The 67,817-nt window shown below is 39.8% G+C and overlaps 3 protein-coding genes across 10 annotated transcripts; all 3 read right to left on the reverse strand.

Annotated features, from left to right (window-relative positions):
• Nucleotides 1-214: 214 nt before the first annotated feature.
• LOC139466943 (ankyrin repeat and death domain-containing protein 1A-like) lies at nt 215-2,434 on the reverse strand. The gene has a single exon (XM_071248666.1). It carries the CDS (start codon nt 2,211-2,213, stop codon nt 1,245-1,247), a length of 969 nt encoding a protein of 322 aa, XP_071104767.1. The 5' UTR covers nt 2,214-2,434; the 3' UTR covers nt 215-1,244.
• A 3,082-nt stretch (nt 2,435-5,516) lies between these two features.
• Nucleotides 5,517-34,149, reverse strand: LOC139446955 (tripartite motif-containing protein 2-like). 5 transcript variants are annotated; one of them, XM_071228528.1, is made up of 3 exons: nt 34,063-34,149; nt 9,577-9,674; nt 5,517-7,793 (listed from the first exon to the last, which is right to left on the reverse strand). In XM_071228528.1, exons 2-3 carry the CDS (start codon nt 9,644-9,646, stop codon nt 6,706-6,708), a joined length of 1,158 nt encoding a protein of 385 aa, XP_071084629.1. In that variant the 5' UTR covers nt 9,647-9,674; nt 34,063-34,149; the 3' UTR covers nt 5,517-6,705. The 5 variants fall into 5 exon arrangements, with proteins under 5 accessions (XP_071084629.1, XP_071087365.1, XP_071086689.1 ...); XM_071231264.1 differs by lacking the exon at nt 34,063-34,149 and adding an exon at nt 30,000-30,084; XM_071230588.1 differs by lacking the exon at nt 34,063-34,149 and adding an exon at nt 19,807-20,193.
• Nucleotides 34,150-46,158: 12,009 nt separating this feature from the next.
• Nucleotides 46,159-64,302, reverse strand: LOC139450334 (tripartite motif-containing protein 2-like). Of its 4 annotated transcripts, none has more exons than XM_071232394.1 (3): nt 64,045-64,302; nt 49,820-49,980; nt 46,159-48,654 (listed from the first exon to the last, which is right to left on the reverse strand). In XM_071232394.1, the coding sequence occupies exons 1-3, from the start codon at nt 64,170-64,172 to the stop codon at nt 47,603-47,605; spliced, it is 1,341 nt and encodes a 446-aa protein (XP_071088495.1). In that variant the 5' UTR covers nt 64,173-64,302; the 3' UTR covers nt 46,159-47,602. The 4 variants fall into 4 exon arrangements, with proteins under 4 accessions (XP_071088495.1, XP_071089539.1, XP_071089054.1 ...); XM_071233438.1 differs by lacking the exon at nt 64,045-64,302 and adding an exon at nt 59,292-59,725; XM_071232953.1 differs by lacking the exon at nt 64,045-64,302 and adding an exon at nt 53,570-53,722.
• Nucleotides 64,303-67,817: the final 3,515 nt, after the last annotated feature.

Below are 67,817 nucleotides of genomic sequence, written 5' to 3' on the forward strand. Positions count from 1 at the left end.
ACAGTATGCTGAAACCCCTACACAATCACACGGGATTATATATATATAATCTTTGAGTCAATTATCACTACTTTAAGGTCTCAACCTTCTGAATCATTTGATGAAGGACATGACACCATTCATTATTGCTCTTTGGGGTAAAACGAATTTCCATTTTTACAGCAAATGAATTTCCTTCGTTGTAACGACACCCCTTTCTGGACCCCATACATAGTCATACGTCACGTCGTTTATTGTCAACTCAAAATGCAGCAACTTCATCGGCACTTTAATGTACAAACAAGACTTACAATTGCATATACTGTATTGTTTGGGACATATCACAGATGTGTCGGACGGAGGAGGGTGTTTGGGAACAGTCATCTATATTGAGACGAGGCTATATATCACCAAACATTACGATGGGTTCAGGTAACGGTCATGTACAAATATACAACGGTCATATCTTTGATGAAAAACTACGTGGACAAGTTTGTGTAGTGTCATGGAAAAAGTAAACAAATATCAGGGATGGTCTCAAACACGATATAACGGGGAGGGTAGTATTTGTTTGAATGAAGTCACCGCCTACACACCAACACACCCACTATACATGCATGATAGGCATAGCATTCATCACATTCACATACGTACCGTGACGATCCGGGTTACAATAGCTTTTCAGCAACCCATGCTTGTCATAAGAGGCGACTATACTCGTCGTAAGAGGCGACTATACTTGTCATAAGAGGCGACTATACTCGTCGTAAGAGGCGACTATACTTGTCATAAGAGGCGACTATACTCGTCGTAAGAGGCGACTATACTCGCCGTAAGAGGCGACTAACGGGATCGGGTGGTCAGGTTCTCTGACGTTGTTGATGCATGTCATCGTATCCCAAATGCGTGGATTGATGCTCACGATATCAATCACTGGGTTGTTTGGTCCAGACTCGATTATTTACAGCTGGGATATTGCTTATATGCGGCGTTAAACAACAAACAAACAAACATTAACACACACATACACAAGGTCACTCGTTACACTCCAATTGTTCACAATTGTCCCGTTCATACTGATATCCTATGAGTTGTAGGACCATTACTAGCACCAGTAAATAACAACCACAGTTTAGACACAACGAAACTATAAGTCTGGATACACTAGAAACCCTGAGACATTAACAGACAGTCCCTTCCAATCACATCTTTCAGCACTTCCAGCAATAGTATTGTCAATGGGTAACCGGGTGTCATAACGGACATTAAATATACTTCAGCCTAATCACATCTTTCAGTCTTTCTGGCAGCGGTAGACAACCCACTGTGTTTAAGAGACGTGTACCCAGTATGTGTCTCATCCGGAAGCAGCAGAGCTCCTGGAGAGTTCTCGCATTGGACGCGATGTGTCTCATATACCTGATGGCCATGTTTCCTGGAGTCAACATAACATCCTCATCTGTTGTCATAGTCTCAGCTCCCGTGTTGCAGCCAGCGTTGAGAAGAAGACAGATAACATCCCACAGTTTCAAGTCGGTTGCGAGTTGTAAAAGTGTTTGACCATCACAGTTGGTGACACTCAAGGGCAGATTTATGGCAACAAGAGCATGATGAGTAATGGCGTATGACCTGCTACGTATAGCCACGTGGAGAATGCCATTGCCGAACCGGTCTCTAACATGGGTATCCGCTCCTCTGGTAATGAGGTATTCCATTACATCCAACATACAGTGCGAGGTAGCCTCAAGGATTGGGCTGTTCCCAAAGTTGTTCACAGCGTTAATATGAGCTCCTTTGTCCAACAGCAACATACAGATATCCACACATCCCAACCTGGCTGCTAGATGTAGCGGAGTGTTGCCGCTGTTGTCACGGACGTCCACGTTAGGGTTTAACGTCAGCAGGTACTCGCAAACGCCAGCGTTCTTGCTGTGTACTGCAGTGTGGATGAGAGAAGCTCTGTTGAAACTATTCACAGCATATGCTGAAGCACCGGCTTCAATGAGAAATCTTGTGATATTCAGATGTCCCTTGACGACAGCCATGTAAAGCGGTGTCCTGTTGTAAGCATCCCCTTGTCGTACATCCACTCCATCATCCTCGACTAGCGACTTCACGACGGTGAGGTGGCCTCCAGTACATGCCACGTGTAGCGGTGAAAGCGCAAGCCCACGTGTAAAGTCACCAGGACAATTCACACGTGGTGAACAGCCCATAGATGTTAGAGAATTCATCTCTTCAGACGACCCGTACTCAGCTGCTAGACACACAAGAAAGTCACATTTAGTTCCACCCTGGTCAGTGGTCAGTGGTCAGTCCGCAGTTCATCTAGCCGCTTCCCCTGTCCCGTCAGTAAGCAGAATTCGTGGAATGGACACTTTCTATCAATGAAGTCAGTTCGTTGCATTTGCAGTTCTGCCCCTGCAATTGAACGGTAATAATTTCAGCATGACTATTTACCCCCAACGTTCGTGATATGTCGCTACACGCTGTCATATTTCCTTTGTAATATCACTTCTCGACTTGGTACACATGGGACATGCATTTGTGGCCATCACAACAAGCCACAATAAGCCCTGTAGCGGAACAATATTAGGTACAGTTGCACAGACATGTTTCATATTGTTTGCTCGATCAGGGCTACGTGTATCTCCTTATCAGCCCCAAACGCCAATCAATGCCATCCAAGTGCCATAAGCCTGTACGACTATACAATAGCTTGAATAGTATTGCAATTCACTTTTATGCGTGTATGAATGGCGAATGTGTACATGGGAGATAACTCCATCGACCTAACAACTGCACACAGAAGATTCCAATAACAATTACAGGCCTGAATTCAGCGAATTCAGAAAAGTCATTCTAAGTCAAGCACGACTGCGGTTATTGTTCTTTTGAAATAAGGTGACATATATCCTTCTTGCATGTGGATAATGAAAGCAGTACTTGTTGGAGAGTCTTAACGCCCAATATAACAAGGACTCTGTTAAAGCTTGCTTGTGTTTTCTGCATCATCAATTTCTTCATGAGCTTAGCATAAAAACTTGCTATTGTTACACAGTGCGTATGCGCACATGGCTGGGGATAACTACGCCCTTGATTATGCTGTTAATGAACTTGGGATTAAGTATCATTGATTTGGGTTTATTAATGCCTATGCAGCGTAAGGGAAATAATGAGGTTTTGGACATGAGTGTCAATGTGTCATTTCAGCATGACTCTGGAACAGTATGTGTGTGTGTGCTCCCGACTGACTCCCGCTGAGAATTATTATAGGTCCCGAGCAACCTATGCTTGTCGTTCGAGGCGGCATAATTGATCGAGTGGTCAGGCTCGGTAACATGGATAATTGCATGTCAGTGTATCCCGACGGTTTGGTTCGTTGCTCATAATATCAATCACTGGTTTGTAAGGATCAGACTCGGTTATATACAGGCCGACGTCATATTGCTGGAATGTAGTTCGACTTTATACAACAAGCAAACAAATAAACAAACAACACATCCGCGAGTGTGATGGGGCGATTCCGTGCCACACTAAGGTTTATAGTTTTTGTCATAACAATGTACTCGCAGACCTCGAATATGTTTCTGAACTTTAAACTGAGTCTTGTTGAAATTATAGTTTTTGTAGTTCATATTATGTAATAAGCTTCAAATATAAGATCATGTGTGGAAATTTGCACAAATAAACAATATGACAGCTCGAATACGTTTAGAATATTGTAAATGTGGGTATAAAACAAGTGAAGCAAGACCTATGTGAAAGTAATCAGTAGGTGTGATCTGATATACACTCAGACACACCCTGCAGCAATACACCCGGGGCGAAAGGGAATCGGGTCTCTAAGCCCAAACAATATTCCATTATCAGAGCGTATTATATTCTGAATCCGGTTTGTCAGCACGGTGTTGTATGTTGGAGAACTGATTGACCTATGTTTGGTGAGAGAGGGAGTGAGTGAATGTGAGAGTTTTATCACGGCGGGGGACACCAGAAATGGGCTTCACACAATGTTTGTTTCACAGCGTGAACCAGCAGTATAAGATGTAAGTTATGTTTACCACGTGTGAACCAACGAGAACAATACCGACAATCCAATGACAATAGCCATCACCAATCAGAGATCCGAACCCATGATTATATAATTGAGGCACGCCTTAGGGATGGACCTCTTCACCGTGAATTAAGGCGCCTTAGAAGTCCAGGCCAAGTATCAGTCTCTGTACAACCACGGGCTGCCCTACCATCACCACTTGATTACTTGTAATGTCAGGAGCGGAGTGAGACAAGACAAGATTAGTATTGCTGCATAAATACATCGGGGATCCGGTGGAGACAAAACATGCTAAGTGGGGATATTTGCTGGATGTGTGGCAATCTGCAAGGTTTTCCTCAGAGCTATGATTCTGTTGAAGTCTTGGTTCGTTGGGGGTGATATAGAAAGCTGTTTTATTGCATGATATGATAGCATAAACCAGGTTTAATTGCCTAGTTATTAGTGCTTGCTTATATGTTCCCGTGTAAGGAGAGATCAAGCAGTGTTGTAGCATTAGTTATTAAGAAATCAAGGGCAAGTTCTTGTTCAATGTATATGGGATACCCGTGCAGAATATGTTCAAAGAATCACACATTATTAAAATGTGTGACCAGGCCGATTGTTTATCGACGTACTCATCTCATATCATGGCTCATGTGTTCATGTTTCCTTAAATTGAAACAGGAAGTGATCTCAATACAAGGGAGACAACTCTTTTTGCCCTGACGGAGGTGTTATGTTGACACTCTGCTGAATTAACTGCACCCCTTTTGCTGACTGAACCGATTATCGACGATTTTCACTTATGGATGTTGAGTTACTGTTACGTGTAGTTTTCATCAACAAGGTTGTATGGAAGAAGACGACCCCTGAATCAGTTTGAAAGTGATAGTGAGGTGTGTTTAACGCCGCTACGAAAAGTATATGAGTTATATCTGCTTGGTGTGCAGACCTGAAACGTTTACTATGTATGCATGTAGAGATGATAAACCAACAATCATCAAAGCAAATCGGGTATTGGAACCTCTGTCATACGTCTCTGATACCCCTCAGGGACGCAGCTCTGCTCGATGAATTGCTGGACTTAAACGAGTTAGGGACAAAGCTTCCCAGGTTAGAGAGATGAGTCACCATTAGGTGTGCATAGCATGCGTGGGAGCATGTAATCCATTGTCATTAAACACAACAAAACCAGATCATCTGTTCATCCCTTTAATACAGTTAACAAAAGAGAGCGATCAGGAATATCACTGACATCATGTTGTATTACAATATCTTACAATTTTAAATTTTCACAAATTGGAAATAATGTGTCTTCATCTACCCAGTTTCATAGTGGCTACATGTATTGAGCATATGTGCAACTTACCGTGCATGGATGCTGTAATGTTACGTAGTGTAACAAATAGAAAGATATTAGTTCATCCCACTAACAAATCTGGCGTTGGAAAGATCATTGATCTCATGTAATGAAACCACCACTGTTTAAACCACCAAAATTTACCAGCCAACAAATGTTACCGCACTTAAGTATGTAGAATAATTTTACGATCAATCCCATACATAAATATATATAGAAACAATTTGAACCTTTATTTGACTTGGTTAATTCATTATTGGTATATTTAACCGTTGGAGGCGCATAACGTATTTTATTCTACACTTGTCTACAATGTCTTTTCTGATCCCTCTGAGATGTCCAATACCAAGCTTATCCTAATGAATAGTACACAAAACACTGTTGCAGTAACGAGGACTAGATTAACCACAAAAGCCCATGTTCAACATACAGACAATGGTACTCAGAAACCCTGAATCAGCTGTATCGCCAGAAAGAGTTCATGCTCATGTACTGGTAATTGTTTTGGCATAATACCCTCTACAATCAATCATTCTCACTTTCTTAACGCACCTTGTCAAATAATTCATTATTCAGTGTTTCTAAAACAAATCAGAAAAAAATATTATTCAAACACTGGATAAATATGCAATAAATGTCAACATAATCTGACATGTGATTTAAATTGAGTGAAAACAAAATGCGAGAATATATTTCTTTCTTAAATTACTCATTCCAGCTTTGCCTGTACACAGTAACCTAATCAAAACAGGGAGTCATATATCTGTAGGAATACCTTCAGTTCCATCTACCAAAAGCAAACAATATTGTGTCACAAAATAGATATATTCATGTTAAGGTTTGAGTTATATTAAACTTAAAAGTATTTGTTACAACAGTTTTAATTCTCAATACACTGTATTGTAATATATTCGTGTTTTGCACAAACATATAAAACGTAGCGATGAATGGTAATCACAGATATTCATAGCTTCGTTCAAGGTACTCAAGTAGATAAGTGTATAGAAATATGGAAAAAAAGTCTCAAATAGTCATATTGTTTCCCATTCAGACATCTACAACGAGATCATTGGGTAAACACAGACACAAATGATAAAGAAGTCACATGAAATGCCAGTCTTACTCACACGTCTCCCCAATCACTCCTCGGACGTGTGTTGCAGTTGCCAACATGGCAGCTGATATAAAAGAATCAGCGTGACCTCTCATGGACGAGACTAAAGGCCAAGCTGCAGTCTCGCTCGAGTCTATTCTGCAACCGTTATTGCGTGCCTGGCTGAAGGTCCAACAACTGAAAGACAAGACGCGAAATGCCGGGTGCATGCACCTACTTGTAGGTGCTCCGGGACGTTGGGTAGCCATAGCCAGATGTGGAATGAAACGTAGACTCCACCTTAGCACAAATATCACCGAAGTTGTTAATTCTGGACGAGAGAATAGATTCATCTCTGGCGTTGAAGGAAAAGGTCGTCATAATTCCGTCGTCAACCTCCCTGATCTTGATCGGGGGTTGTGCCCTGTACTCTCGGTACTGTTGGTGTATGCTGAACATTTCCTCAATACTACTCTCTTCCTTGGCTTGTTTCAGAGTAGATGAATGGTCCAGAAGAGCTTTCCGCCTTGACGAAAGCTTTTCAGCTTTCTCATCCAACTTCTTCTTTTCCTTATTTACTTCATTCTCTGCGATGCTTTCCATCTCTCGCTCGCGCTCTGCTAGCTGCTGCTTCAAACGACCGAATGTGTCATGGATGTTCTTGAGTAGATCTGTTCTCACGCCTTCCAACTTCTTTGTAGCAGTGTCAAGCGTCTCCTGCTTCTTCCCCAACACACCGGCCTCAGTATCCATCTCTTTGATAGCTGTATCTAGAACTGGAGTGTATTTCTCAAGGGCTTCATTTAAGTCCATAACAAGATGACCATCTTGTTCTTTGTGATCTAACACGGTGCAATCACGACACACAGGCTGGATACAGGGTTCACAGAAGAAGTTCAAAGCTTGTAGCTTGTGTTTGGAACAGAAGCTAACAGTGTATCTCTCGGTATGTTGAACAAAATCTAACAACTGGACCACTCTGTGATCTGTAGGCAATGTCCGGACGTTCTCCTCAGTGGTAATAAAGTTACCTCTGCAGGTCGGGCAGTGAAGACTGACTGCTGTGGGCATGCCCCTCAACGAGGGCGTGAGACTTTGACGATACTCCACCTCAGTTTGGAATAGTGATTTGATACACGGTAGACAGAAAGAGTGGTGACAAGGGAGAAGTTTAGGGGGCTTTAAAGGGTTCGTGAAGGAATCACGACAGACAGCACAGACTAGAAAGGTCTTCTCAAAGCTCTCCTCATCCAAAACCAAAGACCGTTTGTTCAAGGTGCGCTGTGAATCATACTGGACACCCTTATTACGGAGCGTGACACCTGAAAGGGTAAAGTCAGTTGTTAAAAATAATCATAAAGTTACATATCACTTAAAAATGTGAATTAAAAAATGTGAACTTCACTCAAATATTATTCATGTATTTGTATAAAGTTGAATCAATTCGTAGCATTTAGTGCTCTTTATTTGTTCCTTTTAAACACAATTTCAAAGAAATAATTATCAATGTATTTACATTACCGTATGTGTCTAAGTAATCGCATGATAAACCGATTAGGCCATATGTGTTACATAAGCTGTTATATTACATGAGTGAGTTCGGTTTTACGCCGATTTTAGCAATATTCCAGCAATATCACGGCGGGGGACACCAGAAATGGGCTTCACACATTGTACCCATGTCGGGAATAGAACCCGGGTCTTTGGCGTGACGAGCGAACGCTTTAACCACTTGGCTACCCGATCGCCCCTATATTACATGTCTGCTGATTGTTATGGACAGCGTTTTGAGTGCCTACCATCTGTCGTCTTTATTGATCAATGCCCCAAGTCTCCAACACCACCACAACGACATTAGGCTTCACAGTTGTGACTTTTCCTAGCACTTAACCATGCTACTGAACAAATCATCTTTAAGAATGATATCATGTATACAATGGGACTATATATGAATTCAAGAAATAAATCCCTTTCATAAAGCAGGTGTTGGATAATTTGACTGAAAATTGTCTGCCTACAGCGCATAAATGTATAGACCCAGAAAAGAAATTCACCAAATTAGCATGCTCTTCACTGAATTTCGTGAGTCAGGTGATATTTCTTTCATGATGGCTCAGTCCACAGAGACCTTCATGGAACTTCTAGGACAGTAATTACAGGCACACATGCACACTTCATTGTTATCCATGCATAGTATGCTCTCACTCCAGTCAGTCCACATGACACTGTGGCCCTGCTTGTCACAGAGGTCTGAATCAGTGGGGCTGTAATAGCAGCGAGAATGACTAATAGATACGCGTCCTGCTTGTAGAGAGATGTATACAAATAGAAAGCAACTATTCGCCATGCTCTTAAAGCGCATGCTGCTCTAAAAGCTTCACAATGCAACTGATTCAATGGCGTGTATCCACTGTTGACATGTATCTATTTGCTATTCGTAGCGTATTCACATGGTGCTTAGAATGGAAATGGTATGCGCGTCTAACTGAAAAATAGGCGTGTATTAACACATATTGTAATGTTTACCTTGTTTTCAGATAATCAAATAGTATGAAGAAACCACATTTGGTAGGCTAGCTAAAATAACATGTAGAAAAGATAATGCCAGTCTGTGGCAATTTCAAGACATAAACCATAATCATTCTCTTTAATGTGTTGCTGGCCATGCTGCCTTGATAAAGGTTTAACTTTGATGCTCCACAAAACTTATATACGTATATGTATTACATAGGCAGCACTGGGCATCCACCATGGGGGTCAAACTGAGGGCAACATCTGTTCACGGCCAATGACCAATTCTGATTTCCGACATTAGATATAATAGACCTATTCATATCCGTATTGATCTGTTATTGATGTTGTTAATAGTGAGTGACATTGTGTCAAGTTATTATCCCATATAAATATATCAAAACACCTGACAAAAACTTAGTCTTTTCACAAATAACACTCTGCGTCTCACAGTCATACTGTGATATGGGAAGTATTTATGTCTATTTGGACATCCTGGAAACATAATCCGGGTCAAAGTCAATTTTTGACTATAAAATCGTCACGATGAATTATTTCCGGGGGTCCGGCTTGGTGAAGAGTCAGTATACTCACCTTCAGTCAAAGCCTTACACAGCTCCTTGTCTGGTATATCCTCCTCATCAACAAAGCAGGCTTTGGCCATTCTCAGCTCTGCAGGTTATCTCCCTTTCCTAGAAAGAGGCAGAGAAAATTGTCACTAGCATGCGAGAACTGATATGTCTACATACAGTCAAGCCTTGTTATTCTAGACGTCCTATCAAGAGGGCGTCAAGAGTCAGCACGACTCATTTCACAAAGGATGTTCCACCTTTGTCGGTTACAAAATTGTCCAGGTTAACGAAGGTTTACTGTAATATCTACCAGTATGCTGCTAAGAAGACTACGATGACATACAACAGGATGCACACTATTGATGAAGTCTGAGAGGGGTCATGCCACATGCACAGTAGTTTCAGGTGTAGAGCCCGACAGATCAGTATTTCACAAACATGGAAGCAGATATGTGACCTTGTGATTCTGCATCAAGGGTCATAGGTCTGATTCATATCTACATGTGCACTTGATGCACAGTCAGAGAATGTTGGTCACAAACACACATAGGGTCTTCCCGGACTCAACATTCTGAGTCCTACACGCAAAAAAACTTGAGAATTGACAGCGTTTCCTAATGGATGATATCGAAAAAGGTATGGCTGTTAGAACCATTTAAACCAATTTAGTTTATCCATGGTAGCCAGATAGCATAACTGTAAAGCTTCACATGTACTGAAACATACCATCTCCATTTTCTAAGGGTATCAACCTGTTTAAGAAATCCCTTTGGTCATATCCCAGAGGTTGGTCAATACGTCCTCAGACAGTTCATGGGTCGTTCCTGCTGGCTATCACCAACAACCAGGGTGACATGTAGAATACCGAGAACCTACTCAGCGCGTAATTGCTCAATAACTACTCTTTCTATTATCAAAACATTGCCTGACGTCACCTTGTTATTTATAGGGTACTACTATTAGTCAGCGATAGAAATTGGGACTAGTTTGTTTGTTGTTTAACGCCGCATTCAGCAATATTTCAGCTATGTGACGGCGGTAATTAGTGCTATTCATATAATCCTTGCTGAACTGGCCAAAAGTAAAATGGTATCAGAAGGATAAGAAGAAATGGGCCATTTTCATTATAAGGACTCATGGACATGGACAATGTTAGTTTCTATGGCTGTTAGTCACATGTTCCATCAGTGTCACAGAGGTCTGTAGAAACTCGAACCCTGGTCAGGTTAACCAGAGGATGATAGCATGAGCAACCACGTCGTCGCGGTATGATGACACATGATTAGATTGTGACGTCATTGGTCGGCCCGTACGACAAGCACAGAACACATTGCCTGGCCCGGAACGTCCACGTGGAACGGGCGTTTAGAACCAAACTTGAAAACGTAATGCATGAACTAAAGGCTTCATTTGAGGCTACCAGCATGTAAATATAAACTGTATAACAAAATGGATCGATCAGGTCTCGGTTGCAATTGAAGTGTTTACGATCATAGATGCAGTGAAATGTAGTGATATACAATGACACTTGAGCGAAATCAAAAACTGGTAAACTGAGCTATGTACTCCAGGACTGGCTGGACATAACAGCGGGCATTACCCACTCCCCACCCATATTAACACATACGTGTACACTTCATGAATAATTAAAATATAAAGATATGAACATCATTGATCAGTCTCCATCCCCAGCCCCAGTTCCAACCCAAGACCCAACCAAAGATCCAGCCCCAACTTAAGACCCAGCCCCAACACAAGATCCAACCCCAGCCCAACCTATGCCCCAGACCCAACCCCAACCCAGCCCAAGCCCAGCCCAAGCCCCAACCGAACCCTAGCCCTAGCCCTAGCCCCAACCCCAACCCAAGCCCCAGCCCCAACTCCTTGAGATATCAACTATATATGAAGTAAATCATGTCTGTTTTATTCAAGATAGTTGTCAATAAAGTGTATATGCTTCATGGCCGTACGAATAAATGTTACCTGCTACACAAAACGAAACTGATAAGAAATCAGGTCTCGGTTGCATGTGAAGTATTTACGACCATAGTTATAGTGAAATGTAGAGATTTACAATGATCCTTGAACGATATCAAGACCGAACTCGTACTGTAACCTGGGGACTGGCTGGGTAAATAGAGGGCACCGCCCACACCCTCACGCTTGGTGCACATGCTTCATGCTACTACACTGTACATACGTTTTGATTATTCTTTGTCAAAGAATCTACTCACTTCAAGTAGCCTACATGTATGTCTGCCTTTAATTTCACTGAAACACGAGCCTCTCTCTTGACTGCTTCTACACTGGATCATCCCACGTCAATTGTGCTGTTTCTTTTCGTTTTTGAGCATGACGGTTCATATCCTTGTGTTCGAAATGTTGTAAAACTTAAACCACCAATATCAACATACAGTGAACTACCGTAACGTTTATAACGAATACGCTTATAACGAACTGGGGGATATAACGAACTGTTTTTTGGCCCCAGCCATTTGCTGTATATATGTTTATAACGAATTACGGTTATAACGGACTAAAGTTAGTGGTCCCTTTAAGTTCGTTATAACAGTAGTTTACTGTACATACCTCGGGTCTAAACACAGTTTTGAATACCTTTTTTACATGGCTGAACATGCCACCCTATAGAAGCCAAGGTCCAGGCCCTGCCCTTGCCTAATATATACCAGTACTCCACATTGTTACCTAATATATACTCCACATTGAATGCAGCTTATGACATAGCATAGTAGACTTGCTGGGTGGTATTATTGGTAATAAATGAAGGATTTCTTTGGAGACACGGGAAAGCATGTCCCATGAATACAGGAGGTCTACTCCAGCCACGTTTTTATTTGACGCATGGCATGAGTGTGCCTTTGACATAACACTACAAGCAGGAGGAATACCTGCCCTGCATTAAACAGGTCCGCTACGCTAAGCTGTGAAAGGTTTAAGTGAACGACCGTCAATACTGAGTATTAACACATTAACACGCACACACAGGTGAAATACATGGTGTGGGTGCAAGAATTACATTGATATAATATTATCACATAACACATGTGTTGATATAGATATATTGATTTGGGACACTTAAATAGCGTGGTCTACAATGAATAGAGCGCCATTTCATGTATGTTCCATTTTGTCAATACACTGAAACGAAAACACGGCCTATTCATTCCCACCGACCGCAAACACACATATTCCACGTCTAAATCCAACAGATGATTCAGGGAGAACGGAGTTCAAAAGGTAACTGACACTAATGCACATGGACATTAAAGAAATATCCCCCACAAGAAATGGGATGCGCCTAAATCGTATAATACACGCTTCTTATTATGTATTTATCTACATGGAATCCTATGCTATTAGTAATGAGCCAAAATCAATATGTGTACACATGTACATGTATCAATTAGCATTACGAAAACATAGTACAATCAAATCTATTTAACACATACGTGTATACATTTGTTACATGCATAGGCTAAACATGATGTGAACTTTGATACGCGACATTAACTACTGTAAATATGGTCATAAGAAACTATATTCCCGGCATGGGGACAATGTGTGAAGCCTATTTCTGGTGTCCCCCGCCGTGATATTGCTGGAATATTGCTAAAAGCGACGTAAAACCAAACTCACTCTCTCACTCATAAGAAAATACATACCGAATGTTACATTACACAGAGTTCAGACGTGATTGAAATATCAACCATCGAATACTTTATTCTGGTTGAAGAGTTACCATTAAAACATTCTTATTCAAACCATAGTGTTCACAGTTCATTTTTTCTTTTCATATGCCGTCCAGTTGCGTCCCTTGGGCACGCCAGAAACATATGATTGTGGGTTCGAATCCCGATTCTCCCCGATTATGTTTGTCAGCACCATACCCGTGCTCGTGGGTTTCACCAAAGTGGTAAACGTCTGAAACCTGCATCACTTCGAGCTTTCCTCCCACATTAAGCTGGCATGTTGTGAAATAACTGGAATACTGTTAAAAGCAGCGTTAAACCCAACTCACTCAATCGTATCACATCCACACATAGACAACGAAAACCATAACTGTACCTTGCCGTCATATGACATATGAACAATAGCGTCAATGTCTATCACTTCACAGAAGGACGGGGAGGACATCCTATAGTTGTCCTTGCACCAGTTCTCAAGTGTTCTTCGTACCATGTAGGTTTTCATATAAGGATGAGATGTAAGTATGCACGCAATCAACGGGGCGTACAAAGAGTAATACCATGCTATTGAATTTATGGGGTGTCGAAAAGGACAGACATACAAATTTGAACCGCTCTATTTAGCTGGTTGCATTTATTATCCATACAAGGTACCGTATTTGATGTGGTAAACTGTTGTTCAACATTGCTGATTTACTTCTCTGCACCATTTAATTAAGGTTATTGCGGTAATAATTCAAGAAACGTTTAATCGATCCTACGTCATATTCAATCTCAATAAATATGATCGTGCATTCGTCTTCTATTTGTCATACCGAAATATACCCTTTTCGTGAACATAAGTTGTCATCACTGACATTCATATTATTTTCACCGTTTTTTTTGCGTTTCGTGCCCAATGGAATATTTTTCGGTGGGAAATTGGTAGTATCTGGCGTTGATGTTTTATATATATTGTGTGAGCGTTTTTCTGAAACGTCAAATCGACTTCGGAAAATAGCCAATAAATATAATGCTAAGATGTATTCCCACGATCGGTGCAGTCTGAAACATTGATCAATGTTGATAAGATCTGGTCGATAACTTTCAAAAGCCTGTGCCGTTGGTGAAAAATACATGTGAACGTTTGAACTACAGATGATATATACAGATTATATATACACTGGTATAAATACCCTTTCAACTTTTAATTCTGTCATGGACCTCGATGAATCACTTTAAAGTTCAGCTCCGTAAAATGTCAAACTCAAATTATACTCCAGAAAGTATGTTAAGTACATAAGTGAGAAGAATGTTGCGAGCCAGTAGAATCATGATGGTCATGTACATAAAACTATTTCTTGCTTTAAACTACTTTACATTTCCTTTCGGTAAATGCATGAAAATTAATGATCTGACAGTAACGAATCTGAAATATATGAGCCAAATTAAGCAGAATGAACTAACCTTATTAGATGCTGCTAGATAATGTGAATACATAGCCCGAACCTGCATACCTCCTTTATACCACTTACATCCCACCCACATTACACGACAGTGAGCCATGTTGACACACGCCCAGGTCTGGGGACCACCAGAAAAAGTAGCGCTTGTACGTTGGGCTAGTTGCTTGTGTCCTAGTTGGTATGTTTGCTTGGTCCCTGCCGCTAGTTGACATAGGATCACTTTCACGTTTATTTTCCGCGCACTCAGCAAACGGTAGTATACTTGCAGGAATGGGTTTAGCAATACTTCATGATAGACTTTTGTCGTATGTGTGGTTAGAATTAAACACTACTCGAACAAATTTCCCCAGGGGTATCCAGGGAAGAATACTTTACCAGCATATGAATGGTTGCTGTAAAAGGCAATTAAGGTGTAGACACAGGGTGATCCCAGGCGCTGTTGAGTGTGAGAGGGGGTGTGGTGGCCAGGTGGCTACAGTTCAGTCTTTTCGAAGACCCGAGTTCGATTCCTCATGGGATAAAAAGTGGATTCCTGATATGATACAATTTGCAAGTCTGTTCTTAATGGTCCCGGCTATGATATTGCTGATATATTGCCAAACATGCCCTAAAACATACTGTTAGGTGTGAATTGTATTTGGATAGATAGCTGTTGGAAAGACCATAGCATGCCTTTCAAAAAGTATAAATACGTCGGAAAAGTCAAATATATATATTATATATAGGCAGAATGGTCAACCAACCGCAAATGAATTGCAAAAGGATTCCAAGTTGGCTAAGCGGAATATTGTACACATACGGCATGTATGAACATAGGCTATTGCCACTTGATTGGCTACACACAGTGGATTCTACATAGCCTGCTTCATTCAATCTTGGGGGTGGCGACCTGGTTAAAGTTAGTTGGCTGTTTAACGCCGCACTCAGCAATATTCCAGCTATATGACGGTGGTCTGTAAATAATCGAGTCTGGACCAGACAATTCAGTGATTGATATCAAGAGCATCGATCCACGCAATTGGAATCGATGACATGCATCAACCAAGTAGCCTTTTACGGCAAGCATGGGTTGCTGAAGACCTATTCTACCCCGGATCTTCACGAGTCACCTGGTTAATGTGTTCGCTCGTCTCACCGAAGACAACGTTTCCATTCCCAACTTGGGTAATTCTATGAAGCCCATTCCTAGTGTCCTCTGTAATATTGTTGGTGGAGGAGAGTGAGTGAGTGAGTCTTTATGCCGCTTTGGGAAATATTCCAGCAATATCAAGTCGGGGAACACCAGAACCTAACGACATCTATCTTTGATCAGAATTTAACATGAACACTTCAGAACATGAAACAAAAAATCTGTAGGAGATGGTCATTGTATCACAACTGTAAGAATATCTATCCAGTATAAACTACAGACCTTTAATCAGGGAAGGGTTTATGTTTATGCACGGTCTCCGCGTTCAAAGCTTGAATAAATCCAAACAAAATGCCCGTACGGTCCCGAATGGAAATTTAACGCCTGACTGGCTTCCCCAGGTCAGGACTGGGTCGATACCGAACATCACGCGGTTTGTGAAGCACAACCATTGAGACTTGGCAGTCAATACCATATGCTGGACAAATGCCACACTTATTCCTTTAAAAACATTGCATAACTGAATACACTATAGCTGTATATTTATGTTTTCAAATACGTATATGCGTCTTATTGCTGGCAAAATTATGTTTTTAAATTGTGTTTCTGCGTCCTTGTTTATCTTGATTTGTATAAATGTCAAACATACAAAATAATGATTTTCGATAGTTGGTTGATGATCAACTATGGCTGCCCGCGCGACCTTACTGTTCAAAATAGCTAGGTTAATACCTATTCGAGTCGATCTACCCTATGTGAGCACAAAGCACATTAAAAAGGTCAAGGTCACATAACATCTGTTTCAGTCGACAACTGTGACGTTTTCATTTTACAAATGTATCCAATAATTAATAATATCAGTCTCTATTTATATCAATAATATATATCTACATATAATCAGAAAAATAGATGGTTTTTAAATTGGCAAAATAACAGTGAATAATATTTCCTTAGTTAACAAAGTGAAACTTATATATAGCTCAGCTTCGGTCTCGCTACAGCGAAGCAGACGACATTTTTTCCCCTTTCACCTTCCCGCCAAATAACGTGACGACAGATCGCATGATCATACCTACTGTCGGGGATGTTTCCTACTTCTATTAATATAACGCTCAAAACTGGTCGCTCTACTCTCTATTTGAACAACAGACTTAAAAACGCACCCTCACATGCCGCAGTTGCCAGTCACGTGTTAAAGCGTCTCGCTTTAAATTGTTTGGCCAGTCGGCCGAACCCCACCCCATATCACTCTCCCCTCACGGCGTTTTTTTTTTGTCACGAAATATTTTCAGTACACAGTCCGTTATTGGGAGCAAAATGCTATCAATGATAAAATCAGTCAAAGAGCAGACGACATTCGCCATGGCGATAGACAAATGTGCAAGCTTGACTTTCTCTCTTGAGCGTGTTGTTGACATAGGGCTGATTACAACAAAGTAGTACCATGGTGCAGAGGATATTGATTTCAAACGTTCTACTTCACAAAATCATCCTGTAGTAATCAAGCTTACCGTCCGTGTCCTCATGGTTGCTCGCAAAGAGCAGCTTGCCGCCAAAACACAGAGACACTGTCCTCTTGTGACCTCAACAGAATATGCAGAAAACGTCACAATTTTCCGTGCACCTGCTAACTCGCTGCTTCCTGTATACTGGAGTATCTACCTCAGTGTTGTCACACAAAGAATCACACCATTCACACCTACACCGGTCGAGGATCGGGATACTCAATGACTACATGCAGGTCTCATAGTCATCAACTGACATTCACTAGGCGTGTGAGTGTTAGTAAAACCGTGTCAAAAGAGACCGACCTACCCTATCCATCATGTCCCGCTTTCCACTTTTGTCTGGACACAGCTTGTCCATTGATGGTCCAGGTTAAGTGTTATACAACTCAAAACTGAGGCAGGCAGAGACTAATTATGCCCCCTAACTATCCAAACCAACAAGCGCCAGTTGCCAAAAGCTTCACGAACTTAAATCATTATATTTTTACATCGTCCTTACTGTGAGGCAGTGTCCCGCTATAGTGCGTACCGTGTATCTGCGGTTGTATAATTTGGGGACATGGTTACACCATTACAAGGGCTGAGTGAAAGCGACCGTTTAGATAAATATATAAGCAGCCTATACAAATTTGATCAATATGTCATTTTCAAAACTCAATATATTAAGTAAAAGAAGAACATCTTTATGACATACAGGCTTTTCGTAACTCGTATATCAATATACTATTTATTTATTTCATTTACCCGATAACAATGTCATATAAGGTGTGACGTATATAATAAACTCAGATTATTATGAGTATCATAATACTAATATTTGATTACTTCAATTAAAGAAGGACAAGCGCCTCCTGTCTAGCCTTACTCTTGATTTTACAATTAACGTTATGTGTAACACTAAGACAATGCTGTATAATTAGGGTAATAGCTAACTAATAAATCGGTATCTATCCCTAAATCATGAGTAAGCAGACACACCAACAGTAATTTCAATGACCCGAATAAAACTTGCATGGACTGCCAATTGGCACGAGCCTCGTCTCCCTTAATACATTTAACGTTGTACAATTTTGGAAGATACCCACCTACACAGAATCTACCACACAGATTTCTGGTTTAACTTCGTGCTATCGATATGTTTTAGTAAAAGCCATAGTATGGTCCGAGCAGATAATGAGAAAGTCTAGTCGTGTAGTGTAGACAAACCCTGGGTCAATTGCTCCAGGTCATCAAAAACCTGGCGGGCAGTATTGAATAGGGTGTCATGGCAACGGCTAAATGGCGGCATTGCGGTTCAGTGGAGGTGGATAAGCCTTGCAAACGGTGTGGTCTTGGGCCGATACCCATGATAGATTTTGCCGCATAAGCTGACACTGAAACTGGCCTTTCCAACCAGACCACAAACGAGCACCATTAATGATAGAACACAGTATTAATACGTCTTATACATAATGTTTGATACACTTGAATCCATGGATGATAATTGTGAAACAGTAAAAAGATTTTTTACAAAGCATATCATTAACAAAGCAAAATTGTTCTATGACATTTACAAAACCTACCAATGAAGTAACAAGACCTTTCTTCGATATTTTTATGTTACAGATTAAACAAAGCACCTTGTCTAAACACATACATTCATTTCAAAATGCAAATATACACTCAGTCCTCAGACATTTCACAAGTAAACATTTGAAGTTTATAAAACGGTATATGTACGTTAATTTAAAAGCGATTTTAGAATTTGTCGAGTAATATCACGACGGGGAACACCATTAATGGACATCACAAGTACATTCGGTTAACAAAATCTGGGTCTGAGCCACAAGAAGCACTGGGCTACTCATCTCCTCTGGAATAAGGAACCAGGGATTCCTTTACTGAATAGACATTTTATAACATACGTAATAAGTACCGTGTATGTGCAGGCGTCTGCAAAACATATTGATCAATGATCATATCAAATATACACCAGTTCTTCTTCAATTTAACGGGAAGATTCAGTAGCCAGCTCACTGAGAACGGTAAGGATGTAAAAATGTTTTCATCCATAAACACTTCGATGGAAAATGTTGGCATATTGGCTTCCAGTATTACCGGGGTTGTGCACAGTAACCTGCAGCTGCACCTGATGAAACGAATAATCAATATGTCTGATATGTGCGACAGACATCACAGACATATGATATTCTGTTCTGGTTGCTGATGCTGCGGATTCGAAATTCCCCTACGGATTGTAATCAGTGTAAATATACACCAGCGACACAGACATCAGACGTTTAATTCTTCATAATTTTGCAAATAATTCTATTATCGAAATGTTAATTCCATTCATAAAGTAGGCGTGCGTTATCCCCTGCCAACATCCTTTACTCCATCATTTCTGCAGTATGGACAATACCTTCAATAGATCATATTATTTTTAACAATATGATCTCAAGACTTGTACAGCATGTCACTTACCCTTTGAAAACCATCGTGATGCCACATTGTTGGCTCTGTACATCATGGTAATGATATCCCACTAGAAACAACTCAGCCCATCTCTCCAATGGAAGCCAGCGTGTTTTTCTTACTTAATCAGTTCCTGACGTCAACCGCGGTTCTTTCAAAGTGACCTCGATCCCGAGTAAACTTCATCAACGGGTATTCATGCAGAGGAATGGGATTCTTTGTGTAGCATGAACGAGAGGGCAGCTTCACACATAGAAAGGGGAACAAACTCCCGGAGAAATAATGCATGAGGGTACGGTTCACTGTGACTGATAATAAGGTTACCTGGGAGCGTGGCTGGTGGCAGAATTTCTGTGGCGATTGCACTGGGACTCGATGTAGGAGCTGTAACTGAAGTTGACTGGCGTGTAACCTATTATTATATCAGACGGCATTACGCATGTATTGATAACTGCACTGCAACATGTTCGATGTCGACGTTGTCATGGAGTGAATTGGGTTTTTTTTCCGAAGTTCAGTTGTATCATACTGAACTCTGAAAACAGCATGTGTTGAATGCATTTGAAATTAAGTCAATCTCACAGCTTGAATCCATGACTGTATTTATGAGTTGCATTCAGGGATACATATTAAAGTGCATTGTCAGAGGCAGAATTGATCGTTTGTACGAGTTTTACTCTTAATATGCATTGATCGTTTCTTTTAAAGCTACACTTTTATTGGGTGCAGTGGTATTAACAAAATACAGCTGATTGTGTGGCAATGCTTTCTTGCAATGTGACACACTAAATTAATACTTTCAGCACCTCAGTCCATTTTTAACAAAGAGTAGGCGCATTGCTTTTTCATAAACATTGTGGTTTACGCTAATGTGACTATAGATTATAGGTGCATCGTGATCGTCAAATATCTTCTTTTGTATTGCATCTAAATGTGGCATTGTTTCCCCCAGTAGAAAGGTATTAAATGTGCTCATAAAAAGCATAACGTCTGCTGCCAACCTGGCAAGCAGGCACAGATTGACAACGTCACAGATTGACAATTCACAGATTGATATTAGAACACACATGCATCCATAATATACAAAGTGGCTTCTACAGGGAATATCATATTTAGGTCGCTATAGCTTGCAGTTTGAAAAGTAACCAATGACACGTTTGGACATTCGTTTTTCATTTTTATTAGTAGCTATACCCTACAAATACGTCTTGAAAATTTAAAATATTACATATATGTTTGTTTAATGTTATAAATAGCATCTGGCGTTTCACAGTACGTAAACACTCTTAAGCAACGCCAAGATAAATGTGTCCTTGTTTTCTCTTGAAACTACCCATGCGTCATATCGTTATTATACTCCCATTACCCTAAGGCTGTAACACTGGTGTATTTGATGTATGAGAAGATATGAAGTCACCTCACTCAGCCTAACGTCCTCCACCAACGTTTGACTCACGGCCAACACTATATTTGCTGCAACTAATTTGTCGCAATTATCGTCATAAATATACTTGCCCTTACATCAGTAGCACGTGCCAAAGACACAGCACTAAGAACTGTTTCTAGGTTCCATGTCTGATACGTCGAACCAGAAGGAATTGGTCGGAGTGATGCAATGAGTGTTGACTCAAACAAGCATTATCCTCAAAGAGAATCACTATATTATAAGATAAGTAAACAGTACGTTCTAATATGATGATTAGGATTATCAAATTGTATACTTGTTGGGTTTTATTGTATCACAGTGGGCCTTATGTACACTACATGAGACAATTTAGTTCGAGGTACAAAACAATAGTCTTGCATACAAAGTGGCCTACTCGTTTTGAAATACAGAAACAGTCATTGATTACCTCATCACATGTTATGAATTAGTTATTGGACTACCCTTTCAGTTGCTTCTTATCCTTCTCTGCGTCAGTTACTTTTACCATTCTGTGTCAGTTGCTTCTCATCCTTCTCTGTGTTAGTTGCTTCAAATCCTTCTCTGTGTCCGTTGCTTCTTACCCTTTTCTGTGTCAGTTGCTTCTAATCCTTCTCGGCCAGTTGCTTCCCATCCTTCTCTGTGTCAGTTGCTTCTTACCCTTTCCTGTGTCAGTTGCCTCTTACCCTTTCCTGTGTCAGTTGCTTCTTACCCTTCTCTGTGTCCGTTGCTTCTTACCCTTATCTGTGTCCGTTGCTCCTTACCCTTCTCTGTGTCCGTTGCTTCTTACCCTTTCCTGTGTCAGTTGCTTCTAATCCTTCTCTGCCAGTTGCTTCCTATCCTTCTCTGTGTCAGTTGCTTCTTATCCTTCTCTGTGTCAGTTGCTTCTTATCCTTCTCTGTGTCAGTTGCTCCTTATCCTTGTCTGTATCAGTTGCTTCTTATCCTTCTCTGTGTCAGTTGCTTCTTATCCTTCTCTGTGCCAGTTGCTTCTTATCCTTCTATGTGTCAGTTGCTTCTTATCCTTCTCTGTGTCAGTTGTTTCTTAACCTTCTCTGTGTCAGTTGTTTCTTAACCTTCTGTATCAGTTGCTTCTTATCCTTCTATGTGTCAGTTGCTTCTAATCCTTCTATGTGTCAGCTGCTTCTTAACCTTCTGTGTCAGTTGCTTCTAATCCCTCTGTCAGTTACTTCCCATCCTTCTCTGTGTCAGTTGCTTCTAATCCCTCTGTCAGTTACTTCCCATCCTTCTCTGTGTCAGTTGCTTCTTATCCTTCTCTGTGTCAGTTGTTTCTTATCCTTCTCTGTGTCAGTTGTTTCTTAACCTTCTCGGTGTCAGTTGTTTCTTAACCTTCTGTATCAGTTGCTTCTTATCCTTCTCTGTGTCAGTTGTTTCTTAACCTTCTCGGTGTCAGTTGTTTTTTATCCTTCTGTGTCAGTTGCTGCTTAACCTTCTGTGTCAGTTGCTGTGACACAGTACTTGAGAGGAATATATAATTACCAACTGACCAAGAGGTATCTACTCTACATATCTTGGACATGTATCAACATTAAATCAATGTTCTCATGTGTCTATATTTGCAACATATACATTGAATTTCGGGTCCTTTAAAATAAAAGAAGCTTAAAATTAAAAGATTTCCAGGTAGGTGTATATGTCATCCTCGGTGAATATCAACTCACGCCATTGAATAGCCTCACCATGCATGTGTGAATACGCCACGTATAGATACCAGCAGCATGAACAAACACCAGCAAACTTTGCCAGATACAAACTCCATTGCCACAGATACCAAGCACTACATCTGTTACATCTGGAACTGGGTGATGGAAACTCCCAGTGTGTATTGATTGTATTAGATGATTACTGAGGAAAACACTCAAAGTGATGAACTTGCACTGACTCACATAATGTCATACATTAATGATGAAGAGCGGGTGTATGTATCAATATGCTGCTTGTCTGGGGAGTGCTATGCAGTCAATACACTGTACACACATACTGACGTTAGAGGCTGGTGATATTTCTGTCTTTGATAGTGCGCTAGTCTATATATTTCCCACTGTAAACACTATGTGTCATTGTTGTACTTGTGTTTTCAGAAACATATTTTTATTTACATACATAAAAGTGACAAAGGCCTTTTCATAACCATACGAATCTTTGCTGAAAGCAGGTTCAATTGTACGATTCTGACGACACAATAAACACGTTATTATGAATCACTATCAAATAGTGATTATACCTGGTGGATGGTAAAAGGTCAGCGTATTACTGGCCACTGATGCGTACAGTTTGGAATATTATATTATCATTATATCAATATTATTATGTTTGTTGTACATGTAACATTACAATGCACAAATTCTGTGAAATGTCTAAACAGCTTTGCCCCCTCACATTCTGACAGATGTACTTACAAACATGGTGCATTCAATGCCTAAGTAAGCTTTCTTCGTGCATGGGTGTATGCTGTTCAGAAGCTTCTAGGAAGGTGAGAGTGTATTATGCATTTCACCTTGGGGCTTCAAGGTAACCGTTTAGGATTATATATGTTGTGATCTGCCTCAGGCTGTGTATAAATGAGCTTTCACACAGACACTGCCATGTTTCAAAAATTCAAACCTGCGTTTCTCATTTATCAAAATGAACGTGCGTGTAGTTTTCCACGAGGTACACGAGTAAAAACACATCAAAATTATTAATGGATCAAACATCTACTGGTATACATGCTTGTGTTAATACTTAACGGTACGTGGCTCAAGACAATATTAGTATCGATAAAATAGAGTTGTCTCCCATTGATCTATGTTGAACCACAGCCTAAGATGCAATTACGAAAGAAAGCGATTATGTCAGCATTTGACTGTTCCCCGCTTGAAGTGACGCATTAATACTTGGAGACACGTGTCATGAACCACCTGTATGAGTTTATGTATGGTATATTTAGGCCAAATATTTCTTTTCACATTTGATGCACTATGTATAAGGGCCTCAGTGGCCCAGTCGTTAAAGGAATACGTGCGCGGAGTTGCGTCCCTCGGGCGTGCCGGATACATGTAGCTGTGACGTTGGTTTCAAATCCTGGATTGTATCTAATTATGGTAATTATGTTTCTAGGTTTCTTAGCACCATACCCGTGATCCTGGGTTTTACTGAAGTGGTAAACGTCTAAGACCTGCATCAGTTCAGGCGATCCTCATAGGCGATATCAAGCTAACACGCTAATAACGTTCAAAGCGGCGTTAAACCAAACACACTCACTCACTCACTCGCTTCACGATTTAGTTTATGTGTTTGTTTGTTGTTTAAAGCCGCACTCAGCAATATTCCAGGCTACATGACGGCGGTCTGTAAATAATCGAGTCTGGACCAGACAATCCAATGATTGACATCATCAGCAACAAACCACTCACCAGGCCTGACCACCTGATCCCGTTAGTCGCCTCTTACGACAAGCATAGCCGCCTTTTACGGCAAGCATGTGCTGCTGAAGACCTATTCTACCACAGGTCTTCACGGGTCACACGATTTAGTAGATCAATATTGTGAAATAATTGCAATGCTACAACAGCAATAGGGATGTATTTAAAATGACACAAGGCTGTAATAAATTGCCAGTAAATATTCAGCAACATTTACAACAGCTTTAATATGGGAATGTTGTTTTGTTTGTTTTTTGCGCCAGTTTATGAAACCAACATGCCCCACCGCCTTTATTAAAGTTGAAGGTCCTAGCAATAAAAATTCCACTAACCGATATTTTGCCCTATATAAAAACTCTCTACGTGTGACCCAGTAAGTAATTTCGCTGTACGGCAAACAAACGCCATATAATTGATCTTGGTCTCAGGTAACAGCATCTCCACCTGTGAACTGTTGGCAGAATTCCAATTAACCTGTCCACATGAGTTAGACCACCGGTGTTGGAGTCAGTCAGGTGATATATATATATATATACCTACATGAGTACGTCAGGCTTAACACTGGACGCGACAGATACTGACACACGTAAACCTGGCTGGTCGTCTGCACGTCATGGTCTGCTGTGTATCGGTGTGGTGATTGATGGACGATTTACACCTACATACATGCGCCTTGCGGATGTAGTTCCAAGACCCACATTTCAACGTTTCATCTTGATATTTATCTATATAATGTGTAATAATGAATTTTCAAAATCATTTTGTTCAGACAATGATGAATTCAAAGATGCAAAGAAACAGTTTAGGAGTGAGTGAGTGAGCGAACGGGTTAATTCTGCAGTTAGGAGTTCACTTCTATTTGGAATATATATAAAGGGATATTCATCCTGATAAGCTGCGTATTTGCGTAAAATACGCAAATATATCACCATTACCCAATTCAGCTTACCTTGCTTTGTGACAAATACGCATGCTATTATTTTTAAAATGATATTACATGTATAACAACACTCGTAATGTATCCTTTCTTACTAGCGTACCTGTATTGCTTTTAAGACATTTATTTACTTATCGAATATTAAAGAAGGCACTTCATGAATTCAGCTGCAGTGAATTATGATAAAAAGCCGCTACGTCTCGCTTATCGTCAATCAGACATTTGTATCGCTGTTATGAGTCATGCCACATGTTACATGATTGCGGCAGAACACGACCAAACACGAAATAGAAGTCATCTGAAACCTCATTTCCAGCAGAATTGATTTTTGAAAAATGGTATAACACTACCCAATATACTTGGATAAAGGGAGTACAAATAGTTTGAATGGGTCAAAAACATAATCTTGAGCCCTTGGTTAACGACTCTTCAATGTAGTTCAACCTTTTCAAGACCCTAGACAGTTGGAATTAGCTTCACCCATTGTACCCATGTGAGGAAAGGAACCTGGTTGATCTGTGTGTTGAACGAACGCTTCAGCCACTACGCTACCTTACCAACCACACGAAGAAGAGTAATCTATTAAGGTGAATTACAAATAGCCTATGGGTCCTACACCTGTACACGATTTGGTTTTTAATAATTTAATAGGTGTGTGATGTAAATAAAAGCGTTATCATATATTTGGAGACAAGAAGAAGGACAATTATAGGATTATACTATAGATGTTGGCATATAGATGTTCCATGAGGCAGTGACTGACTGTTCAGGTGGGCACGGGTGGCCAAGTCGTCTAAGGCGCCACTCTATGCCGAGTGGCGTCCCTTAGACATGCCACAAACCTATCATCGTGGTTCAAATCCCGGTTTGTCCTGATTATGTGTTAGGTTTGTCAGTACCATGCCCGCTGAACTGGTCAAATAAGCCCTTTCCTAGGGACATTATGATCTCCATCAAAGCGACAGTCGTAAGTCTATGTTAACGTATGGGAGTTACGATCGCTTTGTGGAACGGACCCCGCATATCAAACATTACAGTTACACAGTAATGTGAGAATTAACTATATACATACATCGTAACGTTCTGGAGGAGGACGAGTGCTTTCTTTATTTTCCAAACTTTCCCACAACCACTGGCGTCAGTGTCGTATTGGGTGTTAGGTAACCCTAAGTGTTAGTTTAGTCACAGGGCAAACATGTCCTCTGTAGGACAAAAACTGTCGCGTCACAACATCGCTTCCAGCGGTGGTGTAATATGAGTTACGACTGTGGCTTACTGTAAACTAAACAATGCCGTTCAAGCATTTAACTTTATTGTATTAAATAACACGTTTTTCTATGACAAAAGGATTTGAAAACTATATTGCACAATAGAATATGGTCCTTGTTTCAAACGCGAAGGTCTGCAAGCTGTCCAACTGCCTTGTTATTGTCTACTTGTTCCCCCTCAATGAGGTATCACATACGTTGGACAAAACTCATGTGTGAGGTTTCAAATATTAATTTAAACTAAGATTAACTCAAAATATCGCAAGCCACTTATGTATGTATAAGTATTTGACCTAACGATAACAAGTGAGAAATAGATAAACACATTTCCCACTGAAGCGATGAGGTTGTCCTCGTGATTTGAAACCTCTGATTAACCAATCAGATTCGTTCATGCCCCCAAGTCATTATAGAATCAGCGACTAATGACGAATTTTAACATTACTTCAGACTGACGTTGTTAGCTTAATGAGAGAGGACAGACAAACGTGGCAATGTGAACCACGCTGACGAACCCATGATCAACGTATGGTGTTTTCACATCAAAGATCATTGTAACCGTTGGCATGAATGTGGATTCGAACCAAAGACATTAGGATTCTGGCAACGGCGGCGGGCAATTCCCGTTGATCCAAAATATTAACAAGACTGAAGTGATTCCATGGTGTTCATTTAAATTGAACTGAATTGCATAGTAACGATGTCGCAGAATCGTAATCCCGTCTTCTGCCTGTAGGGGGGTGCAAATTGCAATTCCCAGGAAATGCTGAGGATGCGAGTTACCGGGAAACTAGCAAGTAATTAGCTGATGAAAAAGTAATGTATCTTCTTTATACTGAATGTTCTCGGGGTAATGCTTAGTACAGCTTCCTCGCGACATGTTTCCCAACATTGGTATTGTACGGTAGCATTTAATCCAATTGTGTAATTGAAAAACGCGACGTAGAGCACTGCCAAGCAGGTAAAGGCGCCTCAGATTATTGTACCTTTCGTGCCTTCGATGTACGTAACACAAGGTTTATATACACGTTATCATCATCACCTGGAGGACATTTAGTTTCCGAATGGCAATCACCATGTGACACAGGTGACTCACGTGACACACAATGTCTCTTTTTAAAGGGCATGTGTTGCATTGAACATACCATGACCTGATCACATAGTTACCATCAGTGGTGTGCAGTCATATATATCAGTGATATGGACATTTATCACCGACTTTGAGTATCAAATGACAGCGGAGCGTGGTGTACAAGATATATATGTTACAAAAACCAAGGCTGAACCTCAGATCAGACATCACAAAAACATAACACATCATAAATGTTCTTCGCGTCAAATTTACAAGAGACACAATATTTTGTTATGGTCTCAAAGCAATGTACTGCCAGAGAATGGGTTTTTCTTTGCTGAAAACAATAGCAAGCAATCACAAACTTCATAGATAAAACATTTGGGTGACCGGTGATATTCACAAGGACAGGCCACATAACACACATCATTCTGCACAGATGTTTGTGATAGAACTGTGTCAGATGTGAAGACAGACATAACGTCAGGGTACAGTACACCTCGAATACATTGATTAACACAGTACGGTACATGTATTGTGAGCCACTCTTTGAGCAAAAAGCATGGAGCAGTCTCCATTGTATTATCATATGTGCATTCTAAAAAATAAACTTCAACAAACAGACAAAAAATGTAACAGTGAAGCATTGTTCCAAATAATGATATTTGTTGTATAATAGATACTTCTTGAATTATTATATATATTTTTTATACATTCATATTGGAAACAGAAATTGCTCCCAGTCCACTAGAGAGTGGTCTGTCATCCGTGTGAAGATTTAATGACTGGTATTTCGTAAGCTAACAGACTGACAGAGGCTGTAAGAGTCCACAAGACCGCGTTCTGAAGCTTTACACTCGCATGCAGTGGTTGAACTTGGCCAGAACACTGTTAGTTGAACATTGATTTCTCTATTTTATTCTATAGTCAGTAATGTGTAGAACAGCTGCTACCACCTGTCTACAAATGTATGTGTCATATAGCAATCACCTAGAACAGACATTTACACTGTATATTACATTTATTCCCCGGGCCACCCTAGTCTGCAATAGTGTTAAAATATATACAATAGATTTGGTAATATTATTAACCCCAGCATGAGAGATAACGATGTACAATAAAACCAAATATAATGTGTGGGAAGATCCTCTAATACTAGGTCACTGGAATACTAAAACATATTAAAAAACGTTTAATGTTGTAAGTACAATATAGAAATTAGGTTAATGTTGATACTCGATAGGGGTTGGACATTTTCTACACAGTATCACTTCTTAATAGATATATCTACAGTCATGAATCGATGAGTCGGTATGTCGTCTAAAGCTTCTAAGGACTGGGCATATGATCAAGTTAAGCTATTTTTGAGCAGAATGTTAATGTTGATTTATGGTACGTCACTGTGATCATATGGCTGCGAAAGGAATGACAAGTGTACACTATGTTTCCCTGGGTGAGGTCTTGCCGACACTCGTAGTAGTAACGTGTCTGCTTTTAACTAGTGAGCTATGATTTCAAAAGGTTAGACTGAATTAGTTGACGTGTAAACAGTATGTAACAATGGCAACTAGATGCAACGAATGTAGTTATCAGCTATCAAATTATGATGAGATCCAGTGAACCTATATCGTTATCCAAGTTACTACTTATGCTGCATCTACTTAACGAGTGTGGGCTGTCTAACACAATGTCACGTCTTGTTGGAATGGTAATGCGGTATCCAAACTTATAACTTTTCACAAATATATCAATTTTATCCCGATAAGGTGTGATTGGGTGAGTGGGAAGACTTTAACGCCTCAGTATTTCATTTACATCACGACGTCAGCATTATGTTTGAGAAAAGGCCGAAAAGATGCACGCTTACCAGACAATCCTACAAACTTAACCAAGGCGATCCGGGATTCGAACACACGACCATAGCTTCCTGGCACGCCTAAGGGACGCAACAGTAGTGTCGATCTAACACACGTTAAATCATAAAACACATCGACAGATGGAATAATAGAAGTGAAAAATACACCTGTTAAAAAGAGATAAAATCATCATGACGATCTCTATAACCAACTTCGACTAACCTGAAGTGAAGCATCGTCTTTAAAAATACAACACGTAGTTGTTTGCCGTCGATATTGATAACCGTTCAATCTGTGTCGACTTGACATGGGTCTCAAAACTGGTTCCTCAAATGAGCTATTGTTGCGTAACTTTGTCAGAGTCTATTGATTTCAATTAATCCCACACTTCTCCATATTTGCTTTCAAAGTGTCACAGCCAAGATCAATGCTTACAGCAGAGTCCCGGACCGGGTGGATGTGAACTTGATTGCGTGACTGCATATTTATTGATTGTTCACCATGTAGCAGACGTGAATGCTCGACACCTGACAGAAACAGACGACAAGCAATTTCCTTCAATGCCAGCGGAATATGAGATACATCCGATAGATACTGTAGAGAACAAAGCGGGTTGTTGTACAGACAATTGCTTTCCATTTGCATGATTAAATATTGTATCGTTAAAAGAACATTATTTTCGACTGATTTATTAATATTTATTTGGTTTTATTTCAGAGAAGACAAAACATTCTCACGACAAAGCCTGGTCTTCATTTGCATATATGAACATCGTGTCGCTACCAGGATGATTAAATTCATCTATTTAGCTTTTGCAAAAGATGAACACATTCTGATTCCGAAAATTGAATATATTTTGAAACACGGCGTATTTGTATTTAACTATCTGTATTGCAGGAGTAAAAAATAAGTTAATATAGTCTGCAGTAGATTTACACTTACTTAAAGTGAGTCGGGAATTTGTATAGATTTACTGTTCGCAGAACTGGGTCGTTGCTAATGGGTCCTCTTCTAGTAATAGACTCGCGTGAACTTACACAATAATTCCAAAGTCCGGTATATAAATCCCCCCAACATGTATAGTATTCATTGGGGTTACCTGCACGTACATGGCTGTACATTTCAATTACATATGTACACTGTCATATACGTACTCACCAATTGAATGGTCGGTCTACAATAAGTGAACACAGAAACTGACTTCTGATTGTATACATAAGGGTGACAATCACGAACTGCCTATCTGTGGTTTCAAAAGCTTTGTAGAAACACTTCAATGTGTGTTGGAAGCTCTTCGGTTGCTGTTCACACCTAATCCTTGTCGTCTGCTCTGAAAGATAGCATCGTCTGCTCTTAGGGTTAAGTGTCGTCTGCTTCAAGTGCAAAACATGTTAACGACAATGCGTTTGGGAGAAGAGATGTTTATAATGTTAATGTGGTTCAATATAATCTAATTGTATTATGAAATACGATAATACTACAAACAATATTAGTTCGTGTCTGTTGTAACATTGAACAGGATCCTATCGCAGAGTGCACTAATGAGGTGGCAATGATTACTGTAGGTCAAGTACAACCAAACATCAAATCTGTATCACAGTGAGAAAGCACAATGAAATGTTAAACTAGTTACAAATATCAATCATGGAAAGAAATCCATATTCTAGAACGCGAAATGGAGGTTACAAGTTCCACATATATACACATTAGAAGATCGTCTTAATCCTACAGAGGAAAAGAAAGTATACACATTAAAAGTTGGATTTGATCAAAACATTAGACACGTTTTCAAAGGGTTACTAGAAAATACATGAAAACAGTCACCGAAACACTGCCAACTTATGGTCCAAAACCCCAACTGTATCAAATAGATCATCAATATCATACATCATAACATCACAAATGAGCATTTCTTGTTTGTTTCATTTTTAGTCACTATCAAACATGGATGTACACTTTCTTTTGCACGGTAGTGTGTGTAGTGACACCAAGTCACAGGGTAACCATACCATATGGCACATTACAACGACCATACAATACAGATAAAGCATTAACGGTTTCATTTTACATGAGAATGCGGATTAATGACAAGACTTGTCAAAGCCTGCTGAATAATCAAGAGAACAATCTGACTTGTAGGCTGCAGTCGAAGCAGCCTTGGGGCAATGTCAGTGGGCGTCAGCGTTGCCTCTCCTGCAAGATCTTGTGATAAATCATTAAGTTTCAACCAACACCACAGAACATCCTGTTTCAAGGTTTATCTCAATCACCTGTACTACGAAATAGTTCTAATAATACTAACCCTACTACTAACCTACATCTATGATCCATTGTCATTTGTATATAGCAATAAGCCGTACATGAACAAAGAAAATTGGGTCGGCGACGGAGAGTGTCTTCAAATGATAGCCAAGGTTTATAGCAACGGTACTTATAGAACAACAAACCATACATTTTAAGACTATTTATGTTTATGTCAAATACATTAGGCACTTCTACTACCTTCCCTGGTGCGTTGTGATTACCTCTCTGTCACCACTGGCGTAATCCAGCCCTAGGGGTACAGTTACATTATGAATGATCAAGATTGTCTCCAAAGAACGTGAGGAATGTATAATTATTCAGCCAAACGGAAAGTACGCTGTGGTAGTTGAATAGTGTACAGTGAAAGCCCACTAAATGTAGTTATGGTAAAATAGGTAGGGTTATGGCGTGCATGCCAGTGTACATATAACAGTCGGTATTGTTATGAGGCCTTGTGTCTGTGTGAGTAGGGCACTCCTTGGTATTGATGAAAACAGGTTAAAAATATTAAGATAAGCATTGTTAATTTGTGTATATCATTTAAATCCAACAATAACATCTGGTATTCATCCAAGCATATATATCACATCTATTCAGAATATACATGTAATGATAAAATTACTACATTAACCATACTGAGATGACTCTACAGAAGATTCTTTGATCGGGTATTTTTCCCCAACAAGGCTTTTAAATGGTAACGTGTTATAATGTGTTAAATTAAAGATTTTAATGGCGTAAAGGGACGCCATTTATAGCGCGTTAGGGCGCCCCAGACAGGGATTATTGATTTCACTGGCACTGCACCTCTCACAGAACAATGGTCTTTGTGCTTTGTGTAGAACACTGTCTGGACTTTGGAGCACGAAGGGTGGCAACCGAGGTGAAAGACTGGGGATGGAAACCTCATTCAGTGTCTTACGAATTTATTCTGTTGAACACGAGAAGACACAATGACAACTTGACAAAATCTAAACCGTTTACGTCAGGGCAATATTTGAAACTTGTCAATAAGAAGACAAAGGCTTTACCATCTAAAACTATAATCTGTAATTGTCTTGTGTAAGTAGATATATCTGAGTTAGACAAGGGTTGGGAGGAAAATATATCTCTCAATACGTATACCAACGTGTGAATTCAACGTGCATGTTTATTGCTTCTTCTAAGTGGCCTTTAACATATTACTTTACTATTTGTTGGAAATTTAGAATGATAAGAACATTTGTAAATATGCTTTGAAATTTCAATACTGGGACTTTTTACAAACAAAGGTAACACTGGATGATGCCGTGACGTGCTAAAATAGACATGTTCTCTCATGTGAGGCTGGATTTGGCCAGTAAATAGGTTAATATCATTTGTCAACACAACTCCTGTTATGACATTTTCAATAGGGGAATTTTGAGAAAGAAAGTTACATCATTCGGTATGATCCTCTCGCAAAATATTTATTTAGGGTCAAAGGGAGAGGTTGACCTGACCTACAGTAAACAGTGAAATGCTGACTGGAATATCACACATTCGTGACAGGAATATCATCCGACCATCCAGCTCGAGGCGATCTGACCAGCTGACCCTCTCGTTGTGTGTTGTCAGATTTGCCCTAAGATACCCCGAAGCGCTCTTATACACTCAATGGATCGATAATTGTGTCTCCTGAGACCTTAATGCGATCGAAGGATGACAGCTCTGAGAGGAGAGGAGACTAGTTATATTTACATTATTAAAATCACAAGCTAAGCGACAACAGACAGTGTGTCAGTGTCAGTCGTTTTAAGAGGATGTGTCGCTCGTATACAGTACTCCTGGTTGTCACATGTGTTTGAATTAAACTGAATAAAACATTCAGACAACGCTCTGTAAATCAGACAAGTATATGCAAAGCACGAGTCATTTCGACAGTGAAAGTCAGCTATGGCGTCAAAGGGTTGATAGAAGCTGGAGAAGAGAAGATGCTTGCAGACAAAATGTGAGGACTTACCGTTTATGGATCGAGTTGAATATGCACGTTTTCTCTGTACTCGCCACACTCACTACTCAGATGGTGTGTTTGTGTTTTGAAGCTTTGTCCCGGGAGCTGTCTGCGCATGCGTGATTATCTGTCAACTGCCGGGTCGTTTCGTTTGACCTATATAGGTCGCCATCTATGAAATCCATATTTTAATATCTATAAATATCTCTTTCATCAGGACTCATATTTGTTTACAAAAAAATAAACCATCCCACAAACTTTCCGTGAAAGTAATAGCTCATGAATAATAGGAAGAGCCATTTTAATGGAATTTTAAAAGTGGTGATTTTCATTAATGCTGCTCTTGAGGCGGACAACGACTCTCCAAGCAATGCAAGAGTAAATAGATACTTTCATTGTAGCAATCCCGAACGTTTATCCACTTTAATCACAGATATTAATATAATGTCGTTTCTCATCACCTGACCAGATTCCTATCATATGAGTGTGGTCAGAAAATGCGTGACTGACAGCGTTTAGAGTTGCGTGGGTTAATTATGGAAATTACTCTTTAAGTTTTCCATGCCGTTTTTATACCGTTATATGGCCTAACTAGATCACACGAAATGTCAAATGAACACTGTTTATATTCACAGCACACGACGAAAAGGATAGATGCGTGAGACAAAAAGGTTGAAGGGTGCACGGAGTGGTTGTTTTGGGTTCATGGGAAAAAGTCAAAGGCACTGGAGTCTAGATTTACATGGTGATAAAGGGCCTTCGTTGCACAAGTAGATGTACCTACCGAAATGCTTTATTTACATTTTAACGATGCGAGATCTATTTGACCTTTTTCTAAGTATAGAGTATAGAATTGTTTTATATGTTGGTTTTACTGAAGAAATAAGCACTTAAGTATCATGTTCCGTAACGGTTCATTACTAAGTCAGGTGATAGCTACAGCCCTATCTAAACATTTACTGACGCGTTGCGATAGACACCCCCAAGAAGGATATCAAATTACACCCGGAAGCCATAAACAATACGTTGTGTCGGGCTGATTCCTTGATGCAGTGTTCATGAAACGATGAAGGTATCCCACTTTTTATATTTGTTATAATGGATGTAGAGTGAGTGAGTTGGGTTTAACGCCGCTTTTAACAATACCCCAGACAGCTTAATGTGGGAGGAAAGCCAGAAGTGATGCAGGTCTCAGACGTTTACCACTTCGGTGAAATCCACGAGCACGTGTATGGAGCTGACAAACCTAGACACATAATCGGGGCGAATCGGGATTCGAACCCACAATCATAGGTTTCTGGCGTGCCCAAGGGACGCAACTCTGCACAGCGAATCGCGGCGCCTTAGACGTCTGGGCCACCCGTGCCCCCTAATGGATGTAGAAAACATATTACAAGAAAAAATTAAGTCTGAGAATATATGACGAGAATTATTACTGGACAAAAAAGTTCACGAAAAAGAAATAAGAACAAAATAATTATTGAATCAAAGCATTGTATTAGTTAAAAACAATAGTTATTTTCGAACAAAGCAATCAACTAACACATAAACACTAAGAACGGTCAGTGATAATAAACAATGTAAATGTTAAGAAACATTTTGAATAATGGATTCCACGCAATGCAATCACTGATACTAACGATACTATAGCAATCGTCATCCTGAAGACATCTTGTTTTAAAAAAAAAAATGAAATGTTTTTAACCGTGTGTAATTAGCACCTGCTATTCGCGGTATGCGCGGTATCTGGAGAATATTCACACGGTAACAGTTCGTGTGCCCTATCCCACAAATCAAATGTATTGTAAGCCGATTTCTCCATCGGTTTAAGGAGTTTCATTGGGTACTAGATTCCTATATATTGTTACAACTTCGTTTGCTTAGATTCAGTGAGAGATTTAGTTTTGGGTGCAGTGTACTATGAGCTGCACCAAGGTGTGTCAATGTTTGGCAGGTGCACCAGGTGAAACTGCACTGCAATGTTTGTTCGGGAGTCATTCCTGTGTAAGTGCAGCACAGGCAATCGCTTTTGTTGCATGGTGCCAGTTCTCCATTTACAGGGTGGGATATCAACAGTTTCTCAACAGTGATACTTTCAGATCAGGCATCATCAGTGTGCGTCACTATATCTGGAAGTCAAATTGTAACGACATTGTCATAACTGTCCTTAGCGCCGTTTGATTAAACAAGTGAAACTGTTTTTAATAATGTGTGGTAAATCACCGAAACCAGCTGCAGAGGAAATACTTGTGTCCGGAGAAGTTGAAACTGGCGGTCCTAAACATGTCGTTCCTGAAGACCCTGGGAGCGCCATATGACTCTTGCTCAAATGTTACAACATCAGGGTTACAACATTCAAGCCTTTAGTGAAGGTTTGAAACAGTGTCATGGTAGACAAGTGGAAGACATTGAAGTTGAAGAAAGTGACTGAAATTACGTCCCATGAAATTCCCTATTTTTACTTGTCCTTAATGTTCACGTGTTTTGTGTTCAGGTGAACACTTGACTTGCCTTTTCGTGTGTTTGTGACGGGTACCACCGGTGAGGCAGGAGGCATGGTACGTATTAGTGTGTTTCTGCTTCACATCTTTTAAGCTCAACTTTTCGCGAACACCTGGCATCATCACTATTTGATAGTGATTCATAAACACATCCTTATGATGCAATCGGAATTGTACTGAGGAAATTGATATTTTGATTTCCATGATTATGGAAATGTTTTTTTCGCTCTTATTTATCTCGTATCTCATTTATCAATATTACGTAGACACAATGTCCCAGTTTCATTATTACAACAAGGCCTGGAAACTGAAAATAGGCACCAGATCATGGATCGCAGACCAGCTTTAAGTCCAAGGGTTAAGAACAAATTAAGGAATGTTACCAATATTGTGTCCATGTGATTTCGATTTCTTTGTGTTGAATTGTATAATTAATACTGTAAAGAGATCGGCGTTTCTAATCTTTTTGTCATCCTGATTACTATCACGTATATTGTACGATTTCAGACTTATAGCTGTGCATGTGCACATATGTGCTTCACAAATAAACTAGTACATGAAACTCAGTCTTCCTTTCGCCCACATGCTAGGCTTTAAATTGATACGTACATTTTCTTCACATGAGAACTTGAGACATCTATTTCTATTTTATTCATTCTAATTGGACCTAATAACTGATATTGCATATAGTATCATAATTTGTATTGCAGTATGCATCCCATCTTTTTTCCAAAGGGACGCCAGTATTTGACCTGGTTGGTATTAATTGTGTTTCTTTTTTACTTATTTAGATAACCATGACAGTCGAGGAGTCTTAGGACGCATGGAATGAAAAGTCGCCCAGGTGGTAACACGAGTTATTGAGGGGACATAACTCTTCTGGCCTACATTTACCTACATTGTAGATTTATACCTGTCTGATATACAATATTGATGTCGACCTGCATGTACGGTGTGTGGACGGTAACATACGTTAACACACATTGTCCTCCTCAGTGTTATAAATAGTCGTGGCACTCATGAAGACGTAAGACACAAAGCATGAACAACATATTAAGTGTACACATTTGTTCATATGTATAGTATTTGTGTTGATTTATGATTTTCAGTATAATGAACAAACATAACATATGAAACATGAAATATACGACATACAATAACAAAAAATATAATAAACTATTTCACTGGTTTACTTTTTTCTGTTTTAAGCTTAATTTGCTGTCATTGTATTTTCTGTACGTAAAGGTAATCTTTATCATAATATAGCAACTGATTTCTGTTTATGTCCGAGGTGAGTACACCTGTAAGGGGGTAGGTATAAAGGGAAGCAACTCTGTTTGTTCTCTGAACAAAATTTTTGTCAAAAGATTTTTTTCCCTTTGTATCATATAGATATTCCTCGAAGCGGTGCCTGACTCTGTTCCATTTTTGATGGTCACGGTTGGCCACGTCGTCTAAGGCGCCACAAGTTGCTATGCAGAGTTTCGTTCCTTGGGCATGCCAGAAACCTATGATCACGGGTTCGAATCCCGGTTTGCTCTGATAATGGTTTTAGGTGTGTCACCACCATACTCGTTCTTGTGGGAATCACGTGGTAAACGTCGCCAAACCCGTCCCAAGTCACTCGGAGTTTCCTCTCACATGAAGCTGACACACTGTGATATAACCGAAATACTGTTTCAAGCGACGTGAAACCAAATTCACTCACCATCTGTTCCCTTTCATATTGCATTACATGAACAGAATATTGAACTGAATCAGTTTTACCGACAGGAACTCTTTTGAGATAACATCAAAGCGACAAATCCATTTACATAATTATAATAATATTCAATATAAGCAACAAAACCATTTCCATAATCATGAGACATTTCTACTGATCATGAAAGCACAGTTGATCGCATGATTGCAACTATGGCACAAGCATGTGTTCATGTGTGTTTCAAACAGCGACAGTTCAAGGTGTTCGTGATAAACTGAGCGTAGGTGGAACAGAAACAGAATAATACGTACCATGTTAGTAAAACTATATACTAGTATCTGCAACATGGATTGATACTTGAATCTTAACTGAGGGGCAAAAGAAACTATACCTCTCAGTTGGTTTTATAAGACTCAAAATAGCTTTTACAAATTTAAAATGAAGTCTACTGACGCTTAGTCACCACTCAAAGAATTATTTTACATGGTTGTTTTGGTTTTTTTTAATATAATGTGACGAAAACCTTTTTGAAATTAAAAACATAATTTCGCATAATACACAAATGCTGATGGGAATCTTAGATATAACCACACAAGTTTATTCAATAAAGGGCCTGAGGCCCCCCCACACATAAAACAGTCATTTCATAAGGTGCAGTACACCAATAAATTTCTGAGCACAATGTAAAAATAGTTTTTTCGTAATAATTTTCAAAACGATTTACTGCATACATGGAATGGCAAGAAATATATGCGTTCAATATTTTACCAATACGTTTTTCTTTCTGTAATAGCAGAGTATTGATCACAACTGAAAAACACCTGAAGATCATCTTCGATTACATTCACACCTTTGTTTTTGCCAAATGTACACAACCTAAGGCTGTGTTCAGTGTTTGTTTGTCTACCAGTTTCTTCTGAAAGTAATTTTCAACTTAGAATATCTGAACCTGGAGAGAGCTGTCCTAAAATGGACTGGGAGATATAACATAGATATCTTTCAACATTTAACATAGATTTGTACTGTTTACACAGACTACATTTGGGAGAAGAATCAACAGATGAATTCCACATTTGCTGTAAATTGTTCTTCAAGTCTGTGTTTAAATAGATGCATACAAGCTTTGACATCACCAACATCCTGGCTTAAAGATGCAGCGCCTAAACCAAATTGGGATACTATGTTTTTAACATTGGTGGCCCATCTTCTTGGCCGACTATCACCAAGAGCCTTAAGCATTATGTCACACTGAAATGGCAGTCTAATAGATGGAATATTTTAGAGTCTACATCAGTATTTGATACCTCTAAACAACCTGTAGGGGATACCTTCCACAACCGCCCTCCAATCATATTGGAGGTTGTTGACGTCTTTCCTTTCGGATAGTTGAACAGACTATTATTTTTCCTCATGAAAAGGTGAAGTCCCCAAAACACATAGCATAAAATAGGAGCAACCATCAAATCAAACATTATTAAAAGGTTTGTACAGCTAAAAATACCAAATCTTCTTTGGGAAATGTTAATAGCTAAAGTGCTTTATTAGCTTGAGATGCTAAAACAGCCTGGACCCTACACCAAACAAGCTCAGGCATAAATGTTAAACTTAAATGCCTGTAGAATGAAACAGTTTCGATGGGCTCGCCATAGTGAACCACCTTGTCCAAAGAAAATAACCTTGGGTGTATTTAAATTAGCTTTCATGCCTGTGCTATCACAGAACAAGTCCAGCGCATGTATTTTCGTTTGATTTCAACTATCTGATAAAGCTGAGACATCATCAACAAACAAACGTGCCTACAAATTATTTACATCGGGTGAAACAGAAATACCTTTAACGCCAACATCCTCCATAAAGAAATACCAGTTTTTAAAATTATGAGCACTTTGGGGCTTAACATACAGCCTTGACGTGAGAATACATGGACATATCTGGCAAAAAACATCCACGATTCTAACACATGCTGATAATTGCAATACATTGACATCTTAGATATCTTATCTTTGAAAATAAAAAAGCTGCTTTTTTCGGCACAAATATACATTTCAAACATGGTTGTGATCATGTGGTTACAAATTCATATCATACCCCAGTCTTCATTGAACCAGTTTATTGTAACACAATGTTACCCAGCCACGGAATACATTTTACAAACTATTGCTGGAATGAGTGACGCTTGCATAGATAAAATCTAATGTTACAACAATTCGCTCAATTTTCAATGACATAACAAACTCGGTATACTTCTCTCAGATTATTATTGGCCTAGTGTATTGGCAGAGTGACGTCACGGTATGTGGATGGGTTAGCAGCTGCCTGCACCAGACACGATGTTTTAACATAATGTCACCATTATATTTAATCTATGCTTCTGTCAGATTTATTTGTGTCTCTCCACAAAAGGTTTGTATTCGCTTTCTCGCCCTCAGCTATGCATCACATGCTCTATTGCTGGTATCAAGCCGTGATCTCACCATTGCTCCGTGTTGCCGTGACATTTTGTAAAGCTGAATATGGACTTTTATTACGGGGGAATTAATGATGGTATTGAGGTGGGTAGTGTTCGAATATTTTTGTTTGTGAGGTTTTGCTTTCTTTCCCTGACTTCTTGTTTTTAATTATTAATAATAATTATAATAATAATGTGCATATCTGTTATGCGCCAAATCCACACCTTGAGGCATACTCAAAGCGCAACATTATTACCCCCGTCAATGGATCAATGTGCACTCGATTTTTATTCTCAGCTCCCTGGGAGTATACAACCCAAGCTGCCTGTGAGGCGCTCGAAGGTTAACAGCCACATTAATATCTCATCCTAGCGGTTACCAATTCACTGTTGGGTGAACAGAGGCACATTTCCAACAAAGGCGTTTGCCTAGGGGACACCAAACGTGCTCCAGTGTAGTGCAGGACCGAAGCCCCAGAACTCTCAGGAGTCAAGCTGCCGAACACCGTCACCCATTCAACTACTCTCTGAGACAGGCGTTTCGTAACCTCACCTGATTTGTTACCTGTGTTCTATGCACTTTCGCAAAATACAGATTTACAAAGATGAACATGAATAACCAGAACACCAATTACACAATAAATACCTATCTCTATCAACGCAGAATAAAGTCAGTGCCAAATAATGTCAGTACCTCAGAATTATAAATAATTTTCTTTTTCCCTTAAGTGTTCATTGTATAACTCAATGCATTATTTTCGCCACTAACTTGCGTGTATCTATCGTGTGTGTGTGTGTGTGTGTGTGTGTGTGTGTGTGTGTGTGTGTGTGTGTGTGTGTGTGTGTGTGTGTGTGTGATTTTAAACATATTTTATTCAGATTGAAAAGGATTGGGAACAAGGTATCCAACTTAGGACTCTCTCTCCATGGTATTTACAAAGCTTGTACAGTAAATCATATACTAGGAAAACAGAAAAGAAGATGTGTTGATGTATGTGTGTGTGTGTATATATATATATGTGTGTGTGTGTGTGTGTGTGTGTGTGTGTGTGTGTGTGTGTGTGTGTGTGTGTGTGTGTGTGTGTGTGTGTGTGTGTGTGTGTGTGTGTGTGTGTGTGTGTGTGTGTGTGTGATATGCATGTATGCAATCAATAATATATGGATGCAGTGAATATATATTCCCTACATCAAGCGTCTTTTATATTTGGTGCAACAGCCTTTATTGATTATTCGATATGGGAAGGAAGACAGATTTATTATAATAAATGATATTGGTATTGACACATTCGACTTTTGTTCTTCATCTTACAGTAAGGAACTACTTATCCCTGTCTTCTGAGTGGAAATCATTCAAGTTTGAGTGCACATGCTATTAAACCACGGTGCCAGTCTACAGATGCTACAGGCTGTGTCATTTTTGTTTGTTTTCCGATCACGTGGTTGTTAACCCTTTAACTCGCACTGAAATCACATACAGAGTGAATATCATTATCGAAGTTTCAATGAATAGTTTTGTTAATTCTAAAACTTACGTAATAATTATAAAAGCGACAAAACCCTTTCCATATTCAATATAAATCTCTTCTAAGAGCAGAGTCGATTGTTCGATTTCGAATATAACATGAGCATGTGGTGCAACTTTTATACTTTTGTTTTTATTTATTAATTCGAACGAATTAGATTCCAAAACAACGTAAACATCATCCTATGGATTTGATTGTTAATTCTAATACTTACGTAATAATTATTAAAGTGACAAAACACTTAAAGTTTCTATATCTCATAGAAATCTCTGCATAAAGCAGAGTCGATAGTACGATTCCGGCCATATCATGAGCATGTGTTTATGAATCACTATCAAATAGTGATGATACCAAGTGTTCGCGAAAAGATGAGCGCATCCTGCCACACATGTGATACCCGTCACAAACACTTTCAAAGGCATGTCAATTGTTCAAAAACACGGGAACATATGGCACAAGCTAAAATTTGGAATTGCATCGGACATCATTTTCTGTCTCTGATGCGTCAAATTTTGAAATGTCCTCCACATGTCTACCATGACACTTTTTGAAAGCTTTACTTAGGCCTTGACTGTTGCAGCCTTGATCAAACAACATCTGAACAAGAGTAGTCTGACGCCTAAGGAAATCTTGGTAGAATGAGCATGCTCGATGGTATCTCAAAAGTTGTGAAATGTAAACACCAAAGGCTAGAGCTGCTATAATATTACTCGACATGAGGGGAAATCAAATTTGATTGGAAAGTTGAAGTCATCCCTCTCGTCATTCAGTCTTGTGGAGAGTGTTTTGTCACTTTGAATCTTTTTGCATAGATCTAAATATGAAACAGCTGAGGCAGTCACACTGGTCTTCTTTATTTCTAGTTCAGGTGGGTTAATCGGTGGAAGGGAATTATCTATTTGATTGATATTGAACGATACCAGACCATCTATATACCTGAAGCCATGGCTTAGCTACGCTTTTATTGTTATGTTGAAGAACCAGGCTGGATTCCCTCCCCATGGGTACGAGGTGTAAAGCCTTTCGTGGTTACTGTTGTGAAATGGCTAGAACATTGTTAAAAGCGGTGTAACAAATTTATTCTCACTCACTCTGACAAGGTATGTCAGCGAACCCTGTACGTATTTGACTGATCTATAAGTGTTCACATACGTAAATATCCCAGCTATACAACATTAATGATTTTCACAGTCATAACAGGGAATATACTTTTATGGGTCTGTTGCCCTAGCAGTGAAAAGGTTAAGCTGCGATGCAAACGAGAACGACCCCAAGGTGTAGTCTCATTTGATTGATCTAATTTTACGTGAGCAGCATTCCGTTTTGTAACAAGCTGGTAGGCGCATACCTCATCTACATCTAGGCTGAACAAATACTCCATTAAAGAAATACCTGTGTTGTGAGCGTGCACGCGATGTCCATATGTAACACGTGAATTCATGCCAGTCAGTTTGTTTTTCCTCGAGCCTCTTCCTTCACACCAATCATTGGTTTCTGCTCTTTTAAAAAAAATCAGATAATGAAATTTAAATTTAAAAGGCTTAATATTTACATAAGCTTATAGGAACACACGGAAAGTGGGATGCAAATAAAAACAACGACAGGGAAAATAAATTCGTTTCAGTTTCAAATGGGTTTAAGGTTTTCCTTATCATATATCCTGAATGTCCTTTGTTTGAGCTTTCATCTCTGAGAGGATATTTTGTTCCTTGATGAATTGAAAGAACGCGTCACAAGGATACGCTGTAATGGTGACTCCCAAATTATGATAGTGGCATATCTCATCTTAAAACTTCAGCTTTATCACCGTATATTTGGTGTAGGTGGTCGCCATTGTTGTGAAAATATTCTTAATGATGAATATATATCTGGATTTTGCTAGTTTTACCTGTGTTGTCATGATTGTACACAGTTTCCTTCTTCTTCTTCTTCTTTTTCTTCTTCTTCTTATATATCATTGACGGATATACACCTTCATGATTTTATCAATTTTGCTTGAATAGTTATTTTTTCTTATTCCAGGTATGATGTGTAAAACCCATTTGTGGTAAAACCAAACTCACTCTCACTCACTCTAAAGCAATACAAAGACCATTTTTACCAACTTTTTAAAGAAAATGACCTCGACCTCATTATGCTTTACCTTGAAATACAATTCAGATGTGTCTAGATTCATGAAACATGAATTCCATTAATTGTGCTTTTGAGTGTGTGTGTGTGTGTGTGTGCGTGCGCGTCTGAGTGTGTGTGCTCGCGCGTCTGTCTGTGTGTTTGTGTGTGCGCGCGTCTGTATGTGTGTATGCGTGTGTGTGCGCGTCTACGTGTGTGTCTGCGTGTGTGTGAGCGTCTGTGTGTGTGTGTTTCATGCTGTATATTGTGCGACATAAGCAGGGATAATTATGTATAAAAAGAGAAATATGACAATTTACCACAACTGTACAGGTCGGATTGATCCTGTCTGCGTCTGTCGGGTTATGTTTACTAAAAGTGTTTACTGAGTCGTGACCATACATTCCCCTCTGATTGACGTGATTTAACCAGTAGTAGTCATAATAATTCAGATATATACATTCACTTATGTACATTGCTCTATTTTCAATTATTTACCTTTCTATCTGTGCAAAGGTCGTGTTTGTGTATTTTATCGTGAAATAACCGACATTAAGTTGCTTCCTGGTGGCTAGTCTGATATTGTTATGCACATACATTTATTAACGTGTACAGATAGTATGAAGTCGGTCATTAACGTGCCAGTTAAGGTGAAGTGTTATGTGAGAACACCTGAAACCTAAAGTTTATCTGAGGTGATTGAATTCACTTTGACAATCCCCATGTTATTTCAAGCGTGCTTCGTGAGCCTCAACAAACATACCCACGCAGGGTTTGATAGAGCGGTTGAGAAACGCACAAAGCTCCAAAACCTGTTTGAGAAGCTGATAAAACGGATCCAGGTGACTGGTGAGAGTGAATACTCCACTGTCGGTTTGAATTTGAAATGAGGTCGTAAAAGTGTTACATTTGAATTTGTATGAGCCTGTATTTATTATGAGCCGTGGTCGACGTGTACATATGTACGTTGACTTTTGTATCTCCGTGCCACCATTGAATTTGATTTAACTTGGATCTTCAATACAGATAATGAAATGCTTGCTGATAAGATCCATTTGAGGTATATATTTGGCGATATGAATATGTCTATGAAACATTTTGGTTAGGCTTTCATACTGGTATTTGTGATTTTGGCATCTCCTTGACACTTCCACAAACTTTCCGTGAGCGCCCGTTGAAAAAACAACTGATAGCTAATAAGGCAACCATAAATAAGGCTAAGAAATGTATCTCACCTGCACATCACAGTATTAAAGCCATAGGTTGATGTAGTTATAGTAAACATTAAGGTGTATGGAAATACGGTTTTGATAGTGATTGGAATATGTACAATGCCTTCAAAGACATAATTCCATAATTAAATTAGGTTAACTGATAGCTAACATGGCAAACACAACTGACCAGCCTATCACAAAATCCAAGCCATAAGTTGATGTCGTTAAGAAAATATCTCGGTGAATAACAATACTATTTTGAGGGTGATTGAATAGCTGCTATGCCTTCACGGATGCATAACTAAACGATAGTATGTAATTGCATCTGCATCTCCTATAAATCTAGGTTACTGTGATCTTCTGTGTAAGAGACATGCATTCATAGTTTACTACTCTAGTTTTTGTTTGGTTCACAACGATCGTAGACCTTGATAACATCCTTCACTCCACATTAAAATGTATCAAATGTGTTTTCCATGCAAATTCTAGCGGTGTGTTTAAACGTCCTTTCAATTCCTTTCATTTATGCATGGGGAAAAGTTTGACGAATAACAAAATCACCATTTATTATTTATAATTTTATTTCAGTACTCAAATAGCGATGAGTACAATAATTATATAAATGTACATAGGTAGTATATACCAAACAGAATGTATATCATCCTCAAAATCGGCTCGAGATCACAGAAATAGCGGCAAAATATTACATATATTACAAAGCTGAATCATCAGTACCCTTATTAACATCATATTCTGTATCCTACATAGTACTTTAAGCTGATATATTGCTGTTAGATGGCAAATATGTATGTCTTAATCAGAGGCATCGCTTTACGAAAATACAGTCTATGCCTTCTATATAACAATAAAAGCTTAATCTTGAATAGAAACAATACTAATTAAAATGTTAACCCATTGTTCTGATCGAACCATTTTCAGCGTTTAGTATTTACGGATGACTCCGATTGCCTAAATCCGTTAAGAACGTGAGTGAAGTGAGTTTTATAGATGCTATATCGTTATCACGTGTGCAGATAATCCCCACTCGCTGTTTTATGAAACGCGATGTCTTGGAAATTTGAAAAAAGTATGTTTACTTGTGATGATACAGTATGACATTGAAATGAAACTAACGAGAATACATTAATACAGGTTTAAGAAACGGGTAAGTAAACTTCTGAAAAATATACTTATGTTACAATGCATAAAATACATGCTGACAAAAATACGAAACCCAGAAGCAATAGATATAATACAAAGATTGCACATATGGAATAGCGAGATAGAAAGTGAGACGAGAGAGGAAAGGTGAAGATAGCTGTACACGGTAAAACAAAACCAAGAGAGACTAAAACGATACAAAATAAACCATAACAAATCTGAATTCACAAGTTATTGCAGATACTGAATGATTTTTTCCTGCTGATTTTTTAAAACAAAAACTATTCTACGGCAAGACTTTACAGAATTTATCATACATGTATTCATCGAATAATTCCACTAAATGAGGTAAACTGATAGTTATTAAGGCAAATACACCTGACCTGCTCAGCACATTATTCAAGTCACAAGTTGAAGGAGTGGAACATCAAGGTGAATGGGAAAATGGTTTTGATAGTGATTGGAATATTTACTATGCCCCCAAGGACATCTTCTGAAATGTAACTTTCTGTGGTTTTCTCCGTAAGAGACAGAATGCATAGTGCCAACTGTAATTTACAGATTTTTTCAGTTCACAATGTTCGCAGGCCCTTATTGGAACCCTTCTTTTTTTGATAATCTAAACTAGCATCTCCTTCCTCTCAAAATGAATGTGTGAAGCCAATTTCTGGTGTCCCCCGCCGTGATATTGCTGGGGAAAAACCGGCGGAAAACCTCACACACTCCTCTCAAAATGCTCGAAAACGAGGAGGAATGTATCTGTCCTCAACATTCCAATGCTTCCCGGAATAAATGCGGGAGCTTGCAGTGAATAAACGCAGCCTATCATTTCTGTACAAACAAACGTCACTTGCGTAATAGAGCACCTAGTCTGGTTAAAGTCATCGGACTTAATCTTGAAACACAATATCCGCAAGATTGGTCACTTCTTGTCGAATGTTCCTCTGTTGACGTTCATCACAGCTGAACTCTACTGCAAAATTGTCCATGGAATCAATGACAACTTCGACCTTCTGAGACAGTACATCTCTCGCTGCCTTGTGACCTGAAAACATACAGCTTATATCCTTTTCTTCCTTGGCATTGGTTAGAGATTTGAGTTGATTCTTCAGGGCCTCGTCCCGTTCCATAACCACTTTCATGTTGTCTTGTAGCTTCTCCCTCTTCCTCCCAACTTCTCTTTCTGTCATCTCATACAGCTCTCGTTCACGCTCATCAATGGTTTCACGAAGACTACAAAATGCATCCTTGATTTTATCGTTGACGTCCTTTTGTGTAGTATCAAGTTTCTCCGCACTCTTCATTAAAGTTTCTTTCTTGGTTTCGAGAACACCTTTCTCAACCTGTATTTCTTCCATGGTAGTCTCCAGGATTGGTGTGTATTTGTCCATGGCTTCGTTAACATTGACGACAATATGTCCTTTGGACTCTTTGTGGTCGATCACGGTACAGTCACAACACACAGGGATGATACAAGGCTCACAGAAAAAGTTGAGGGGTTGCATTTGATGCTTAGAGCAGTATTGAACATCACTTCGGCCCGTTTCCTTCATGAAGGACAGCAATTCCATGATAGTGTGATCATTTGGGAGACGCTTCACTTCAGCTTCAGATGTGATCAGGCCGTCTCTGCAGGTTGGACATTGAATCTTCACAGCCATGGGCATACCTCTGAAAGCAGATGTCAAGGTCTGTCGAAACTCGCCTTCTACTCGCCACATCTGACGCAGACAATCCAGACAGAATGTATGGTGACAAGGGAGCATTTTGGGCATCTTTTCATCCATGTCAAAATTCTCTCGACAGATAAGACATTTCAGGAAGGTGTCCTCAAATCTCTCCTCGTCAAAAATAATATTCTTTCTCCTCTTATCCCGAAATCTGTTAGTAGTGCTCTCTTCGCCATTTTGCTCCTGTTGCTGTTGTTGCAACTCGTTTCGCTCTGTTGTCAAAAATAATATATAGCATTAAACAACATTAAATTTGATAAAAACATTTTTCGGTGCAGGGGTTGAGTTAACATATTATTCCACATAGAATGTACCGCTAGGAAGGATGGTAGTTATTTTCGCGAGATCTGTGGCCACCATCACTCATCATGACGTATATACCAGGTTGTTTGTATTTGTTTATTGTCGACTCATATCGCATTCGCCAAAGGGGGATTTGGTAATGGCGTCGCATGCTCTGTAGAGTTAATGGTTCAGCTCTTACAAATCTGGGAAAACGATGTTCAAGTAAAACTCATTTCCAGTAAAGTAACTTCTCAAAAGGGAAACCTATGTTTACTTGGTAAACATTCTCCTACACTTGTAGGTTACTTATGTCAGTCACAAGTAAACAACATTGCTCTGAGCTGTGACCTAAAGCAAATGTAACACGAAAGGACGGTCGTTTTAAATTAAATTTGGCACACGGGTTCAAACATTGTAACTACGTATTGGTCTTAACGAATACTACGTACAAATGACGAGTACAAGACGGCTTACTTTTAGAGAAAAACAATTTTGGTAGAGTACTTATTTTGGTGGACAACACATTTCTGATTGAGTATTTGATCTGGGTCGTTACTTAAATAATGAAAAGGTTTTCTAAAATGACGTTAACTTTTATTTAAAGGAGATGAAAACAAGATCAATGAACATTTAAACTTAATCTGTGTATGTCTTGCAATCTTATTTGTGCTTGTACAACCAATTCCATATGTCCCAAAGTAGTTTGCAAAAAGATTTTCTCTTAACTAAATGGTCTTAAATTTATGTTGGGTGTCGGTCTTAGACAGGTTCTCATATCATAAAACTTCAGCCTGATGTATGGATACATTTGCAATTAACGTTTCAGAAGACACGGTTATAATAAATCAAGATATATAGTATTCATTGGATACATTAAAACCAAACTTTAGTATATATAAGCCTTGTGCTCTGTTTTCTTTGTCAGTTATGACAATACATATCCAGTGTGAATGACTTCCTCTTTCATCTAGTATTATTAATGTAATTTTACAATTCAAAACAAACAATTCTATTAACTGTTATTCAGTTAAAAATGTTTCTAATTTCCACACGACCTCATTACCTGAGAAACCACTGGTTAAATCCTCTCACCTTTTCTCTCCATCTCCTCTTTTTCAAATTGCTTCAGCTTTTCCTCAAGCTTGGATTGATCGGAAGTGTCCCCTGTTGTCGTCGAGTCTGACATCATAGCGCTAAAGTCTGGTAACTGTGGCCTTGATTGGGGGACTGCCGGAATAGCGTCTCGTCTCGTTCTGAAAACAACACTGACATTGTAGAAACAACCTATAGATGAACTTTAAAACTGATAGACCAATAGAAAGCGAAATGTGAAATAAGGGCTACACACCGTTCCATCTTCTATGGACGTTTTTTTCTACTGAAGGAAATAATGACTCAACACGATGGTTGAATGACTGTGTAACAGGTAATTCCTGTTTGGTGGCTATGTACGCATGTAGAGGTGGTCGGGAAATATGTCGACCAACCAGCTTTTGTTTCAAAACAGCTGAAGACCATGTAATATAATGATACAATTAGAAATTCTAAACGATATTACAAAGGATGGTTGAGCTTTTGTAAAAGGGTATGGTGTTATTGTTACAAAGCTATACCAGAAATACAATTACATGCCACTAGATGTGTATATCTACATGTACATACACCAAAAAGTCACCAGACAGTTCCGTTGATCCTGTTCAACAAGATTATCCAGTAGAGGTATTTGCTGTATATGTCATAAATCCTTCTATAACGAGATGCATATAGTAGTTGCCCAAGTAGGTCAGTGGCCAGCCTAATTTGCTATTGTTAAGTACCTCCCGCTATAATGGTTTTGTGGCGACATACAAAACGTTGTACAAATATCTCCTAAGAAGATATTAAGATAAGATGACCATATCCTCAGAGCTGGGTATTCTTTTTTCATGTTTACTTTGTTTCATTTTGTTAATAGTAAAAGTGTAAATGTTTTTTTTAAACACGGTAAATATCTATTTAGTTTCAAGAATTGAAATGAAACAACAATTCTCAGCAAGTGATTCCTGAATAAGCGTTAACACTTGACAGACATTTGTAAATGAATGAAGCATACAATGAAGATCTAATTAACTTAGCAAGTTTGTAGATGCAATATAGAGGGATAAGAGGAAATGTAGGTCAGTGTAAGTAGTTATATAGCTACCTTTTCATATGTGCTTCAGCCTTTCTAATATCCCCAATATGTTCAGTCAGGTATGAGACAATACGCTTGGAAGCCCATACAAACAATAAAAGTGGTCTTTTTATGCAAGAGACCCCCTTCCATTTCCATAAAATGCGTTCCTTTCAGGCGTTAAAAGTTTCAATATTAATACCAGATACAACTTATATACAGTTCTCATCTAACGCACCAACACTGTATTAGTTTTGGGACAGAGCGTTGTGACTTTTCCGCGCAAGTGATTTTGTGTCATAGTTTCAACGAGTGCAAAGGCTGAGGTGACAAGTGCCTGACAACGCCATTGTGTTACCTTGGTAGGGAAAACGAAATTCTTTATTGTGATTATGTTCACTCGTACCAGAAGTGCAGATATGTGTGTAGTTATTATTGATGGACGCAACATACTCTGAATCTTTGAAATAGCCTCTTTAATCATCTAGTCACCAATAGCAATGAATCAAACCAGATGGATATGGTTAAACCGTCTTGTGTTTTGAAATAAGTTGCGCGTGTCTTCCACTCGTGATGTCCTCAATCAATCATCCCACGATGACAGTGTATTTAAGTTGATACGCATCAGACGAGATTATAAGCTCCATGAATAGGAAACAGCATCCTGTGACTACACCATACAATGCTTTGTCAACGTCATAACCACGATCATGTCTGAAAGGGCACTCCTTTATTTGGAGGATAACTATCCTTAAATAATCGACACAGAGATAAGTTCATATACGTTTGTGTGTCTAGGAAATATGTTGATGTCCTTCATGTGTTTCATTTGGTATGTCCTGACATATAACGTAGAGCCACACAATGTACTCCTTACAATATATACGTTAAACTGAATTGAAACACTTTGCTGTGCAAAGTAATCTTTAATATTATTGTATGTTGAGGAAATATATCTGCTACAGTTGGCATATACTGACGTGCAGTGAGAGACTCTGTGTAGGGAAAGGTGAACTTTGAATTATGTTTTTCCTTTGATAACATAATCCATCTTAAAGATTATTTTTAAAAAGTCAACATATTTCAAATGTAATACTACATAGATAGAGACAAAGTGTGTGCTTATACGACAATTTTTCAGGTAAATCTAATTGACTCAAGTGAACCAACAAGGAACAAACAGGGATCCGACTTTTTTCTAACATTGAATCTCACGGCAAACACAAGACTTACTCGGTTTCTACACGTACAGCCTGACTGAGTTTAATCTAGCTGGGAAAAGTATGGGTTGAAGACAGCCCGGTGTGTGGCTAGAGTTGTCAGACTGCTTCAGCTGTTTGTCTTCATCTCCAGGGCATATGGGAGGAAAACCGCCTTGCAGGTTAATGATGTGTGGTGTATGCTGATCTTTGTAAGCTGTTCATTGCGACGAGTATTTACAAAGATGAGTTTGCTTTGAAATGTCTGTCATGTAAGAGCGCACCCACGGTCCCATTGGTGAAGTCAGCTAACAATAGGTTGTTGTATGTGTTTCTCCAGAAAATCCAAGTAACTATAAGCGACACAACTATGTCCCTAATAACGCAATAATCTCTGCTAAGCTTACTAGAAATGTAACTGCATGTATCTCACGATAGTACAAAATAACCATGATTAACAGTAAATCTTACCAGCGATTTTACCGTTGAACTGTGCGATATCCTTAACACAGGGATTCCAGTCTCTTGACTAGTGGACAGTTCGCAACATCTAACAGATATGTCAACCAGTGTTGTATTACACGTGAACACGTTTTGAATTGTTGCTTGAAGCATTTGTATTTTTATTACTCCTGTGTCATTTCACTCCCATTCAATGTTTATTCAACACATTGAGGTATCCACACGAAACGTTTCTTGGGGAATGTTACCGATCTGAATATCTGCATAAGGTTTACATAGACTGACAATAGTACGTAGGTTAACGTCGTTGGGTATGGTGTCTATGGGCTGTGGTATGTTATTCAGCGGAAGGACATTCATTTGGAGGATTTTGAAACTGAACACAACGCACCAGACAAAAAGAGGAAATTGTTAGGGAATAGCGTTTGAATGTACGTATTCTGGCATCAACCAATGCGACGTCGTTTTGAATAACGAGACAAAAACATGACAGTCAGCATTCATGCAGGGTCGGTCGCATAGATTCTACTGTTTGAGAACCCTCATGTGAATGATATCGAAATCAACGAGTTTAACTGGCATAAGGTTAACACTATTTTCTTCTGTTTTATGAGATTGTTTTTCTATGTCAAGCCTTCATAACTGTAACATGGGGATGCACCTCCCAATAACCTACAGAGTATGTTAAGTGGCCTTGGGCAGGTTGTCATATATTTTAACACTGATGTTCACATAAATGTATACAATATAATAGGGTACTGAATACTATTTTTGAAAATTGCATACAAATTTAATTCTATTTTATACATAACATTCTAGTCATCTTTGTATCTAATAAACAATACAATCAAGACAATGTAGCAAAGACAATACTGTAATCTAGACAAGTGTAGTGAGGACAGTATCACATTAGGGTGTACCGTTAACACCGGGGGAAAATCCCTTAATTAAGTCACATGTGCGTCACGGGATACTTGCGTATACATTTCCATGTTATATATAACGACTACACACATAGCTATCACCTACCTTGTGGTAATGTACGGCCCACAGGGATAAGACAGTGGTCGGCCGTGCGAGCTAGCGCTGATATTCCTCAACGACATGAGCACTTCTGTTTCGATGTCATATATTCAAAGGGGTTCGACAGGAGCATTCATTTATACCGGTCGTGTCATGTGCATACGTATATGTGTTCTATGTACGAAATACCGTGATCTGATTGGCTACTACAACATCTCCATGTACACAAGCCGGGGATAAGCCTACGGGTGTAAGGTCACCCATCCATGTCGTATGATCTCGATGTAAAGCGAATGGAGGTCATTGCAAAGTAAAGATTGTATATTTAAATTGTATTCAGCTAAGAGTTTTTCGTGGACTGGATGCGGGTATGTAAGGATTCCTTTCCTAAAATACATGATAGTTTGCTACAGTGGATAAGCCTTATAACAAAACATGTGCACAGTTGGTGAACAGGTAAACTGACGACTATTCAAGTGGTGAAAGTGGGACATCCACCGGATATTCGTATTCCTTATATGGAAGTTTTCGGAACAACGCCCCGGCCATCCCGACGAATCTTTATTGTGTCTCTACGTGACGACATTTTACGGAATTTACCGAATGTGACGTGTGAATATGGTTTGTCAGAAACACCTCACATCATTGTTGTTTGAATATTTCCAAATAATTGGTCGGTGTGGAATACCTTGTGAATGGCTTGTTGGATCTCAGTAATAATGGTATGATGACATGGTGTAAAACGAAAAATCTTTAAAATATTTATCACATGATTAATCATTATTAACACCATAACCCACCCCCAGCCCCCCCACCCCCCCCATTAGTGGGAGTTCGAATGTTTTTCAAATATTTTATGGAAACATATTGATAACATTTTTTCCACGAAAATATTGTTTTGTTAAATAACTTATTAATACATACATATTAATACGTACCAACTATTCATATCACTTTTTAAAGAGTTGGCTAGAAGGTGTATAAACGATATGTGAAGAGTATTGATTGTCTGCCGTGAGACGTATATGTCAGGAGCCATCCCCAAAATAGAAGAGACACTACAAAGCCCTGCGTTCAGAATAGGTTATCCATACTCCGTCATCTCCCTGACACATTCCATTGTAATCACTGGAACAAGGATAAGCAGATCTGCTGTTGGGTGAATGGATACGTTTGTAGTTACGTCAATTACGAAATCTGGGTTCTACTCCCAACATGCGCATGCTCGTCCTACCATTCCTGGAATCCTGCCATATGCAACGGAAAACCATCCATACATGACTTACTCACTCACTCACTCACTCACTCACTCACTCACTCTTTACAACAACACAATTGTTCTTAAATGTGCTGGTCTTACAGGGGGCTGGACTCGGGGTATTTGGCAGTCCCGGCAAATTTGATCTAAAAACAAATTTACCATTCTGTTCATGTTTTTTGTAAATCTATCTAAACGTTGGGAGTCTTTATAGGCATCTTGGATGTAAACATGACAATGTGTATTATTATGGAAACCAACATTAGAAACGGTTTGGGTTATCCTGGCATAGTCAGGCTGGTTAGGCTCATCATCAATTCAGGGCCCTTGTCCTCCCTACACGCAGCCCAGACAGCGAATGGTTCTTCTCCCAGGAAGCGATGCCAAGTCGAACTCACCCAGAACCTTTCGGAGAATTGGAACATTCCCCAACTATTCATATCACTTTTTAAAGAGTTGGCTAGAAGGTGTATAAACGATATGTGAAGAGTATTGATTGTCTGCCGTGAGACGTATATGTCAGGAGCCATCCCCAAAATAGAAGAGACACTACAAAGCCCTGCGTTCAGAATAGGCTATCCACACTCCGTCTTTTCGGAGAATGGCAAGATTCCCCAACACTGCAGCCTTTGTCAGAAGGGCTGTATTCTTGGCAACAAACCCGGGGTGCCGATGTCAGTCAACAGATTTGGAGGTACCAAACCTAAGGCACCGTGAACAATGGGGAGTCGAATAACATGGTGACATTTCGAAATCGAGGTCTGCATATTTGTTATGTTTTTTCTGAATCTTGTCAATCACATCAGTGCCCGAAGGGACAGAAAATTCAATAATATAAATGTTTTCATTGAATTTTCCAAAAAGGACAAGATCAGGTTTGTTGGCCTGGATAGGTCTGAGACTGTATAAAAAGACTGTTCCAAAAACAAAATTGTATTCATCATTTTCCATGACGCCCTCTACATATTCTGTGTCAAAACCACAAGCACTGCGAAGACGGTAATAAAATGATCGAGCCACACCAACTTGTCGCTTAAGATACTGTGCCAAAGCTTGGCATTCACTGACATTGTGTTGGATAGTCTCATTAAATTCATTACATAATCTACATTTAAGATTCACATTTTGATGCAAAATCACACATTGACGGTGTTTTAGTAGTAGTAGTAGTAGTAGTAGTAGTAGCAGCAGCAGCAGCAGCAGCAGCAGTAGTAGTAGTAGTAGTAGTAGCAGCAGCAGCAGTAGTAGTAGTAGTAGTAGTAGTAGTCATAACGTTTCATTAAGCTGATGAAGTGGCAAGAAGTAACCATGAAATGATGTTTACATATAATAAAGACGTTAAACATAATAACACTCATTGTTAATTCTAAAAGTTAATGATTCTCCTAACTACAACTGAGACAATGTCTCAGTCTCACATATGGTAATGATTGTCCAGACAATGGAAACAAGAACAACAATCGCAGTCCCCCGTTAAGCTGTCATCAACACTACATAACCAAATACATTCTGCAGGAGTAACCCACAAGTAACACCTAACTAGTAATCAATACTTGTTACGAACTGTATTTAGTTGCATGTTGTACTTAATCAATAAATATTGATTTGGCTGGATATTGCATGTAGGTGCATCTCAATAAGGTGTGGCTCTACCTTTCATCTCACTCATTGAATTGTAATGCATCGATGCAATATGTGTTGGCATTTGACAGCAAACACTGTATCGAATAAACAATAAATATCTCACTCCTGCACACATATATGTCCATTGTTACACGTAACCTTTTACAAATAAACATAAAATGGTACAGAGGAAGTGTGTCATGTCACGTTGACCTCGACTGACCTCGACTTCACATTAATATCTTGCGGTTATGAATCTGTGTTTACATTATGAGCCAGCTGTATGCATCTATTAACTCAAACGATAATACAATAAAGGACAGAGAATAATGTATATGTTTACATCTGGGTACACGAACTAGATTAGAATTGAGATTGCCTTCGTTAGAAGTGCATTTGCTACGCATATATTACCTGATATTTCTACTTTTAATAGTTTGGAACTATTTTCAACTAAAATATATTAAACCACTTCACTTTAGATCCCTGCTGTGAACATGAGTGAGTGAGTGAGTATGATTTTACGCCGCTTTTAGCAATATTCCAGCAATATCGCGGCGGGGGACACCAGTTATGGGCTTCACACATTGTACCCATGTCAGGAATCGAACCCGGGTCTTCGGCGTGACGAGCGAACGCTTTAACCACTAGGCTACCCGACCGCCCCGCTGTGAACATGAACAGGACGAATGAATCTGATGATGCCTCGTTGTTGTAGACATTAGTGGAGTCGTTGAGGATTCCTGCTACGTCACTGGAATTACGAGACTCCCTTAACTTAACATATTAAACACTGCAACGTGTTATTTCGTATTTTCACAAGATGACATTATTTCACAAGATGACATTATTTCAAATCAGTTGAGGCTTAAATTAACCATAGACATATTTTATGATGAAGATATGAAACTTATGGTCAACTTTTCAGGACTAAGTGTTGCCCGTTCACCCGACGAAAGAGAAAGAAGTATAGACCTGTAACACTTGAGTGTGCTAATATTTTCCCAGAGGAAATGGATCCCACAACGGCTTCTGATTAGAAGTGTTACTTTGAAACACTTGCCTACGCATGAATTATTTAAGGAAATACTCATTTTCTTTATATCTAATTACAAACAACACATAGTACTAGAGCAGCTAAATATGGGTTATGATATCTTTCCACATCACCATGAACTAGAGACGACAATGTGTGAAATGGTGGTTTTGAACAGCACGGCGGAGCAACAGAAAGGCCAGACACAATCGGCGGCTAGTTTAAGCTGGGAACACATGATCAACTGACTGACAAATCCAGCCAGGATCAATGTGATAAACGTTTATAGGTCACCCAAGCAGAACCTCTGTGACCTGTAAGTACATGTCGAACAAAGGTCTACATGGCCATAAATACACTGTTGGTGAGATGGGTATCTATGCCCAAGGCCTTAACGTTTGGAAAAGGAATAACACTTTCAATTGAGACCTGTACTCACACTACTGTACAGTTTCGTGTTTCCATTGAGTATTGACGCTAAAATGAAATCAGGGTTTATTGACATACGAATCGGGGCTGTAGGAAAAATGAGATACACTAAGTATAAATTGTTTGATAGGCATTACTTAGAAGTTGACGAGTACAATTTAATGCTGTAAAAAGTGACGTTTCGGTATAGATCCTTATACCGTTGTCAAGCAGGATCTATACCGAAAAGTCGCTTTTTACAGTATTAAAGAAGTTGTTACCCATAAAATTGTGTCTTCACTAAGTGTAGCTTGTGATTATGGAACGTTTCACATTGGATACGCTTCGATAGTTTAGAACAGTATCAATGCAAGTGTAGATACAGTAAATCTGGTTCACTCAACGTATTATGAATAAGGCCGAGTCACAAACACACATCTGTATATAATTACATGATATCATCAGTGTACTGGTTTGCCTTTCTGACGACAGATGGCATTATACGAAACTTGAAAAACACCAATAATCACAACGAGTTTACATAGAGGTAAAGCTTCACAATACTTCTAACATATGTACAAGTTCACATTAAAGATGAGCTCAACATCATACTATCATCTGTAAAAGTTCACAGAAGAGAAAAGTTTCACAATGGTCCGACTGATTTCGATGATGTTTTTAACTGTGAACGAGGTGAAGCCTTCAAAAAGATCAACACACAAGGAAATCAAAAAGACACTTCCTCAAGCTTAATCAATTAGCGAAAATCTAAATGTTGCACTGAAACGCCTGTGTAAATCAGGGTAGACGAATAATGAAAGTAGACACGACTAGACAACCCCATATATAAAATCATATATAAACATATGGCGAACATAATAAAACACAATCTCAAGCGAGGTCTTTTCAAAACAACACTAAGAAGAACATGATATTATATAGATGTGGTTTTGATAACAATAACCCAAACTTGATAAGCGAACAGGATGGGTAAATATAACGGCAGATCAGGTAGGCAATTAGATGGTGTATGTACACACGGTCAGAGTAAGCCTTCCATGGACGCCTCAATGAGATCAATATCAACACACGGAATAACAGTCATGGCGACTGCCTGGGGTAACAACACAGGTTTGAGTTCGTGGTGAGAACGGCGACAAATTAGTCGAAATCCTGATGACAACGGTAATTCAGTGTCATCAGTATATTCACCGGACCTGAGTGGTTGTCAGGGTTTAGGGTGAATATCCACCTCCACCTCTATCCCTGGTCGGAACAGGCAGGTAGAACTATATACAGCTGTAGTTCACAACGACCTGGCCGTGTGGTACGTCCTGCTCACATAAAACTATGGTGGAAGGTAATTGACGCCTGCTCTCACTGTGACATTAAACAAGAGTTACCTGAGCCACGAAACGGTGTTCCACAAGGTGTGGTCCTCAGGCTCTTTATCGTCCGCCATGCTTACGGTTTCCCCGACATGAACCCCCAACCTGCAATTGTTGTCGTCTGCTTGGCCGGAATTCCGCGGTAAATCGATGGCCCAATGGCTGCAGTCGACACGTCAAGCCTCACCGGCTGATCTGGGTTGGACAATTACCTACACAGCTGTGGTGCAGCATGGAGCGTCACATTTAAGGTCCACAGGTGCTTGTTGAGCACGTCCTAAATGCGCTTTTGTCCGTCCCAAATCTCCTCACATCGACGCTGTTGGGATCCCTGCACTACCCGTCTCGCCTTCCGACACCGCCCTGTCGCCCATAAACCACAACAAAGGTTCGCTGGGATTGGGGTATTAGGATTACATGCCTCAATACCATGCATGTGCGACCATTTTATCTTAACGTGACTCCAATGAAACACGTTAATTACGACTGGTTACGGGGATATGTTTGAACCAGTTCCTGATCACCTGACTCAACCAAGTAAACATTCCTATCTCTTTGTGAGGATAGAGTGAATGAGTGTGGTATTAGCCACTTATAACACTATCACTGTGATTTCATAGCGGTGGGCACCACGTTTCAATGTGGGAATCGAACCCGGGTCTTCGGCTTGACAGGCGAACGCTTTAACCACTAGGTTATCCCACCTAGATAAGTAAACTGCCTGGCAAAAGAAGTATACACTTGAAAACACTTGCTTTACTCATTACTGTGTACTGTGAAATTGCCAACCCCCTTTTCTTTGAGACTTCATGTGCACGACACCTGTTGTGAGATTCCATTGATATGATATATGTTATATCGCCTATGATACCAGTATCAAAGATTTCACCATCGAATAACCTTTTTTGTATAACCTTCTTTTTTGTTTCATTTTAGCCACATTTCTTGGTTGTTTCATTATTAGCCTCCATCAAACATGGATGTATACTTTCTTTTGACCTGCGGTGTATATAGCATACTACGCACCCGGCGTGCGTGTTATTCACATCTGTATTAAAGTTGCTACAAGATATAAGAATGTCTGAATGTTACCACTGACGTCTCGACACAATTGTAAAATAACTTTCATAAACTGTATTCGTGCCAGTTCGCTCAACTATCACATTCGATTTCCAACATACGGATATATTTATGAAGCAGATGAAACATGTTTCACAAGATCTGTAATGATAGATGCTGCGACAGATAGTATCAGGACACAACTTCTGTGCTCAGTAACTGCGACGTTTCGATGCAACAAAGCGTTGCTCCGTTGATGTTGATATATACAGAGGCGGTCATCCATGTACTTTCCTTAATTGCGTAGTTATGTAAGCACAAACAGTGATCCCGTATTACCCAGGTTCTCATAACCATGAGTGAAGACGGCAGACGGTGTCTGTATAAAGTGAATATGTGACAGTAATGTGTTGGACAGTTGCCATTGTGGGTTGTTATTTACTGTTATACCGTCGTTGTTGACGCCAATAGGTGGCGACGCCATAACCAAACTCTTTGTTGTGGCTTGTAGAACAGGATTATACAATCGCTCGATGGTTACTTCCGTATACAATTAAAAATCACTGTAGGCCATGGCACTAGGTTTGTTTATTTGTTGTATACCGCCACCCTCAGCAGTATTCCAGCTACATGACAGCAGCCTGTACATAACTGAGTGTGACCCGTGAAGATCCGGGGGAGAATAGGTCTTCAGCAACCCATGCTTGTCGTAAAAGGCGGCTATGCTTGTCATACAAGGCGACTAAAGGGATCGAGTGGTCAGACTCGCTGACTTGGTTGATGCATGTCATCGATCCCAATTGCGTGGATCAATGCTCAGGATGTCAATCACTGGATTGTCTGATCCAGACTCGATTATTTACAGACCGCCGTCATATAGCTGGAATATTGCTGAGTGCGGCGTTAAACAACAAACAAACAAACCATATCTGAGTGTGGACCAGACAAGCCAGTGATTGGTAATATCGGTTTACGATGACACGCATTCAACCAAGTCACCGAGTCTGACAATTCAATTTATTCTGTCGTCTTGGAGGACACGCATAGGTTGCGGGGGAACTATTCTAACCCGGAAACTCCAAGCAGAATATGGCACTAGCAGATTAGATTATCTTGTCTCTGCAATGTGGACGAAAGCCAATGTCATATGGATGAGCGGATGGTAAACGGGCGGGTTTGAAAGGTCACAGCAGCCAATAAAAGCTTGCACTTCCCGAAACATTATTAAAGCATGCGTGTGTGAATAATGTGAAGAGGATGTAAATAATTTAGCATATTGAGCTCGACATCAGATGTTCACAAGGGCGCTACAGCACAAGGAAACGTGCGCTCCTTAGGAACAGGCAGAAATTCACAATCGATACTTCAAGAGAGAGAACCAGTATGAATCATATTTTAGTTCAGATGCCCTGCAATATGTAGATGGAACTTCTGCTGAAATTCATCTCTATCATACAAAGTATATGTTGACAGTTATGACTGCCACACAGCGTCTCCTGGTCTTTTATCACCGCCATGCTGTATTCGCGTTGGGCCAGTTGTGATGAAAATGATCACTAGCCAACAACGGCAAGGAATAGTGGCAGATATTTTGGTTAATTAAAGTAAATTCTGACATGATTAAGACGTAATACTGTTTAGATGGTTGTGGTTGCGCTCACAATGTTTTACATACTGCACCCCTATACTGCACCCCCATAGTGCACCCCAATAAGTTACCTGGCCTCCTATGATCGTATAGTATGCATTGCTAGTTTTACACTTTACTAGACCGAGGGTTTGGAAATGACGTGTGAAGTATCACTGTTCCTTGGTCAAGCAAGCAGTTATCTCTAATGTCGTTAGGGACAACCTGCACACGCCTCTGGAATGTGATGAGCCCATGGATGCTGTAACTGTCGTTAAATATGTCCTGCAAGGTTTTAAAGCACATCCCTGCCTAACAAGAAAGCCATGCTGGAAAGATAATTTTGGGGAAAGGGTTGGGTTCATTTAAAAACATTTATTCAAATGAGGCCACACAACAGCTACCCATATTTGACTTCGGACGGACACATACTCCTCCTGGGTATGACAAATAATACTCAGGAAAATATATTTTTCTCTCAACATGGACAACTCTAATCTTATTCCGTTGTTTGAAGTCTTGTTGCATTAAAACACAAATGTGTCGAGCAGAATACCATCGTAGTTAAGTGATAACGTCTGGTAAACAGTGATGCATATATTTGCAGCAAGTTCGTGAGATACGCAATGTGGCTATATTGATTGTCAGTTTAAGGAAGAATGTGTAAATGAAATAAATTAACAGTACCATTGGTGTTCAGTATCAGAAAAGAAACTTATTTCGTTAATATTATTCTTTAGTATAATTATATATTTTTTTAAAGTTACACTCGATTATATATTAGTCACAAATCTATTTTAAAAGTGGATTTTTAGAACCTGTTCTATAAATGAAGTTAGGGTTGATATTTCATGTTCGACTTCTTTAAAGTATAAGTTACATATTTGTGAAGAGAGGATTAACATATGATTTATTGACAATACATGACTTGAGGCCTAGAACCAGCAGCACTGAAAATACATCAGCGATTCGAACTTTGATTTATAGGTAACTTCAAACATCACGCACGCACACACGCACGCACGCACGCACGCACGCACGCACGCAGGCAGGCAGGCAGGCAGGCAGACAGACAGACAGATAGATAGATAGATATAAAAGTAATAATTTCCAGTTATAACTCAAAGGGACCAATCATTTTATGCGTTAAAACCTCAGTTCGTTATATGAATGTATACAGCATAAAAGTTACTGTATGCAGTTTGGGAGACAGTTACGTATACAATTCTTATACTGAGCGATTCAGCAATTCCTGTTACTTCAAAAACTGTAAATATAATGAAGATAATTACCATGTTATATTCTTGTGTGAACAATGTGTCACTCGCCATATTAGTACTTCTCGCAATATTATACTGAATATTCATCTCTTTTGAAATGCACACAGCTGAGGCAAACAGGCGATGATCTTGTCATTCATATTATGGGTCAAAGCAAAAGCCTACAACTTAAGACACAGACAATACCTATTTTTTTAATGAATGAAATTGTTAAAAACTTTTCTCCATCATGCGTGATTTATCATGCTATATGAATTATTTATTGGTCGTGGACTGTTAGAACTGTTGGACAAACAGAAGTATATCTCAGTGGTAGAACTGTTGGTTAGCCACGTGAGACTACATGTGTTTTGGTGCCTACTTGAGCAAACAGCAGTAAACAACATCTCAAATGTCATGAGACTGGTGGAACTGTAGCTTGACCCTATGAACCATATGTCAATCTCAACTGCCAACACACTTGGATATATGAAGTTTCATGTCCACATTTTGTACTGAGGACAAAGAGGAGTATTAAGTCATCCTGACAAACGATAAGCTGCAGGACTGTTGGACAAATGACGCGACATGTCTATGGGTGCTAACTTACGACAAAGAGAATGACCAACATTTCGACTGCCAACCCATTTGGACACAAGTACATGCTGAGGGGTCCGACAAACACAAATAAACAACATCTCGACTGCCAACACATTCGGACATATGAAGGTGCATGTCTAGGGGTGCTTACTTACTTCAAGGAGAACTAAACATCTCGACTGCCAACACATTTGGACATAGGTGAAGGTCTATGGGTGCTTACCTTGGCCATGGTTCTTGCAGTCCGTACAATGGCGGTCTGGGGCGAACTCTTGGCGGCGTGACAGGGTTGAGGCGAAGACGCCGAAGCACGGGGGGGAGACAACACAAGAGCTGGTCGTCACTGATCATAGGCCCTGGCTAAACAGGGCTGAAATATTCAGCAGGTTCACAACAGTTGTTCAACAGGATATGAGGAATGTTATATGATGAGAGATGTGGAGGTCCTGTTAGACGACATCTGTGTATTGCCTCTAATAGGGTTCAGATCTGGAAAAACAACTGTCAGATCTTATGAAGCATCTGTCACTGTCGATGTTGAATATATTAATTAGAAGCGAGGCATTAGCCATGAAAAATGCATGTTTTCCGGCAATTTGATTGCGTATCGATACAATACGTTTTTGATGGCAAAACATGAATATGTAACATGCCAGAAATATTCAGCAACGGTCATTGGCCATTTTTTTTATGTTCCGTTATTGCAATTATTGTTTCAGCTGTCACCGTTTTGCCTCCTCACGCTCCAAACTGCCAAAACAGCAGACGACAAAGAGTAAACTTGTAATGGCGGGCAGCGGATGTTTCACAGGTCGAGCATCGCATAAATTACGCCATTGTCGTTGCAGTCTGCGACAATGTATGTCAGTTAAAGGTCAGGGTTTAGAGCTGAAACGGTTGAATTAGACCCGGCATGGTAGTTCCGAGGAAGCTCGACTCACGTGGTGGGATGAATAACAACGGTTACCGTATTTAGATTGTATCGATTATTTGGCATTCGTGGTACTCCTGATGTCTGATAATATCATTGTCTGGTCCTCTCCAGTATCGATTGATCTCTGGAGCTGCACGAATCTCATTTTTCACACATATCCTATGAGATCAACTTACAAAAACAATCGAATGAGTTCACATTAATCTCGTTGTTTACACACACTGAATATAACCTACAACCTAGGCATGAAGCCATTGCTGTCTTCAAACTATATCATGATTTGAACCAAACCCTAGTAGGAGTAGAACGAATAATGTTAAAACGTTTCAGGATAAAACTAAAACCTAGAACCCCCACGGGGGTTATTTCCACGGAACCACCAGATTTCATCTATACTCTCTGCCAAAACGTCTGTCACCTTACCTGTGGGGACTCCGGGTAAGAATATACGCCATCAGCTTGTCGTAAGAAGCGACTTCATGGATCTGTGACTTGGTTGATTGCATGTCATCGTATCCCAGTTGCAGGGATCGATGTTAATGTGAATCACTGGATAGAATGGTCCATGCTCGATTATTTACAGACCACCGTCATTTATCTGCAATATTGCTGAGTGCGGCGTAAAACAACAAACAAACAAGCCACCTTACCACTTACTGTCAATCCCTTTTGATTCCGTGGTATTAAGAAAGTGTACATCGAACCCTATACGTCGACTCACTCTTCACAGAGATCTTGATGCACGACCAGGGTTTATTGTCCGCACTTCCTAACCCGGCTTCTATACTGAGTTTCCATTTTTCCTGACACAAGACATGACAGCCCTCATCATCGATTAGTACTAATGCGTCTGCAAAATCAATTAACATAACAGTTCATTGTCATGTGTAGTGACTCATTCTCAGCCGGAGATCATTGGTCCATGTCCCCAGACCACCGTGACTGACTAAGTGCCATCCAGGCTGTGGCAGGGTTGTCTCCCTCCCGTGTCTGACACCCTGATTGTTGTACTGATGTCCCAACCCCGTCCAACAGACTATCAGTACTGACTGACATCCAGGTTGTGGCAGGGTTGTCTCCCTCCCGTGTCTGACACCCTGATTGTTGTACTGATGTCCCAACCCCGTCCAACAGACTATCAGTACTGACTGACATCCAGGCTGTGGCAGGGTTGTCTCCCTCCCGTGTCTGACACCCTGATTGTTGTACTGATGTCCCAACCCCGTCCAACAGACTATCAGTACTGACTGACATCCAGGTTGTGGCAGGGTTGTCTCCCTCCCGTGTCTGACACCCTGATTGTTGTACTGATGTCCCAACCCCGTCCAACAGACTATCAGTACTGACTGACATCCAGGCTGTGGCAGGGTTGTCTCCCTCCCGTGTCTGACACCCTGATTGTTGTACTGATGTCCCAACCCCGTCCAACAGACTATCACTACTGACTGACATCCAGGCTGTGGTAATGATGTTTCCCTCACATTCACAGAACCATGTCTGACACACTGATTGAAGTACTGATGTCACATTTACGATCAACAGACTATCACTACTGACTGACATCCAGGCTGTGGCAATGATGTTTCCCTCACATTCACAGAACCATGTCTGACACCCTGATTGAAGTACTGATGTCACATTTACGATCAACAGACTATCACTACTGACTGACACCCTGACTGTAGCAGTGACGTCCCACCTTCGATCAACAGACTATCAATAGTGATTGATATTCAGGATCTGTTAGTGATGTCTCCCTCACATTTACAGGACTATGTATGACACACTGAGAGTATTAGTGACGTCTCCCACATTCAACAGACGGGGACATCCTGACTAAGGTAGTGATGTCTCCCTCACGTTCAACAGACCAGGACATCCTGACTGGGGTAGTGATGTCTCCAACACGTTCAACAGACCAGGACATCCTGACTAAGGTAGTGATGTCTCCCCCACGTTCAACAGACCAGGACATCCTGACTAAGGTAGTGATGTCTCCCCCCACATTCAACAGACCAGGACATCCTGACTGGGGTAGTGATGTCTCCAACACGTTCAACAGACCAGGACATCCTGACTAAGGTAGTGATGTCTCCCCCACGTTCAACAGACCAGGACATCCTGACTAAGGTAGTGATGTCTCCCCCACATTCAACAGACCAGGACATCCTGACTGGGGTAGTGATGTCTCCCCCACGTTCAACAGACCAGGACATCCTAATTGTGGTAGTGACGTCTCTCCCACATTCAACAGACCAGGACATCCTGACTGGGGTAGTGATGTCTCCCTCACGTTCAACAGAACAGGACATCCTAATTGTGGTAGTGATGTTCTCGCACGTCAACAAAACCACGGCACCCTGACTGACAACTCCACAGGGTAGTGATACCTACCCCATCGGTTATCAGACCATGCCTGGCACCACGACTGTGGTAGTCTATCTCAGGTTAATCAGACCATCGTCACATCTATCAGCCCATGGCTGACACCATGATTGTGTCACAGAGCTGTTTTATTCACGGTCACTGATCCTCACTAATTCTGACTACACCAGTTAATTTTTTGGTTTATTTGTCCCTTAATGTCCCATTTGTGCGACAGTTCAGCTCACTTGTGATAGTTAAGAAACAAGCAATGTTAAAAGGTGTTGACGCTTCGAACCCTTCGAAAGACAATTTTAACGTTCGTATTAATTAACATTTACACAGTTAAACAGTTAGCAATGCGACGACGTGCCCGGTGCTGCTATTGAGATCTACGATATATATATATAATATACAACAGGAATATATGTCTTGACCGGTAACGTTTCTGCAGGTGTGCATATTATGTATCTCTAATCCTTGATCTGTGCTGCACCCTATGATGGATGACACGGAAATTACGAATGATGTATTAATACGAAGCACAAAGAAGTGCCCTCGAAGACAATACATCACCTCCGCGAAGGTCACACAACCAAACAAGGTTGGAACTCTCTCGATGCCTACATGAACCTTCTCATTCCATGATTCATTACCAACTCTTACATAAAAATCAGATTCATAGGACTAGTGTTATA

Source organism: Haliotis cracherodii, unplaced genomic scaffold (genome assembly GCF_022045235.1).
Source record: "Haliotis cracherodii isolate W230 unplaced genomic scaffold, xgHalCrac1.p SCAF_1, whole genome shotgun sequence".
Lineage (NCBI taxonomy): Eukaryota > Metazoa > Mollusca > Gastropoda > Lepetellida > Haliotidae > Haliotis > Haliotis cracherodii.

What these genes read in the sequence shown, in the direction of transcription:
- LOC139466943 (XM_071248666.1), bottom strand. Translation starts at nt 2,213, where the DNA reads ATGAATTCTCTAACATCTATGGGCTGTTCACCACGTGTGAATTGTCCT.
- LOC139446955 (XM_071228528.1), bottom strand. Translation starts at nt 9,646, where the DNA reads ATGGCCAAAGCCTGCTTTGTTGATGAGGAGGATATACCAGACAAGGAG. An exon ending in GTGTAAGGCTTTGACTGAAG is followed by an intron (nt 7,794 to 9,576) that starts GTGAGTATACTG and finishes TTACCCTTTCAG; the next exon opens with GTGTCACGCTCCGTAATAAG.
- LOC139450334 (XM_071232394.1), bottom strand. Translation starts at nt 64,172, where the DNA reads ATGATCAGTGACGACCAGCTCTTGTGTTGTCTCCCCCCCGTGCTTCGG. An exon ending in CTGCAAGAACCATGGCCAAG is followed by an intron (nt 49,981 to 64,044) that starts GTAAGCACCCAT and finishes TGTTGTTTTCAG; the next exon opens with AACGAGACGAGACGCTATTC. An exon ending in AGAGGAGATGGAGAGAAAAG is followed by an intron (nt 48,655 to 49,819) that starts GTGAGAGGATTT and finishes TTTTGACAACAG; the next exon opens with AGCGAAACGAGTTGCAACAA.